At 45.8% G+C, this 72,089-nt stretch overlaps 1 protein-coding gene across 5 annotated transcripts; it reads right to left on the bottom strand.

Annotated features, from left to right (window-relative positions):
* Positions 1–17,003: 17,003 nt before the first annotated feature.
* On the bottom strand, positions 17,004–71,777 carry QPCT (glutaminyl-peptide cyclotransferase). 5 transcript variants are annotated; one of them, XM_069954940.1, is made up of 7 exons: positions 70,015–70,086; positions 59,610–59,756; positions 57,315–57,596; positions 55,676–55,855; positions 19,772–19,871; positions 19,055–19,171; positions 17,004–18,183 (listed from the first exon to the last, which is right to left on the bottom strand). In XM_069954940.1, exons 1-7 carry the CDS (start codon positions 70,021–70,023, stop codon positions 18,038–18,040), a joined length of 981 nt encoding a protein of 326 aa, XP_069811041.1. In that variant the 5' UTR covers positions 70,024–70,086; the 3' UTR covers positions 17,004–18,037. The 5 variants fall into 5 exon arrangements, with proteins under 5 accessions (XP_069811041.1, XP_069811042.1, XP_069811043.1 ...); XM_069954941.1 differs by lacking the exon at positions 70,015–70,086 and adding an exon at positions 71,672–71,777 and having other exon boundaries at positions 17,006–18,183; XM_069954942.1 differs by lacking the exon at positions 70,015–70,086 and adding an exon at positions 69,733–69,824 and having other exon boundaries at positions 17,006–18,183.
* Positions 71,778–72,089: the final 312 nt, after the last annotated feature.

The following is a 72,089-nucleotide window of genomic DNA, read 5'->3' as shown; positions in this document are numbered from 1 at the left end:
TTTTTCAGAATTTGATGTGACCAACAATGCGCAATTTTGCACTTTGGGATTTTTTTGCGCTGATGCTGTTTACCGTGCGAGATCAGGAATTTGATTACTTAATAGTTCGGCAATTACGCACGCGGCGATAGCAAACATGTTTGTTTATTTATTTATTTACTTTTATTTAAAACCTGGGATTCAAACTTTTATTAGGGTAGGGGGCTTTTTACTAATAACAATCCTTTTTTTTTTTTACACATATACTAGAAGCCCCCCTGGGGGACTTCTAGTATATAAACTTTGATCTCTCATTGTGATCTTTGCTGTATAGTTATACAGCAAAGATCAAAGAGATCGGCACTCGTTTGCTTTCGGCTGCTGCAGCCGATAACAAACGAGTGACGAGCCGGGGACGGCGCCATCTTGGAGCAGTACCCGGCCGGCAGTAGTAACGGAGATCGCTCCTCCGGGACAACGTCCCGAGGGAGCGATCTCCTCCACTAGACACCAGGGAAGTGCTGCATCTGGTAATCGGATGCAGCTGTCATGTTTGACAGCTGCATCTGAATACTGTATTAGCGGGCACAGCGATCGGACCGTGCCCGCTAATATCCGCTGTCCCGGGCTACAAGCGGCACCCGGGCTCTGAACACCTCTTATGGGCGTTGTGCGCGGTGGCGGGCTGGCATGAGGGACGGCTGAAGCGGTCCGGCCGGCCTCCGGGAGATGACTTCGTCGACCCAAGATGGCGTCTGGGGTCGACAGCAATTGAGTAAGTATACTGTACCACACTTCCGGGGTGGGGGGAACTTTGTAATGTGTGTTATTTAGTGAATAAATGTTAAATGCCGCAGTACCCCTGTCCAAATAGTAAAAAAAAAAAAGTAACAGCATCCAGGTGGCATAAAGTGCAGAGCAAAATAAAGTGCTTTCTAACATCATGGCAAAAATAAAGCACTTAAAGGGAACCAATCACCTCAAAAATGCATATAAAGCTAAGTACATGTGCTGTTAGACCACACAGCACACTTCCCACACATGTTTTCATAGCCTCCTTGCCTCCCCCGTGTAAGCCACAAAGTCACTTTATAAAACTGGCGCCCTGTATGCAAATTACCTGAGGTAGTCATCGGGGCGGTGTGCGGATAGCAGGTAGTCACGGTCTGCTGGGCGTCTCCTATCGTCCTGGGCGTTCTTCCGCGTTAATCACGCCCCTATGGGCGTGATTCAAATTGCCCAGTAGCTGTGACGTCACTTGCGAGCGCACCGTGCCCGACGTCGGCGCGCCTACGTTGTGACACCGCCGTGCATGCGCAGTACAGCCGATTCCATTCCGGCGGTACTGCGCTTGTGCAGAATAGCCTCGAACTCCGGCTCACACTGAGTTCGAGGCTATTCTGCACAGGCGCAGTACCGCCGGAATGCAAGCGGCAGTACTGCGCATGCGCGGCGGCGTCACAACGTAGGCGCGCCGACGTCGGGCACGGCGCGCTCCCGAGTGACGTCACAGCTACTGGGCAATTTGAATCACGCCCATAGGGCGCCCAGGACGATAGGAGACGCCCAGCTGACCGTGACTACCTGCTATCCGCACACCACCCCGATGACTACCTCAGGTAATTTGTATACAGGGCGCCAGTTTTATAAAGTGACTTTGTGGCTTACACGGGGGAGGCAAGGAGGCTATGAAAACATGTGTGGGAAGTGTGCTGTGTGGTCTAACAGCACATGTACTTAGCTTTATATGCATTTTTGAGGTGATTGGTTCCCTTTAAAGGGGTAGTGTGGCGGTAAAGAATTATTCACAGACTAACACACATTACAAAGTTATACAACTTTGTAATGTATGTTATGTCTGTGAATGGCCCCCTTCCCCGTGTCCCACCACCCCCACCCGTGTACCCGGAAGTGTGGTGCGCTATACTCACCTGTCACGTGCCGACACCTGTCTCCGATCTTCAGCGAGTGACGTCTTTTTCGGGCGGACGACGAACAGCTCTGACTGTCCCGAATGCCGGTCGCCCTCTGCAGCGTCATCCGATGCTCAGCCACGATTGGCTGAGCATAACTGTGCTCAGCCAATCGCGGCTGAGCAGCTGATGATGCGGCTGCGTCATCCGATGCTCAGCCGCGATTGGCTGAGCATAACTGTGCTCAGCCAATCGCGGCTGAGCACAGTTGTGATGCGGCGGAGGGGGGACGGGCGACAGCGACTCGTCCGTCCGTCCGAAGATGACGTTTGCCACAAGATGGCGGACGGCCCTCGACACGGATCAGGTAATGTATAATGCACCACACTTCCGGGTACACGTGTGGGGGTGGTGGGACACGGGGAACGGGGTGATTCACAGACATAACATACATTACAAAGTTGTATAACTTTGTAATGTGTGTTATTCTGTGAATAATTTCTGAGCGCCGCACTACCCCTTTAATTTCACTTTGTACTTTATACCGCCTGGATGCTGTTAACTTTTTGTACTACTACCAGTGAGCACTGTGTCAGACTGGAAAAAATACACCCACTTCCTGCAAGACATACAACAGCTGATAAGAACTGGAAGACTGTGGATTTTTAAATAGGAGTAAATTACAAATCTGTATAACTTTCTGACACCAGTTGATTTGAAACAAAAAACTTTTCCCCCGGAGTAACCCTTTAATTTCAGGTAAATGTTAAGATAGCAGAGGCTCAAGCTCTCTGCTGGGTCTGTTGAGGTAGTGGGGTGCCAATGTTGAAATCCAAAGACCTAAAATCAGAAACCCAGGATCTCACCGTGCTGTAAGAAGGACACTTCCCCCCTAGTGTTACTGATAATAATGCTGTAGGAAGAACACTTCTCCCCTAGTGTTAAAGGTGGCAATGCTATAGGAAGGACACTTCCCCCCTAGTGTTACGGGTGACAATGCTGTAGGAAAAACACTTCTCCCTTAGTGTTACAGGTGACAATTCTGTACGAGGGCCACTTCTCCCTTAGTGATACAGGTGACAGTGCTGTAGGAAGAACATTTCTCCCCTAGTGTTAAAGGTGACAGTGCTGTAGGAAGGACACCTCTTGCCAAGTGTTACAGGTGGTGTAGGAACGACATTTCTCCCCTAGTGTTAAAGGTGACAGTGCTGTAGGAAGGACACCTCTTGCCAAGTGTTACAGGTGGTGTAGGAACGACACTTCTCCCCCAGTGTTAAAGCGAATGTACCATCAGGTACAGTTGCTTTAAGTATTGCCCATGGATAGAACGGCTCCGGCACGGTGAAGCTGGCTCAGCGGTCGTTAAAATCGTGGCCTAGTTCCCGTGTACGGCACCGTTTTATTGATGGGCATCGGGTGAGGGTGGATTTCCCTACAGGAGCCACCCCTTGGCTGGGTCCTTCCTGGAGGGATATCTGGCTAGTCCTGTGTTTTGAGACCCTTGAATGAGGCTCCACGGGCTCTTCTTTTGCATATTCATGTTTCCTAGGGAGCAATGCACCTAGGATTTTACTGCATTGAGCACTTTAATCGGCAGTCGGCAGTGTTATCATTTTGACTGGTCTCCCTGAGATCAACGATCTGTTTCTCTTATGGCTCTACTAGGCATTGCTCCCACCTAGCCAAAATCCTGCTCCACACTAATGAGAAACAGATCACTGATATCAGGGAGACCAGCCAAACGATAACACTGCTGGCTGCCGGTCAAAGTGCTCCATGCATTGAAATCCTAGGTGCATTGCTCCCTGGGAAACATGAATATGCAAAAGAAGAGCCCGTGGAGCCTCATTTAAGAGTCTCAAAAAACAGGACTAGCCAGATATCTCTCTGGGAAGGTCCCACACTGATGAGAAACAACAGCCCGAAACAGCTGACTGTGGATGGATACCTGGCCTTGGTTTTTTCCTTGTCCCTACATTGACTTAATATGGTGGTTTTGGTCGTTTCCCTACAGGAGCCACCCCTTGGCTTGGTCCATCCCGGAGGTATCTGGCTAGTCCTGTGTTTCAAGACTCTTGAATGTGCCCATGTTTTGACTCTTTTGGTCTCTGCACCACCTATTGTCCTCCAGTGTCGGGTGACCCATCCTAGAGGGTGAAGCAAGACCTTGTCACCTGGGATAAGCAGAATTTTCTGGTTACACCCTCTCTGCAAGATAGAGTAAGCAGGCTTGTGGCAACTTTGCTCTATCCGGATCAGTTCCTATTACTTTAGGATACTGTCCTGCACTTTTAGACTTGTTCTCGGTCTCGGCTTGCGTCTTTCCTCTGCAGAATCTAGAGTAAAGCTCCCTAAGGTGTGGCTACACTTCCTCTCCCCATGTGACAAATTCCTACAGCATATGTAACGTGCTGTGAGTGGGTGAGAAGAGAGTGCAAGAAAAAGAGAAGGCTGGAGATAGGTAGAAAAGAGAAAGAGCTCTCATTGGTGCACAGATCACAGAGACAATAACCTTTTTAACTGCTACAGCTGTGCAATACTTAGGCATACAATACATATACTAGCAACATCTAGCTGTAAAATATAGGTAATACTTTACTACCACTTATACTTTGCAGTACAGGCTTTTCTGAGGGGTGTAAAGACAAGGAACACCTGTGGTGGGACACCACAGTTAGAGATGATCGAACAGCTGTATCCCGGAATTCCAGGCGGTACCCGGGCTGTCTTGTCCTTCCCCACGGACCGGGAAGGCATCGGGAATCAAATGTGGAAGGTTCGACAAGGTTCGAGTTCTATAGAACCTAAGATTTTTCACTGTTCGATCATCTCTAACCACAGTAGGAAGCAGGGTTGTGGAGTCAGTAAGCCACAGCTCCAACTCCTGAATTTTATCAGGGACCGACTCCAGCTCCTTTGTAAATGACCCTTCAGACACCAGGGAAGTTATTTATTAAACTAGTGTAAAGTAGAACTGTCTCAGCCGCTTTCTTCCTAATATCCTACATTATCCTGGGGTGACTTCAGAGTGAATAAGGCAAAGATATAAAGCAGATTCTTCTGTGTGCACAGTGGATGCAGCCTGTCTCCAGCCCCCATGTCCTGAAGAACTCAAAACTAGACTAGAAGGAGCAGGTGGTCTTTTTTGTTGAAATCTTCGCTGTTTCTAACTAAATATTCACCATACACACAGAAACACTGCTAACAATTCCAGATACAAAGTGATATAGGTCAGACATAGGCCCAGATTTATCAGCCTTCTGTCAGCAGCCACACTCCTGAATCATAGGGGGCCCCATAGGAACTACCTGCTCAGCCAGTCAGTGACTGCAACTGAGTGGGGTCATGACATCACAGGATTGGGAGCATGGCGGGGGACCATGAGCCGTGACGCTGCACTTCTTTATTATATCCCCACCACCCCCTGCCCCCCCTGGATTTTTCACTGTTGCCCAGAATACCCCTTTAATTTCTGCCTCTCTCTCAAACACGATCTTATCCCAGAGAGAAAAACCACATTGAGGACTGAGTTTACTGCTAAACTATTTATGTCTTCTCCTCCTTCTTCTCTGTATTACACAGGATATATTCATATTACACTGCTGTTCATATACAATCATCCAGCATCCAGGAAGAGAACAGAACAGATCTCCCCACACACAATAGACTCTTATTTTTTTTTTTGTAAATAAGGTAGATTATTAGAACTTAACATATATATCAGGAACATTTATAAAATTATATGAGAACTCATTTATAACATTTTGAAAGATTTTTTTTAAAGCTGAAGTCAGAGTCTGTACTTTTTTTTTTAGATTCCAACCAAAAGTAGCTCTGATTCCACAGCCCTGATACGGACAATTCTTCCCTAGTGTTGGTGACAGGGCTGTAGAAAGCACACTTCCCCCATATGTATTCATAGAGTACCGTTATCCATAAAATGCTTACCTGTTTAGACTGTCCCAAAGCATATGGGTGTAGTCCTTTAATTCTACATAGCTACCCAGCTACCTGGCAGTGTGGATCGACGTAGACCTCTTAATGATTCCTCCTGTTGAGACCATTCACATTAGAACACATGCTGCATAAGTTATTGGGCGCTGACATAATCTACCTGATGAGTAGCTGCTTCTGGAAATAATGATGTTAAAGATTCAGATATGTATTCCTGGAGATGCACCGGAAGACAGCTATCCCCCCCAAAAATAGAAATTCTACCATTGCATTGAACTCTTTCCTGCATGTCACTCTTTCCTGCTGTGGATCCTTGTAGGGATCAAAAAAACAAAGTTTTAGCAAGTTAAAGTGTTTGCCTTCATCAGTATGCATTTTGTGGATAGTTCAAGACAGAGCCCATTGATGTCCCTGTGGTGTCCCACCACGGGTGTTGCTGATGTTCACATCCGTTGCAAAAGCCTGTATCGTGAAACATTTGATATTTGTACAGTTACATAACAAGATATCAAGCTTTCATAAGGTACCAAATTCATTTTTTAATCCAACTGGATAGGGGCAAAGCCAAGAACTTCTCAGCCCCCCCCCCCCCCCCCCCCCCCCCCCCCAGGAATTTTAGGTTTTCCTCATGTATAACAATTCTCAATTTGGGATTGTGGTACAAATCTGCACAAACTGAATAAAATGTGTCGAACCAACCCCAGTGGTACGCAGATTGAATTTTCAGAAAGAACTATACTTTCACAAAATTCATGTATGTTTGTGCATCTGGAGACCCTTATAATGACAACCTTTACAATACACCAACTTTTTTTTTACCAACAAAATTACACTTTTTATGCTCTAGTTTCTTTCAGGATTTTTTTTAATGATAGATCCTTGATGCTAGAAAACCTAAAAGGAGGTGAAGACGCAAACCATCTCCTCATTCTGTTACAGCTAAAGCAGACTGAATAATTAACATATACTGCCACCACATGGACAGTTATAGGAACTGCAAAGTGCTATTCCAAAAGAAGCATAATTCTTTTCATCCCTACAATCCAACTTGATTGTGCATCAAAGGGGTTGTCCAGGATAATATAATAATTGGCCATGCTGCTAACAGTGATGCATACTGTACTTACCTGTCCCGCTCCTGCTGTGTGCTGCATTCCAGCCTCCTTTCTGCTTGATGATGAAAGAACACTTTGAATTAAGATTTTACCCCAGTTTGTCCAGTCAGGCCAGGAAGGCTTTCTGCACTATGTCTGGGGAGGGGGTGAGTGAAAATCTTACCTCCCTGGCTCCCACCTGTGTGGCACCGCTCCAGTCCCTGTAGTTTGGCCGCCTTGAGCTTTGGTACCAATGTTCCCACTAAACTTCAGCAACTGCTGAGTGGAATGGCAGAAGAGCTGGGAAATGTTCAAGCAAAGTTGGGCAGACCTAATACTTAACACAGGAACATTGGTACCTAAGTCTAAGGGCTAATGTAGCATAGCAAATTAAATGTAGTGGATATAGTGATAGGTAAGTATCCCCTGTAGGTAACTACCCAACAGTAAGCCCCCCAGAATGTAGTATGAAGGTAATACCCTCTAGTAGTTAACAACACCCTCCCCAGTAAGCAACCCCTGGCAGATAGTCCTCCCAATTATGGAGTATCCCCCTACTAGGTACTTCCCCTGTTACTTATGTCTTGTTAGTTAGCATCCACCCATGTTAGGCATAAGCCCCTACCCCCAAGTGGCACAACCCGTGTGTGGGAAAAAAAACAACATACACATAGAGCCCTGTCTTGCACCTCTGTCCTCTGGTGTATTTTTTTCTCTCTCTGCTCTGCGAGTGCACAAGAAACTTGTGCATTGCTAGAGCACTGGGGGAGAGAGCAACCTATTTTTACTGGAGGCAGAATGCTGCCTGTGGCTATGAGAGAGATTGGCAGGGTGGAGAGCCAATAGCTCCTTGCTGTGTCAGTGTCAGTTGTAGCTGGCAATGGCTGAGCTGGCAGCAGTGAGTGGGGCACTTTTGGCAATGTGATGTACCAGGCCTACTCAGGCATTCAGTGGCTGTAGCACTGTCCCACCTCTGCCAGAGCAGCATAGTAAGGGCGGCGTGCGGGAGCCAGGGAGCTAAGTGAATGTTACTTTTTTCACTGGGGCTGGACAACCCCATTAACCCCTTAAGGTCAAAGCCAATTTTCATTTTTGCTTTTTCCACTTTATGTTTTAAAGGCCATAGCGCTTTCATTTTTTCATCTAGAGACCCATATGTGCTCTTATTTTTTGCAAAACCAATTTAACTTTGCAATGACAGGCATTATTTTTCCATAAAATATGCTACAAAATGGTAAAAAATCATTTGCGCTGTCAAATAAAAAAAAAAAGGAATCTGCTTTGATTTCAGGGAGTTTCATGTTTACGCTGTTTGCCCTAACTGACATGTTATCTATGTTTCTCACATCAGTACGATTACAAAAGTATGTAACTTGCCTAACTTTTATTTTATTTGATGCCTTTTAAAAAATTGAAACCTTTTAAAAAAAAAAAACAAATGTTTTTAAAATGGCTCTATTGGTCTATGGGGCTGTGTGAGGTGTCATTTTTTGCGCCATGATCTGTACTTTCTATCGGTACCTTGATTGCATATATGCGACTTTTTGATCACTTTATATTACATTTTTTCTGGATTTGATGTAACCAAAAATGCGCAAATTTGCACTTTGGAATTTTTTGCGCTTATGCCGTTTACCGTGTGAGATCAGGAATGTGATAATTTAATAGTTCGGGCGATTACGCATGCGACGATAACAAATATGTTTGTTTGTTTATTTGTTTATTTATTTATATTTATAAAATGGGAAAAGGGGGGTGATTTGGACTTTTATTAGGGGAAGGGATTTTTTTTTTATTAATAAAAACACTTTTTCACTTTTTTTTTTTACATTAACTAGAAGTCCCCCTGGGACATAGAGATCAATGCTGTGTATATACACAGCAAAGATCAGTCACATCAGTGATAGATTGCTCTGGCCTGATCGCATCGCACGGGGGAGATCCGACCCACTAGACACCAGGGAGATTATGTATAAAGCATTTCAATGCAGCTGTCATGTTTGATAATAAGCCGACACGGCAACGGGACCGGTGCCGGCTAATAGAGGCGCTCCCCGTCTACAGATAACAGCCGGGAGCGGCGCAGTTTAGAGCAGGGTCCCGGCGAGACCCCTCTCTGAACTCCCCCCGCGTCACCATGATGTACCAGATACGTCATGGGACGCTAAGGGGTTAATCAGTAATTATTTAGGATGCCTTAGAGTGCCTTTACACAGAGAGATTTATCTGACAGATCTTTGAAGCCAAAGCCTGGAACAGACTATAAACAGAGAACAGGTCATAAAGGAAAAATTTAGATTTCTCCTCTTTCCAGGGTTTGGCTTCAAAAATCTGTCAGATAAATCTCTCTGTGTAAATGAACCATCAGCAAATGTCACATGAGCATCTAATGGACTGGGAATTACCCCCTCTGTATTCCCTTAAATGAGTTGAGAATGTTTAATAAATGAGATATAGGGCGGGTTCAGACTACGGAATTCGGGGGGGGGTGGCGTTGATTGGGCATGCGTGGGGGCGGGGCGGCGATCGGGCATGCGGGGGTGCCGGGGCAGTGTTTGGGCGGTGGGGGGGTTTAAGGGGGCCGGGACTCTAAGCTGCGGGCGGCCAGCAGCGGCGCAGAGGTTAAAGGGGCCGGGTCCCATGCAGGCAGCGGATCTGCTGCGTGTATGGGACCCGTTGAGCTTCACAGTACAGGATCCACAGCTGATTTCGCTGCAAACTTGCAGCATGAAAATCCGCTGCGGATCCTGTAGGTGTGAACGCACCTGTTTCTGGCTTTGGTTTCAAATCTTTGGCAAATAATCTGTCAGATACCTTACAGGCTGTGGCAATGCAGGGAAAGGGTGTATTAAAACTGGCAGTCACCACAGGAGAGTGTAGATAACTACAAGGGCCCTCCTGCAGCCCTATGAAATCTTCCTCCATTAATTCTATATATTGCTCAGCAGATGAGTGCTGCCCCTGCTGGACCCCTAGAGGCGCTGTGGGCCCCGGAACTTGCCCTAGTATGCTGGGTGCTGACGCCGGCCCTGTGCGTGCCGAATAGAAGAGCAAAGAGCTGTGCAGGACAGGAGAGCAGGTACCTACACGGCTGGGAACAGACACAGAGGCAGGAGTAAGGCCAGAGACCGGCGGTGGGTGAGCACGGCCGATGGCAGAAGCCGCGGGCGTGACAGCTGCCTGATGTTTAGTGTTCATAAAACTTTACAGGTAGACTTTACATATAATGTTATTTATCCCGTACTGTGGACGCTGCCATAGTTACAGTGTGTGTGGGTAGGGGGGTTGTCAAGATTTTTTTCTAGCAAACGTCAAGGTACATTTGATAAGCCTTTTGGCTTGAATGGGCTGCCACCTGTTCAGTGCTTAGGTGGTAGCTGCAACGTCTTTTTAGTTTAAAAAAATATATATATATTTTTTTTTATAATGACGGCTGATAATTATCACGGCCTTATGGTGTTGTAGTGTATCTGTGAACAGGTGCATGAATCCTCCTGTTCCTCGAGTTCTACTATTAGCCTTGTATACCTTGTGCTTTCTGGGATTCTCTACTTTTTTTCCCCCTGGATTCTTGTTAAAGTCAAAGCCATAATGGAGCTGGAGAGGGTTCTAAGACTGGCAACCAGAGTTACAAATGGAAGAGGAGAAGTACAAGACCCAGAACGATGATCAACATTAGGGTTATTTAGTTTAGAAAAAGGTGTCACCTTATCCCTTATCCACTATGTAGGCACAGCTGAAAGAAGGTTTACAAAGTGGTTAAAGGAGAAGTCCGGGCAGACCTCTTTTTTTCCACAGATGCTAAGGAGGATAAAAGAAATAACATGCTATCACCTCCCCATCTCCAGCGCTGGTGGCCACATACCGCAGCACCCAGTCCCCGTAGCGGGGCCCTGCCTCAGCCGCTGACATGACATGTCAGCACCCGGGTCCCTATTCAAACCAGGAAGCCACTGGGGACTCAGGTTGTGAAGTGTCATGTCTGCTCAGCAGGACCCAGCTACAGCCACTGACTGGCTGTGCGAACCTGACATGTAACAACCTGGGTCCCCACTCAGATCAGGAAGATGCTGGGAACCCGGGACCGGAGCTGAGGTATGCCACCAGCGCTGAAGCCAGGTAGGTGAGTGCATGTTATTTCTTTTGTACCTCCACCTTCCCGTCACTTGTGAAAAAAACTGTAAACATGTCTAAAGTCATGTATTTCCCTGTGTATGCAACTGTCTGTCAAACTGAGATCCAATCCCTGCCGAGGGTACCTAACAGTATTCCCGCCTCTATTCTGGTGATCAATCACAAGCTAGATTTTATGTTTCCTGATGTGTTTCCCCCCAATTAGACAGCTCCCTGACTACTATTTATTGTTATGTAGAGCCACATTGGGGGAGTTCAATCTAGTGAGAAAAAAACTTAGAAGACAGTTGTCCCTACTGAAATACTTTCCAGGGTGTAGCCTAGAGGCCAGGACCCATCTCTGGGGCACCTCTAAGTCAGAGAGTGCATTCAGATCCTTATTCACAGCACCCTAGCCATGTTGGGCTAGTGTCTTCTGAGGTGCGGCTGCTGCAAATGGGCAAAACAAGGATTTATCCATGCTGGGGAACTTTCTTCTCCAAGCCTCCTGATAACTGAGATAGCAGTTATGTAAGAGCAGTTAAAGTTGAGAACTGCTGGGCTTCCTTAGTGGTCTACCAATGAGTAGCTTAATCTTTGAGGTGGGACTATTGTTCGTGGATCTGTCACTTTGTGCCCAGTGACAGCATTGGGCAGATCTTCACAGCTGCGGATGTGCTTCTTCTTCTAAGTCCCTACAGCGAAGAACCTATAAAGGCCCACTTAAAGGCCTCATGCCTTTAAGAAGTTTTCTACAGAAAAAGTGGAACCTGTTTAATTAACTGCTGTGGTTCCTCTGTACCACACCTGTACCTACACTGCACTATCTTCTAACGGGTGTGTGTCTGGGACCTGGGGACGGAACATACCTCAGGCCCCTGACGAGCTGAGAAGGTATGCTACTACCTGCCCTAGCCAATACCCCTTTGCTACCCTGGTTTACCACAACACCAGCACAGAAGAGGATTCTTTACTGTAAGAGCAGTGAGCCTATGTAACTCTCTGCCAGAGAAAGTAGTCATGGTAAATTCAATAAGAGCTGGACGAATTTCTGGAGACCAATAATATTACAGGTCACTAGATTCTTAAGGGCTGAGATTCTGATTGAAGTTAGAAAAATTGTCTTCTACCTCCTTTTTTTTTTTGCCTTCCTCTGGATCAACACTATAGGGCAGGGGACCTCAACTGGCGGACCGCGGTTCGAATGCGGACCGTGGAGGCCAGCTGTCCGGACCTCTGCTCGTAATGAGCACTCATAGTTACCGTACAGCAGCACTGACAGAGAGGGAGCCTTGCTGCTCGTGTTCTTTTTGTAAATCCAAATTGATAAAAAAAAAATAATAATAATAATAATAAAGAAAGCTTGGCAAACTTTAACATAATAGGATATATTGTGTGTGAACATTTATAATATTCATACATTGTGTATGAATATAAAAGGAAAAATACGCCCAATGGAGGCAGAGAAAATGAGAAAAAAAAATGACTCGCCCCACCTATTTGAACGATAATCTGTTGTTCATCACTCCGTGGAATCACTCTGAAGCGAACGATCAACAAGGTCAGGACAACTGCAAAAACGACCATTGTTTTGATGGATTGTGTGAACGATCTTAAGAAGCTAGCTATAGCGGTTGTTTGAGATTGTTTATCGTTAACGATTATCCGAACGATAATTGTCCCGTGGAATAGGGGCCCTTATAATGGAAAAGTAAGTACCTCATGGATAAAATTGTCTTTTTTGATGTTAGCGATTCTTCAGACTTTATCTTATATATATAAATCTTACTAAGTCATAGTACAATGATATTGTATCTATTATCTTACAGGCACAAAACGTACAGTACATATAATAGTGACAACAACTTAAAAAGTTTCCTGATCTCAACTGCATATACAGGAGATCTTCCAATTACAGTATAAGGCTATGTTTCCACACAATGTTTCTGCTCAGTATTATGGTCAGTATTTTGCAACCAAAACCAGGAGGGGATTGAAAACACAGAAATGCTATGTTCACACACTGTTGAAATTGAGTGGTTGACCTTTATTTAATGAAAAATAATTGCTGTTATTTTGAAACAGCCATCATTTGCCGTTAAATGGCGGCCATCCACTAAATTCAAAATACTTTTGGTTGGAAAGCACTGACCAAAAAAACTGTATGGGAACATAGCCTTAATTTGGTTCAAAAAAGGAAATGTTCCAGCACTCAAATCCCATTAAAACTGCCAATTTTATTCAAAACTCCATTGATAAAATATATAGTGGAGTTCACTCTAACAACATTTTACAACCAATATAGTCAGAGCCAAATAATAAATATGGTTATCTTTGGTCATCAATTGGGTTACTAAAGGAATCGACTTAGGTTACCAGTGAGGAAGTAAGCTGTTCCTCTACAGTGTGAACATTAGGAGTATCCCCCCTTTCTATGTTAGGACCCTATTACACGGAACGATAATCAGCCAAATCAGGCCGATTCATCAGATTAAAATCAGGCCGATTCAACAGATTATCATAATAAAGACTACGATCAGCTGAAGAAACTATCATCAGCTGATCCTTGTATTTCAACATGTTTTAAAATCATTGGCTGCCGGCCACACATCGCTACATGTAATAGTGATGCGTGACTGAGGGCTGATGCAAGGATAAAGGAAAAAAAAGATTATACTAACCTGTCCAGGTTCCCCAGGTGTCCTGCAGTTTTGTTCCTATGTTCCCCTTTACTGCAGCCACCTCTAGCACTTCCAAACCCATCTCTCAGGCCAGTGATTGGCTGAGCGGCCTGTCACTACAGAGACGCGTTCAGAAGTACCCAGGGCAGCTGCGGTAAGCAGGGAAAACAGGAACAAGGCAGCAGGACACCGGAAGAGCCTAGACAGGTAAGTATTCTATTTATTATGGAGAGAAAAAGAAAAGAGGTAGCACATCCATAAACTTATGGCTGCTTCTCAGCACTATATACTAGCTCCCCTCTTCAGCCAATCAGTGCACTGAAGAGCGGAGCGGGGGATGTCGAAGACCTGCGACGCGGAGCAGGTAATGTATGGGGGGGGTCGATCGGAGTGGTGGCGGCGGGGGGCGATCAGAGCGGCGGGGGTGGCGCAGGGGGCTGCGGTTGACTGTGGGGCCGGGCTGTGGATGAGCAGGGGGCCGGGCTGCGAGCGGGGGGGGGGCGGGCTGCAGGCGCGCGATCGTGAAACAATCGCAAAACGATTTTTCCGTACGATATATGGTACCGTCTAAACGCTGATCGTTATAAAAAAAAAATCGTTACTTCTAAATCGTTAATCGTGCGATCGGGCCAATTATCGCTCCGTTTAAACTTAGCATAAGGGTCCATTTACACAGAAAGATTATTTGACAGATTATCTGCCAAAGATTTGAAGCCAAAGCCAGAAACAGTATAAACAGAGATCAGGTCATAAGGAAAAGCCTGAGAATTCTCCGCTTTTCAAATCCATTCCTGGCTCTGGCTTTAAATCTTTGGCAGATAATCTGTCAGATGATCTTTCTGTGTAAATGGACCCTTGTTGTGTTACTAAGGTACTTGGTGTGCTCTACTTACCTTTCCAGTTCCTTGTACACATTCGTTATCATGTTATCATCTGAGCCGCTCTCTCCTGTGGCGCTGTTGTTGTGGTGGTCGCCGTGTGGGGCTGCACCATTTTTAAGTTAGGAATCCACATGGATGTGCTACCTTTTCTTTTTTTTCCGCTTCGTAGAATTAACCTCTTAAGGACATAGGACGTACCGGTACGTCCTATGTCCTCACTTGCACTTCAAAGCGGGGCCGCGCGGCGGCCCCGCTTTGAAGTGCCGCGATCCCGGGTGCCGCGTGTAGCCCGGGACCGCCGCTATTAGCGGGCACGGTCTGATCGCCGTGCCCGCTAATTAGCTAATCGGAGGCAGCTGTCAAAGTTGACAGCTGCCTCCGATTACCGGAGGCAACGTTTCCCTGGTGTCTAGTGGGGGAGATCGCTCCTCCGGGACCTTGTCCCGGAGGAGCGATCTCCGTTACTGATGCCGGCCGGGGACGCGTCCAAGATGGCGCCGTCCTCGGCTCGGCACTCGTTTACTTCCGGCTGCAGCAGCCGAAAGCAAACGAGTGCCGATCTCATGGATCTCTGCAGCATATCTATGCTGCAGAGATCTCAATGAGAGATCCAAGTGTATATACTAGAAGTCCCCTAGGGGGGCTTCTAGTATATGTGTAAAAAAAAAAAAAAAAGTGTTGTTAATAGTAAAAAGCCCCCTCCCCTAATAAAAGTCTGAATCACCCCCCTTTTCCCAGGTTTTAAATAAAAGTAAACAAATAAATAAATAAATAAACATGTTTGCTATCGCCGCGTGCGTAATCGCCCGAACTATTAATTAATCACATTCCTGATCTCGTACGGTAAACGGCGTCAGCGCAAAAAAATCCCAAAGTGCAAAATTGCGCATTTTTGGTCGCATCAAATCCAGAAAAAATGTAATAAAAAGCGATCAAAAAGACGTATATGGGCAATCAAGGTACCGATAGAAAGATCACATCATGGCGCAAAAAATGACACCTCGCACAGCCCCATAGACCAAAGGATAAAAGCGCTATAAGCCTGGGAATGGAGCGATTTTAAGGAACGTATATTGGTTAACAACGGTTTGAATTTTTTACAGGCCATCAGATACAATATAAGTTATACATGTTATATATCGTTTTAATCGTAACGACTTGAGGAACATGCATAACAAGTCCGTTTTACCCCAGGGTGAATGGCGTAAAAACACATTTCCCCCAAATAAAAGAAATGCGTTTTTTTTTTCAATTTCACCACACTTCGAATTTTTTTCTGGTTTCGCAGTGTACTTTATGCAAAAATTCAGCCTGTAATTGCAAAGTACAATTAGTGACGCAAAAAATAAGGGGTCATGTGGGTTTCTAGGTGGAAAAATGCAAGTGCTATGACCTTTTAAACACAAGGAGGAAAAACCGAAAACGTAAAAACGAAAATGGGCCATGTCCTTAAAGGGTTAAAGAGTAACTGTCATGTTTTTTTTTATTGCAGAAATAAGTAGTATAAGCGATTTTAAGAAACTCTGTAATAGGTTTCATCAGCCAAAAAAGCCTCTTTCTGTACTCAAGAAGCAATCTCCCAGCCTCCCCCCTGACTTCTTATCTGTGCATTATCAGGCAAACACGTCTTCATTACAAAGAAGCCAGTGAAGACGGGCTCTGCTCTCTCCATTGTAAGCCTATGAAGGGGGAGGGGCTGAGGGAGATGAGGGAGCAGGAAGAGGTGACATGAAGGTCAGCTGTTTGTAGACTCTCTGGGCAGATAAACCGCAGGATTCAGGTGTCAGAAAGGTCAGTGCTTATCTATGAACTGAGGGAAGATTGCAGGGTGTTGTGCTTTGCAGAAATCCTCCGTGCTCAGTCACTCCTAACAGCCCCTCCCCTCTCCATAGCCACATAATGGAGACAGAAATCCTGCTTCATTTGATGTGAGGGGGGAGGCTGGGAGATTGCTTTTTCAGTCCAGAAGGAAACTCTTTTAGTACATAAAACCTATTACAAAGTTTCTTAAAATCGCTTGAACTGTTGATATTTAAGGTTTCAGAAAAATGACCCTGAAATGACAGTTACGCTTTAAATTCTATTTATGATTTGAATAATGTGTATGGGCTTGGTAAGCGAACGCCAATCTAGAAGATCGGCGCTTGCTTACAGTGTAATTTTGGGTGTGTAATATGGCCCTTTATACCAGCTAAAACAACAACCTGAAAAGACTTCATGTACATATGAGGAGACTTAGAATTTGCACATATACCTGACACTTAGCTACTTGGTGTGCTCTACTTGTCTTTCCTGTTTCTTGTACACATTCATTATCATGTTGTAGAATAATACTTCTCAGACGGGCAAGGCCATGTAATCTTTTATTGTAATAATAAATACATTTATCTCTATATGTTCTAAAGTAAAGTTTTTTTATAGTTTATATTTCTATATATTTCTTAACATGTTTTTATATTATACTTCCTTATTTACATTATAACAAATGTATTTTTTATTTACATTGTTTATTCATGCAATGTTTCTTTTACAATTAACGTTGTAACATTTTTTGATGGTCATACTTTACAGACTATGCCCACTTTTACAACCAATTTTTCAATTGCGCCAAAACTAAGAATGAAGTAACCTTGAAATAGGGCTTATTTAACATATCAATTTTTCAGGTCTACAGCTCTATGCAGAGATATTCATCCCAATAGTAACTGGTAATAAACACATTTGTTCAGATATGATACAAACTTGTGAATTGGACAAAAACTGTCAATTTCCTGATGGGAACAAGTTAGTAAATCCGTCCCAATGTCTTAGTTTTTCAATTGAGTATCATAGTACAAAAAGCATGGGAACACGGGAAAAACACTCCTTGGAGCATTGCTAGAAATGCTCCTGCAGCTGATAATCGGCATGTGTAAAAGTGACAATGATCAGCTGAGGACGGGGAAAACGGCTGATCCTCGGTTGATGCTTTAAAATTGATACATGGATCATTCACACAGCCCGGCGGCTCGATTTCTCATGCCATGTTAAGGCACCACAAATGAATGCTGATCTTGCCGATCTGCACTTATTTGAGGCCACCAGGTGGCTGAGAAATTGTCTTATATAAAAGGACCCTCAGATGTGTCTGTGTGTGTGGGGGTTATCATACACACTACCTGTTCTTATATCTTGTGTATACAGTAACAAGGGAGATAGAACAATTGGAGCTCATCCAGGACAAGAACCAGAACCAGGTTTATTATAAACCAACACTGTGCTACTGAATGTAAGAGACAAATTTCATGTGTGAAAAATACACTTTAAACACACTTTACAACTGGCAAACAACTGGTTACACAACAGCCATTTTGTTTCTATAAAACTGAATCTTGCACAATATACATTGCAAAAGTAATATGTAATTAATTTATGGATTATCATCATATATTAAGGTATTCAAGTACAAATATGTGCAGAATTTTATTGATGTTGTCAATAGATGAAGAATCAAGATTTTCTTCATTATCTTCAAATGTGTGCCAGACATTTGGAAATGGTGAAGGAATAAGATGCAGGACTGGAACGCCTAAAATAAAACATATGGCTTTATACTTGTAGGATTATATTTACAGTCGGTGGTGCTCTAGACACAAAGAATAAGCAATGAATCCTACTGGTCTGTGCCATCTATGTCTAACATCCCTCAGGTAGAAAGGATATGTAGAGATAACTTTACTTATATTGCACTTTTGTTTCTAGTTTATCTATTTCAGCGTTACAGTGTTCAGTATTACAGTGCATAGAACTAAGTTGGCATCAATACTACCTTAATGTGAGAAGGTGCACTATAACTCTGTGTGTGTGTGTTTAGGGGGGAGTCAAGGAGGTACCACTACTGTGGGGGGCACTGGTACCACGGGGGGGGGGGGTTATTGTGCAAGGCACTATGGAGGACATTACTACATCGTGGTACACCAAGGCAGGCACCAAACACAGTAAATACCTGTTGTGGTCAAGGCTATCTAGGGAAGAGGAAGTAAACAACTCCAATGTAAGAAGGTGTCAGTTGTGAGTCACTGGATGCACTTGTACTCTAATCACTTGTATATGGTCTACAGCAGAGATAAGGAACCTATGGCCCTTCAGCTGTTGCAAAAACACAATTCCCATCATGCCAGGACAACCAGAGCTTTAGACTTCTACTTTGATTGGAGTCGTCCACTTTCTATAATATTCTGCAGTTTGCCAGTGTAGAACTGGTTTGTGACCACCAAAAGGTGATAATAGTTGAATTGATCATAATATATGATTATATATATGATATGTATGATTTTGCATGTCTAGAAAATGTAATTCTAAATAAATAAAAATACAACAACACTGAAAGCTCTAGATTGTTTGGAGAAGATGGATAAGATGCATATTTAAAAATCTCTACTACGTATATATTTTTTTACCTCTTTGTAGAAACGGTACATGGTCATCATCAACTGGTCTTGCTCGCAAACTGCTTAGGAAATATAATATTTCAGAGGGATGATTCTTCAGTAGTCCAAGATTATGAAGTCTTCTTTCTAGTTACAAAAAAAGACCCAACCCAAAAAATGTTTTTAGTTTTATTCTACTAAAGCTAAGATAAATATTTACCTCACACAAACTATGACTACCTCAGATACAGTGATCTCCTAAAGGAATACTCAGATTTTTTTTTTCTTTTAAATCAACTGTTCTCAGACAGATTTGTAATTTACTTCTGTGGTTTACTGCAGCTCAGATCCTACTCTGATGACCACTTCACAATGAACAGATCCTTCTGCTTCCAGCTCCATTTACTGTGCATATGCCGAAGCTGCAGCTTGTGCAAACATCTGATAGCTGAGTGTCACCACACCACCAATTTGATATTAATAATAGACCATCAACATGTTGTGACCACAAAATGCATTTAAAAGAATCCTATGTCACAGCCTTCATTTACACTTCAGGAGCTTTTCTGCTGTGTATGTTAAACAGAGGTCAAGAACTCACTGGTCATAAATTGATGGCATATGAGCAATGAGATGTAAAGGCAAATAGCGTTTTAACTCTCAAGTACACCCTCACACCACAATAGTTTTCAAAATCTAGTAACAACTCTTTGATAATCAAGGTTACTGCAACTGCAACAGACTTACCAATAGACTGAAGCCGGTTAAACCAACGAACCGTATTTTGGAAGTAATTTGGAAAAGTAGGGTTTGCAGTTCCAATCAAATCAAGTAAAATAAGCAAATCCTTAAGGAGAAAAAAGCCATGTTAATATAGAGAAACAATATGCTTTAATATAAGCACTGAAACTAAACTAGATGTAAAATCACAGGCAGATGTAAAAGAACAAATACTAGATATAAATATTAAATGCGGGTTAGAATTGACTTTCAGGTACACAAACATCTAAGGTAGCTTCACACGTACTGGATTCGCAGCAGATTTCACGCTGCCATTTTGCAGTGAAAACAGCTGTGAATCCTGGTAGTGTGAAGGTCAATGGAGTTACATACCTGCAGTGGAATTTTCATTCAAGTATGTAACCCCGCCCCTTTAACCCCCCACAGCATATGTTACCTGCTTGGCTCACGACGGGCTGCATGTGAGGCTCCCGGCTCCTGCTCAGCCAATCAGTGCTGCCGTGCACTCATTGGCTGATCGGGATCGACGGAAGCCGGGAGGCTCACATGTAGCTGCGGCACCAAGCGGGTAATGTATGCTGCGGGCTCCGGGCTGCAGGGGGTTAAAGGGGTCAGGTTACATACTCGCAGCCAAATGGAAATTCTGCTGCAGGTATGTAACCCCACTGAACTTCACACTACCAGGATTTGCAGCGGATTTCACAGCAAATTCGCAACGTGAAATCCGCTGAGAATCCGGTACGTGTAAAGCTACCCTAAAGGAGAAGTCCAGCAATTTTTTTTATTAAAGTATTGTATTGCCCCCCAAAAGTAATATGAATCACCAATATACCCTTATTACGGGGAAATGCTTATAAAGTGCTTTTCTCCCTGCACTTACTACTGCATCTGGTGATGTCACAACCCGACTCCCAGAGCTGTGTGGGCTGTGGCTGCTGGAGAGGGTGATGTCAGGGGGACAGAGGGACACAGGGCACTGGAGGGACACTGAGCATCCCTCTGCCATCATCCTCTCCAGCAGCCACAGCCCGCACAGCTCTGGGAGTCGGGTCGTGACATCACCATGTTATCCAGGAAGTGAAGCCTTGATGCAGTAGTAAGTGCAGGGAAAAAAGCACTTTATAAGCATTTCCCGTAATAAGTGTATATTGGTGATTTGTATAACTTTGGGGGGCAATACAATACTTTAATAAAAATTTTCGGCGGACTTCTCCTTTAAGTATTATTCGAGTTTTTTTCCCCCAGGAAATTAGCAGACACATTGATGGCATTGCGAGGGGAGGGGGATAGTAATAATTATGGCAATAACTAAAGGCAAATAAAAGCAATTATGAAAAAAACTGCAAAGACAGCAGTGCCTGAAAGTTTGTAAACCCTTAAAAATGTTCTAGATTTCTGCATAAAGTTGACCTAAAAGATTTTCACACAAGACCTAAAATAAATTAAAAGAATCAAACAAATGAGTCAAAAATGTATAACTGGTTATTTATATATTGAGGGAAATGGTGCAGTATCACATCTCTGTGAGTAGCCACTAACAGAGAAGAAGAGAACAGCTTTCACAAGGCGGTGTAGTTGCAAAAACTACTTTATTCCTTCATGGAATCCATATTAGCGAAGTACCAGAAAAGCCTGGTGGTTAAAACGTCTTTTATATGGATGCAATGATGAAATAAAGTCAATTTAGCAACTACACAGCCTTGTGGATCTTGTAGTCCAAATTGGACATTGGGCTTGGTAACTTTTGCATCCTTATTATGTTTTTACATGAGTGCAGCCTGGTTGCTCGCTTAAAGGGGTACTCCAGCGGGGGTTCACTTTTTCGCTGGGACCGGGGAGGAGGTGGCTGAGGGAAAAGACATCCACTCACCTCCCCGGTTGCAGCAGCTGGTCCCGCATCGCGGCGCTCCGGTCCCCGGCCGCTTCCTGGTGTCTGACACGGGCCCCAATCACAGGTAACTTGAGAAACGAAAGCTGAGCTATAATTGGTTACTGTCTTAGACAACAATAATATAATGGCCCATTAACCCATTAGCGACCCATGACGTACCTGGTACGTCATGGTGCCGCGGGGGGGGGGGGGGGGGGGGGGTGTTCAGAGCGGGGTCCCGCAGATTGCAGCCAGGCAGTGCCTCTATTAGCCGGCGCGGGTCCCGGCTAATTAAGCACTTCAAGCAATCTATGGTACAACAGGAATAAAGATGATGCGGCACACGTCCAATACTTGATGGTGAATATTTATTTATCACATGCTCGTGGATACAAACAAGTAATCAGGCTACGATCGCTCACGCTCTCACCACCTTTCCTCTGAGCCCATACGTCACCCATTGCACCCGCCTCCTCTATATACGTGAGTGCAATTAAAGAGACAGTATAGTTATATACAAAAGACATATACAATCTATAAAAAACAAAAAGTGAATATATAAAAACATTGATTATGCAAACATTAGGATATTATAACAGACGCAATTACACTAAATGCATTAAATGCACTAAATGCACTAAATGCATTAAATTGCAGCTGTAATAGATATAGTCCACTTATGTTATTGCCTGTAAATCTGTGCGGTCATTAAGACCCAACGGGCCCAATGCTTCTGTACGGAGGATTAATTCCATCTCTTTTTTCAACAATAAGTTGAAAAATAATAACAATAATATGTTTATCTCCACCTGTCTTGAGATTGTTTACCCGCAACAAGCCCATGAATTTCATATGTGATACATCACCCTGATGTTTTTCTCGTATATGTTGGATCAGTCTGGGACATCCTTTTCCCGTTCTGATCGAACGTAGATGTTCCGAGAAACGTTTAAATAGAGGTCTGATCGTTTGCATCTTATATAAAATCATTCCTATGTTGTCTACACTATCACCTGTAATTGTAAATTTTCCATTCCATTTTTGGTCGCATCAAATCCCCAAAAAATTTAATAAAAAGTGATCAAAAAGTTGTATATGCGCAATCAAGGTACCGATAGAACACATCATGGCGGAAAAAACGACACCTCATACACCCATAGACCAAAGGATAAAAGCGCTATAAGACTGGGAATGGAGCGATTTTAACATATATTTGTTAACAATGGTTTGAATTTTTTAAAAGCCATCAGATAATATAAAAGTTATACATGTTACATATCATTGTAATTGTAACAACTTGAGGAACATGCATAAAAAATCAGTTTTACCATAGGGCGAACGGTGTAAATGCAAAACTCCCCGAAATCAAAACAAATTCTTTTTTTTTTTTCAATTTGACAGCGCAAATGATTTTTCTCCGGTTTCGCAGCATATTTTATGGAAAAATAATGCCTGTCATTGCAAAGTACAATTGGTTTTGCAAAAAATACGCGCTCATATAAGTCTCTAGGTGAAAAAATGCAAGCGCTATGGACTTTTAAACATAAAATGGGAAAAGCAAAAGAGCAAAAACGAAAATTGGCTTTGACCTTAAGGGGTTAAACGCTAACAGCCAATCACAGCACATATGCAAATAGCTAAAATATAGCAGCCAATAGAAATTCTAAGGTCTTGTCAGTCAATGCCTTACAACAACCACACAGTCACATGTCCACTATTGGCCAATAGAAGATGGAGAAGATGGAAGGTCCTTAACAATTTTGTCTCACTGACATGAGTAAGATTGTCATGGTAAACAAGCAATGATCTTTACCATTATAAGTAGCAGAGTTCAGTCAGTAACATAGCAAAGCTGAGCCAGCCACCCACATGATACAGCACGGCTGAGTCAGTGAAGCAGTAGTGGTACCACAGGCGCTCTTAAAGGAACGGTACACAAGTCGCTCTCAAAGGGATGCTACTGAAGTCGCTCTTAAAGGGACGGTACCCAAGTCGCTCTTAAAGGGATAGTACCCAAATCGCTCTTAACCTCCTAAGGACCCATGACGTACCGGTACGTCATGGATCACTGTCACTTAAGGACCCATGACGTAACGGTACGCCGGCCCTTTAAACGGGCGCCACACAAAATCGCGCTGTGCTCCGGTAAAGATGGCTGGTGATTCTATCAGCAGCCATCTTTATGTGTCACGTAGGGGGCAGTTTCCCTGCCCCCGTTGACGACGATCGCTGTGATTGGCAGATGAAAGCACCAACCACAGCAGTGTCTGGGCATCACCTGCCCTTAGATCCGGCCCCCCGATCGTGCGTGATTGGCCGGCTGCCGCCAGCCGGCCAATCACGGGCGATCCACACTACTACCCCCATCATCACCTTCTCTGCTTGCTAAGAATGTGCAGCAGAGAAGGTGATGATGGGGGTGGTGAGTCCTGTGCCCGGCGCGGTCCTGGAGTTTGCCGGGCGCCGGGTGCCTCCTCTCCCCGTGCTGCCTCCTCCTCCGGTAACAGGGAGATGATCATCTTTCTCCCTGTTACCGGGGGAGGAGGCAGCTCGGGGGGAGGAGACACCCGTCAAACTCCAAGACCGCACCGGGTGCTTCCTCCTCCTACCCTCGTGCTGCATGCCTCCCCCAATCCCCCTCACGCCCCCCCCCCTTGGGATACCTCCTCCTCCTCCTCCAGCATCCTCCTCTGGCGTCCTGCAAGCACCCCTACCCGGCAGCTCCTCCCCTCTGTCCTGGCCGGCCCCCCCCCTGTCCTGGCAGCCCCCCCTCTGTCCTGGCGCCCCCCCCCTGTCCTGGCGCCCCCCCCCTCTGTCCTGGCAGCCCACCCCTGTCCTGGCAGCCCCCCCTGTCCTCTGTCCTGCCAGCCCCCCCTGTCCTCTGTCCTGCCAGCCCCCCCCCCCTCCGTCCTGTCAGCACCCCCCTCCGTCCTGCCACCTCCCTCCGTACTGTCAGCCCCCCCTCCGTCCTTCCAACCCCCTCCGTCCTGCCAGCCCCCCCTCCATCCTGCCAGCCCCCCCTTCGTCCTGCCAGCCCCCCCTTCGTCCTGCCAGCCCCCCCTCCGTCCTGCCAGCCTCCCCTCAGTCCTGCCAGCCCCCCTTCCGTCCTGCCCGCCCCACTGCGTCCTGCCAGCCCACCCCCCTCCGTCCTGCCACCCCCTCTCTCCTCCCACCCTCTCCTCTTACCCTCTCCCCTCCGTCCTGCCACCCTCCCCTCTTACCCTCTCTCCCCTGCCATCCTCATCTCTTACCCTCTCTCCTCTTACCCTCCGTCCTGCCGCCCCTCTCCCCTCCCCTGCCACCCTCTCCTCTTACTCTCTCCGCTGCCACCCTCCCCTCTTACCCTCTCTCCCCTGCCACCCTCTCTCCTCTCCCCTCCGTCCTGCTGCCCCTCTCCCCTCCCCTGCCACCCTCTCCTCTTATGCTCTCCGCTGCCACCCTCCCCTCTTAAAAAACACATGAATAAGGGGGGCGTGTCTAGCCATGCTGCTGTGAGGACGTGTTCTGCAGAGCTCCTCCAGGCCCATTCACCATCCAAAGGCATCCTGCACCTCAATCATGGGGAAAACCTCCAGAAAGCTCAGGGGAGGCTCCTCCACCCGTGCCTGCTCACCCCAGGGGGAAATTGGCCATTATTTCCTCCGGCCAGAGGCATCATCCTCACACCAGATGACGGAGCTGCAGGGGAAGGAAGATGGCCGCCGCCATGAGGACCCTGTGCCCGTCACCCCCTCAGTGGCCCGCTTACGGTCAGCCACCCCATCCACTGCTGCCCGCGCTCCGGAGGATCCGGCAGCCTCCTCCCGGCCACAACATTGCCACGGGGATCCGGCACAGGCCTCCCGCCCTTCCCCCTCACCATCCCCTCCAGGCTCCGGTGGCCATCTTGCCCGGACGCACGGCGCGGGAGACGCGACACAGGAGCTACCTACACCGCCATCAGCCGTGGGAGAGCTGCGCCCGGGGCCCCATCAGGTACCTCTAGACTGTGCCCACTGTCTGGCGCCCCTCTCCTCCTGCCCCTCTCCTCATAACAGCCCCCGGCAGGTTGAGGCCCAAATCCAAGATGGCGCCCCCCTCACTGTCCCAGAAGCGGCCGTCACTGCACCCCCTGCTGCAGCACTGAACCCAGTGGCGCCCGTATGGGTGCAATCTGCCCAGGACTTGGCATGGTTCTCCCCCCCCACTTCTTCCCCCCTCAGCCAGGGAGCCCCCGCACCCCCACTTGCCCTAGCTCCGGTGGGCACACAGGGTGGCCTATCCCCTGCATGGTCCTCAGGATCCTCGTGGGGGGGCTCCCCTGCACGTAATCAGGCCGCACTTGGTCACACAGTGGCCTTAATACATGCCCCTGCAGGCTCCTCTCCACCCAAGGGACTGTTGCTGGACATTCACCCCTCAATTCCTCCTTCCCTGGTTGGCACCCCACCGATATTCAGACAAGCTACACAGCACCCTCCTCTCTGTACCCAGGAGCTACCATTGCATTTGTCCTCCTCCTGCACTTCTGGCCTTGATGATAGTAGACCTGCATCTCTGGCGGATCTCAAGATCCTTACTCAATCCTTACCCACTAGGAGTGACATCTCAATTCTAGCTAAACAACTGGTGGACGAGTGCAAGCAAGAGTTTGCGCAGTTTCGTACTGAATTAACAGCGGTCTCCACCAGAGTGGATAACCTGGAGGTCGCTCAGGAGACCACATCCACCTCTCTGTCTGCCTTACAGTCCACTGTGAACTTGCATACTGACCAACTGTTTTTCCTCCAGCAACACATGGACGATATAGAAAACCGCAATCGGAGGAACAACTTGCGGATCCGGGGGCTTCCTGAGTCGATTGCTTCATCGGACCTGTTTGCTGTTCTCTCCGGTATTTTTAACGATCTCCTGGAGCAGCCGCCTAACACACACATTGAACTAGATAGGGCGCATAGGGCGCTACGCCCACCCAGTCGAGATGACCAGAACCCCAGGGATGTTATCTGTCGGGTTCATTTTTACTCCACTAAGGAAGAAATTCTCCTGAGGGCCCGCAAACGACGTGCTGTCGTGTATAGGGGGGCTCATCTCCTCATTCTGCCTGACCTTTCCCGACACGCTGGCTCAGAGAGCGGCCCTGCGCCCCCTGTTGGACATTCTCAGAGACCGCAATATACCCTTTCGCTGGGGCTATCCTTTTGCGCTGACTGTCCGCCAGAATGGCCGCACCCTCACTCTACGGGCCCCCGCTGATGTTCCGGATTTCCTCAGGGACCTTGACATCACTGGCCTCACTCTCCCGGAATGGCCTTCCCTCCTCTCTTCGACCCGGGGTGCCAAGAGACCTCTCTCACCTAGAGACCCAGCATCTATCACTCAAGGACTCCCTCCGAGATCGCCACGGGCCCCGTAGATCCTCGCCCCCTGCGCCTCGGCCCTCAGAGTCATCGCGCAAATGAGATGGAGCCATCTCAAATGGAACACCGCAGATGCTTCCCGTGGAGGGACCTTCGATGCTCTCTTTTCTAACACAGTGATTGTTGCTGTTTGACACCTTGTTCATATTGCCCCCTACATCTGTCTATATTGCATCCTTTTTCTGTTCTGCCTCCCCTGGGCAGGTTCTGTTCTATATCTGGTACAACCCTCATAGTTCTATCCATGTTTAACCGTTAGTCATAAGTTTTGCTTGTTTGCCTTAACATACTTTCCTCAAGGTCTGTGAGGAGCCCCCTGCACCGCGCATACGGTACTTGTCTGCCTCTCTCCCCCCATAGGTGGGACACCGGACCCGAGTTTTCTCTGGTTTGGTAGCCCTTCAGCTGTGCTTTTGTTGAGAATACGCTGCAGTTTTATTCCTTACTGCTTGTATATTTGAACTCGTGTTGTGTTCTCCCACCTTCCTACCCCACCCCCTGTTTGTCCTTCACTAATTGTTTTTCCTTTTTTCCAGAGTCGGTTGTCCCTGACGGCCCTTCTTTAGGGTCTCCACGGCCCTCTCCGTAACGCCCCTTGCCCGCACCCCATGGCGAACCTTTATGTTGCCTCTTTTAATGTGCAGGGACTGAACACACCCGGGAAGCGATCACAGATCCTACATCACTTCCACCGTAGAAAGGTACATGTCCTCTGTCTACAGGAAACACATTTCAAGGTCAACCACGCCCCCGCTATCCTTCATAGACATTACACTCAGTGGTTTTTCTCTAACAACCTCGAGGCTAGAACCAAGGGAGTGGCTATTGCCATACATAAGAATTTGCCCTGCCAGATCCTTCACTGCATTACAGACCCGACGGCTAGGTACCTTATCCTCTCCTTATCTGTTAATGGTCACGTTTTCACTATTATCAATGCCTATGCCCCGAATCATGACCAGGTTTCCTTTCTCACCCATCTGATTAAGCTGTCACTACCTGTGGTCAAGGGAACTGTAATCCTGTGCGGTGACCTTAACTTAACTTTGGACCCGTCTATGGATAACTCCTCGGGTCGATCGTCTATCTCCTACGCGGCCATAAAGAGGGTCAAGCGAGCCTTTCTGTCGCTGCAACTTTATGATGCCTGGAGGCTGTCGCACTCAGCTGATCGGGACTATAGTTTCTATTCCAATATGCAAAAGAACACTGCAGAGACACCATCACATGTCTCGACGTCAGTGAACTAGCCAGACCTTCCCTCCGGGAAGGAACAACCAAGCCAAAGGCGTTCTCCAGTTAAGGAGACCACCTCAGCAAGGTATCCATCCACAGACAGCTGTTTCGGGGGTTTTGCCCCTCATCAGTGTGGAGTAGGTTTCTGGCTAGTGGGAGCAATGACTAGTAGGTGCATGCAAAAGGACGCTGGTTGACCTCAGGGAGATCAACCAAAACACCGCAGAGACACCATCACGTGTCTCAACGTCAGTGTATTCTAGAACATTGCCCCCTGGGAAATCAAATATGCAAAAGAACACTGCAGAGACACCATCACATGTCTCGACGTCAGTGAACTAGCCAGACCTTCCCTCCGGGAAGGAACAACCAAGCCAAAGGCGTTCTCCAGTTAAGGAGACCACCTCAGCAAGGTATCCATCCACAGACAGCTGTTTCGGGGTTTTTGCCCCTCATCAGTGTGGAGTAGGTTTCTGGCTAGTGGGAGCAATGACTAGTAGGTGCATGCAAAAGGACGCTGGTTGACCTCAGGGAGATCAACCAAAACACCGCAGAGACACCATCACGTGTCTCAACGTCAGTGTATTCTAGAACATTGCCCCCTGGGAAATCAAATATGCAAAAGAACACTGCAGAGACACCATCACATGTCTCGACGTCAGTGAACTAGCCAGACCTTCCCTCCGGGAAGGAACAACCAAGCCAAAGGCGTTCTCCAGTTAAGGAGACCACCTCAGCAAGGTATCCATCCACAGACAGCTGTTTCGGGGTTTTTGCCCCTCATCAGTGTGGAGTAGGTTTCTGGCTAGTGGGAGAACGCCTTTGGCTTGGTTGTTCCTTCCCGGAGGGAAGGTCTGGCTAGTTCACTGACGTCGAGACATGTGATGGTGTCTCTGCAGTGTTCTTTTGCATATTTGATTTCCCAGGGGGCAATGTTCTAGAATACACTGACGTTGAGACACGTGATGGTGTCTCTGCGGTGTTTTGGTTGATCTCCCTGAGGTCAACCAGCGTCCTTTTGCATGCACCTACTAGTCATTGCTCCCACTAGCCAGAAACCTACTCCACACTGATGAGGGGCAAAAACCCCGAAACAGCTGTCTGTGGATGGATACCTTGCTGAGGTGGTCTCCTTAACTGGAGAACGCCTTTGGCTTGGTTGTTCCTTCCCGGAGGGAAGGTCTGGCTAGTTCACTGACGTCGAGACATGTGATGGTGTCTCTGCAGTGTTCTTTTGCATATTTGATTTCCCAGGGGGCAATGTTCTAGAATACACTGACGTTGAGACACGTGATGGTGTCTCTGCGGTGTTTTGGTTGATCTCCCTGAGGTCAACCAGCGTCCTTTTGCATGCACCTACTAGTCATTGCTCCCACTAGCCAGAAACCTACTCCACACTGATGAGGGGCAAAAACCCCGAAACAGCTGTCTGTGGATGGATACCTTGCTGAGGTGGTCTCCTTAACTGGAGAACGCCTTTGGCTTGGTTGTTCCTTCCCGGAGGGAAGGTCTGGCTAGTTCACTGACGTCGAGACATGTGATGGTGTCTCTGCAGTGTTCTTTTGCATATTTGATTTCCCAGGGGGCAATGTTCTAGAATACACTGACGTTGAGACACGTGATGGTGTCTCTGCGGTGTTTTGGTTGATCTCCCTGAGGTCAACCAGCGTCCTTTTGCATGCACCTACTAGTCATTGCTCCCACTAGCCAGAAACCTACTCCACACTGATGAGGGGCAAAAACCCCGAAACAGCTGTCTGTGGATGGATACCTTGCTGAGGTGGTCTCCTTAACTGGAGAACGCCTTTGGCTTGGTTGTTCCTTCCCGGAGGGAAGGTCTGGCTAGTTCACTGACGTCGAGACATGTGATGGTGTCTCTGCAGTGTTCTTTTGCATATTTGATTTCCCAGGGGGCAATGTTCTAGAATACACTGACGTTGAGACACGTGATGGTGTCTCTGCGGTGTTTTGGTTGATCTCCCTGAGGTCAACCAGCGTCCTTTTGCATGCACCTACTAGTCATTGCTCCCACTAGCCAGAAACCTACTCCACACTGATGAGGGGCAAAAACCCCGAAACAGCTGTCTGTGGATGGATACCTTGCTGAGGTGGTCTCCTTAACTGGAGAACGCCTTTGGCTTGGTTGTTCCTTCCCGGAGGGAAGGTCTGGCTAGTTCACTGACGTCGAGACGTGTGATGGTGTCTCTGCAGTGTTCTTTTGCATATTTGATTTCCCAGGGGGCAATGTTCTAGAATACACTGACGTTGAGACACGTGATGGTGTCTCTGCGGTGTTTTGGTTGATCTCCCTGAGGTCAACCAGCGTCCTTTTATAGTTTCTATTCCAACCCCCATGGGACTTATAGTCGCATTGACCACATTCTCATACAGCATAGTGCCCTGCCATGGCTCTCCTACACCTCTATTGGCAACATTTTATGGTCACACCATGCCCCTGTCTTCTGCTCCCTCACACTCCCTTTCCTGTCCAAACCTCACTGGACCTGGCGTTTGAATGAGTCTTAAACAATCGGTCACGCACTTTTGTTCCGATCATGCTGTGGATACTACTTCCCCTATTATTCAATGGGAAGCTCTCAAGTGTGTCCTCCGAGGAGTCCTCATTAAACACGGTTCCAGACTTAAGAGGGAGAAGGCGGCTTCCCTGACAAAAGCGCTTGCTAAGGTTTCCTCCCTTGAGCTCGCCCACAAACATGCTCTGTCTCTCGCGATTCTGAGGGACTTACAAGCTGCACGCTCGGAGGTTAAACGCCTCTTAGAGGCATCGTGGGGCCGTCTATTGCAGTCCTGTCGTAGTAAATTTTATGAAAATGGCAATAAGTGTGGACGCATGTTGGCGAGGGCTTTAAGGGACAAACTGGCGCAATCGCATATCCCCTGTATCCGGACCACTGCGAATGTAACTACCCATATCACCCCGGAAATAGCATCCACATTCCATTCCTACTACACTACCCTTTATAATCTTCCTAAACCCTCGGCCTCAGTGCCTGAGCCCTTCTCTCCCCCTCCTATTGCTACTCAGATCTCCAGCGATACGGCAGTAACCCTGGAGGAGCCGTTCGCGTTGCACGAACTCAATTGTGCTATTGCACAACTCCCGGGAGAGAAGAGCCCGGGCCCAGACGGCCTGACAGCCCAATTCTACAAAGTGCTTCAGGAATCCCTAGGCCCCACCATGCTCTCGGCCTTCAACTCCATATCCGACACCGTCCCCTTTCCGCAACACACTACTATGGCCCATGTCGCCCTTATTCCTAAACTGGGGAAGGACCCGCAGACCTGCGGGAGCTACAGGCCCATCTCCCTCCTCAATGTGGACCTGAAACGTTAAGCCAAACTAATTGCCAACAGGCTGAACCCACACCTGCCGGATCTCATCCATGCGGACCAAGTGGGTTTTGTACCAGGGAGGGAGGCCCGCGATAATACTCTCAAGACATTAGACATAATTCATTACGCTCAATCTAACAATGTACCCCTGATGGTTCTCTCTTTAGACGCCGAGAAGGCTTTTGATAGAGTCTCGTGGTCCTCCCTGGTACAAACCCTACAACGTGTGGGCATAGGCCCGTCCTTCCTCTCGAAAATTCTAGCCCTTTATAACACTCCCTCCGCTCAGTTGAAAATCAATGGCACGTTGTCGGCACCCTTTTCTATTTCCAATGGAACGAGACAGGGGTGCCCCCTGTCCCCCCTCCTTTATGTCCTGATCATGGAAAATCTAATGTCCACCATCCGCTCTGACCCAGACATACGGGGGATCACCATTGGATCCCACGAGTATAAATGCTCCGCTTTCGCGGACGACCTCTTGCTCTATATCACAAACCCACGCTTGTCCCTCCCTTCCCTTATGTCTCGACTAGACCGGTTTGGTGTATGGTCAAATTTTAAAATTAACCTTGCTAAATCTGAAGCCCTCAATGTCTCCTTGGACAGCGCCACGGTGCGCTCTCTTCAGGAAAATTTTCCATTTGCTTGGCCCCCCGCAGGCATATCATACCTGGGCATACGCATCCCCCCCACATTGTCCCAACTCTTTGATGCTAATTTCCTGCCTCTGTTAGGCCGTTTCCGAACGGACCTGACAGCCTGGACCAAGAAAGATTTCTCTTGGTTCGGGAGAATTAATATCCTGAAAATGACCCTTCTCCCTCGACTGCTCTATCTCTTGCAGACCATCCCAGTCCGCATCCCCGTTTCCTTTTGGAAACAAGTGCAGCATTGCTTTTCTTCCTTCGTCTGGTCCCCTGGCCGTCCCAGAATCAGACGCAAGGTTCTTTCTCGTCCTAAGGATGCGGGGGGGGGGGGGGGGGGAGTTGGTCTGCCAGATTGCCGCCTTTATTATCTATCTTGTGTCCACGTGAGGATCTTGGACATGTTTCATCATTCTACTTCCAAGCTGTGGGTACGGTTGGCACAGGCCCAGTGCCCTCGGCCTTTGTCCACGCTCCCATGGACATGGTCCCCTACCTTGGCAGACCGCACACCTCTGTCCTACACAACTCGCCATACTCTTGCATCTTTACCGGCCACCGGGTCTCCTTGTGCTCTGTTGGATAGTCGCGGTCCTATGACCCCCGTCACAGATAACCCTGACTTTCAACCAGGTATATCCCGGACCTTCTTAGGCACGCCCAGGGACACCCCTCTCCGCTTCTATCACGTGGTCAAACGGGGAGCACTGTTACCCTTATCCGACATTCTCCCCTCCGCACCCCCCTTGTCCAGACACCTGTTTGAGTATATTCAACTGCAGCATTTCTACACGACCACCTCACGTACTCACGCTCTCCATAATACGTTGTCGGACTTTGAAAAGTTGTGTGTGGCGCCTTCCTGTCCCCCACATGCCATCTCTCTCTCTTATCAACTGTTGCTCTCCTCTAGACTGGACCATCTGCCCTCCTTCTGCTCGGCATGGGAGACAGAATTGGGAAAAACTTTTACGCCTCAACAATGGTCAAAGGCTTTTTATCTATCTCACAAAGCTACTATGGCAAGACACAGGAGACCAGTTATAAGATTTTGTCCCGTTGGTACCGGGTTCCAGCTGCCCTTCATCGCTGGTACCCCTTGGTCCCTGACATTTGTTGGCGTTGTGGGGGCGTGGGAGGCACCATGACACACATTTGGTGGGGATGCCCCAAATTGCGGTTATTTTGGCCCACGGTCTTGCGCCTCATTAAGGAAATTACCGGCATCACTATCCCTAATACCCCTGAAGCGACGCTGCTTTTCATGTTCCCCACAGCCCAGTCGCGCTTCCAAAAATCTCTGGCACGCCATCTGCTCAAAGCTGCCAAGTCAGTCCTCCCTCGGAAATGGAAATCCGTCGACCCTCCGACTATTGACGAATGGTTTGCGGAAATAGCCCAGACACATCACATGGAGGACCTCATTGCTGTTACCCCGGCAGCAGTGAAGAGGTACACGGCCACTTGGGGCCAATGGCTCCTATTCCTGGATTCTGATTCTTATAGAACCGCCACGGCCTGAAACCGTCCTGTCCCTAGTTGCCCGAAGGGTGCCCCCCCCCCCCTCTTTTGCCGCCAGGGACAGCCTCTCTTTTATGATCCTCTTGTTGTCTTGTCCTCTCCTGTCCGGTGTGTTTTGTTTGTCGTCTTCTTGCTTCTGTCTCTCCTATCTCTGCAGTACAGCTTGCATATGATAGTACATTGTTTTTGTAATGACTTATGCTGAGATCAACCGGAATACTGATCCCGTTTTTTTCTAGTCATGTTACGGATGCTGACATTCCTACTGTTCTTTGTTACAGTTCACGATTACGATTGCATTCTGTGCATTTACATCATTCCTTGTATTTACCCCTACCCCCCAGAGGGACTTGCCGTCCCGAGTTCCCATTTGTATTGTCTACTTTCTTTTCTTGTCTTTGAAAATAAAAAAACTTTAAATTAAAAAAAAACAAAAAAAAAAACACATGAATAAAATGTAAAAACAGTACATAAAACACTAACACTTACACGTGTAAAAGCATAACACTTACACACCCCTCTAATGATACCTTCACACACACCGTATCCGCAGGGGATTTCACGCTGCAGATTTACAGCGAAATCCGCTGCGGATCCAGCGCCAGTGCATCACTATAAGAATACATACACGAAGCAGGAATGACATCCCGCTGCATGTATGTAAGTTAACCCCCCGATGGCCGGAGCATACATCACCTCCTCTTCGCTCTGGTTTGCTTCGGGGGTTCTCAGCAGGACATCCCGCTCAGCCAATCAGTGGCTGCGGCGGGGCAGCTCACTGATTGGCTGCGCGGGATGAGCAGACGCCGGGAGCCCCGAAGCAAGCCGGAGCGGGGAGGAGGCAAAGTATGCTCCGGCCAGCGGACGTTAACTTACATATAGGCAGAGGGATGTCAATCATAGGGATGCACTGACGCTGGATCCGCAGTGTGCGTATCCAGTGTGTGTGAAGGCATCCTAAAGAAATAATAACAAAAAAATGGCCCATAGGTTGTTCTCGGCTGAAGAGGCATTAGCCTGGATTGCCTCCGATACTGAGACAACCAGTGAGGGAGAAGAGGAAGATCCCTCGTTCCCTCTTCCTTCCTCTTCTTCCTCATCGTCATCACCATTTAGTGATGACAAGCCCCCAAGGCGCTGCCCCAGGACTAGGCCCCAGGAAGCCCCACAAGCCCCCTCAAATGACCCCACCCCATACGAACCACAGATTCCAGAGTTCGTTGGGTTCACTTGTGGGGGGTTTCCTCTGTTTTGGCAGCATGGGGGCTCTGAGAGCCCTTCGTCCTCCATTCTGGCCAAATCCAGCTTCCAAAATCCAAATCGCGCTCCTTCCCTTTGGAGGCTTTCCGTGCGGTTACTTTATACTTTGTGTCCCCATGTGGGGTACTCTTGTAATCAGGGGAAATTGCACTACGTGATTAGGCGTTTTTTTTTCTTTTAACCCCTTGTGAACATGAAAAATTCAAAGTTACACCAACGTTTTAGTGTAAAAAATTAAATTTTTCATTTTCACAGCTTATTGTTCCACATTTGTGCCTGTCACCAGTGGGGTCCATATACTCACTATACCCCTTGTTACATTCCTTGAGGGGTGTAGTTTCCATAATGGGGTCACTTGTGGGGGGGTTTACAATGTTTCGGCAGCACGGGCACTCTGCGAACCCGACATGGCCTTCGTCCTCCATTCCAGCCTCTAAATGGCGCTCTGTCCCTTTGGTGGCTTGCCCTGGCCCATATGGCACATTATATCCACATGTGGGGTATTTTCGTACTCAGGGGAAATTACCCTACACGTTTTGTGTTTATTTTCTCTTTTAACCCCTTGTGGAAATTAAAAAATCAAGGCTAGACCAACATTTAGTGTAAAAAAAATTTAAATTTTTACTCTAAATCATTGATCTAGTCTTTATTTTTTCATTTTCACAAGGGGTTAAAAGATAAAAAAAACCGAAATGTGTAGAACAATTTTCCCTGAGTACGGAAATACCCCACATGTGGACATAAAGCACCATGCGGGTGCAGGGTAAGCCTCCGAAGGGAAGGAGCGCCATTTGGCTAGAATGGATGGTGAATGCCATGTTGCATTTACAAAGGCCCTGTGTTGCCAAGACATTGAAAACCCCCCAGAAGTGACCGCATTCTGGAAACTACACCCCTCAAGGAATCTAATAAGGGGTGCAGTGAGCATATGGACCACTCAATGACTGGCACACTTGTGCTTTGAAAATGAAAAAACTAAATTTTTCACTTTCACGTCACATTGTTCCACATTTGTGCCCGTCACCAGTGGGGTCCATATGCTCACTGCACCCCTTATTAGATTCCTTGAGGGGTGTAGTTTCCAGAATGGGGTCACTTGTGGGGGTTTACCACTGTCCTGGCAGCATAGGGCCTTTGTAAATGTGACATTGCCCTTGAAATCTATTCCAGCCAAATCCAGCCTCCAAAAGCCAAATGGCGCTCCTTCCCTTTGGAGGCCCGTCTTGCGGCCGCATGGCGCTTATATTTCCGTACTCGGGACAAACTGCTCTACACGTTTTGTGTTTTTTTCCTCTTTTAAACCCTTGTGAAAATGAAAAATTCACGGCTAGGCCAATGTTTAAGTGTAAAAAATTAAATTTTTACACAACATCATTGATCTAGTTTTGACGTTTCTCATTTGCACAAGGGGTTAAAAGAGAAGAAACAAAACAAAACATGTAGAGAAATTTCCCCCGAGAATGGAAATACCCCACATGTGGACTTAAGGCGCTATGCGGCCGCAAGATGGGCCTCTGAAGGGAAGGAGCGCCATTTAGCTTTTTGGGGCTGGATTTGGGTAGAATGGATTTTGAGGGACATGTTGCATTTAAAAACTCCCTGTGCTGCCAAGGCAGCAAAAGCCCCCACAAGTGGCCTCAATTTGGAAACTACACCCCTCATGGAATGTAACAAGGGGTGTAGTGAGCATATGGACCCCACTGGTGATGGGCAAAAATGTGGAACAATGTGGCGTGAAAATGAAATATTAAATTTTTTACACTATAATGTTGGTCTAGCCTTGAATTTTTCATTTTCACAAGGGGTTAAAAGAGAAAAAAACACATAAAATGTGTAGGGCAATTTCCCCTGAGTCCGTTAGTACCCCACATGTGGACATAAAGCCCCATGTGGGCGCGGGGCAAGCCTCCGAAGGGAAGGAGCGCCATTTGGATTTTGGAGGTTGGATTTGGCCAGAATGGATGATGAACGCCATGTTGCATTTACAGAGCCCTCGTGCTGCCAAAACACTGGAAACCCCCCACAAGTGACCCTGTTCTGGAAACTACACCCCTCAAGGAATCTAACAAGGGGTGCAGTGAGGATATGGACCCCTTGATGACAGCCACATTTGTGCCTTGAAAGTGAAAAAATGAAATTTTTCACTTTCACGTCACATTGTTCCACATTTGTGCCCCTCACCAGTGGGGTCCATATGCTCACTGCACCCCTTATTAGATTCCTTGAGGAATGTAGTTTCCAGAATGGGGTCACTTGTGGGGGGTTTCCAGTGTTTTGGCAGCACGAGGGCTCTGTAAATGCGACATGGCCCTTGAAATCCATTCCAGTGAAATTCAGCTTCCAAAGGCCAATTGGCGCTCCTTCCCTTTGGAGGCTCGTCCTGTGCCCGCTTGCCACTTTATGTCCACATGTGGGGTATTTCTGTACTCGGGAGAAACTGCGCTACATGTTTTGTGCATTTTTTTTCCTTGAATCCCTTTGTGGAAATGAAAAATTGAAGGCTAGAAAAACGTTTCAGTATAAAGAAATAATTTTTATTTTTTCACGCCATATTGTTCGGAAAATTTGTGAAGCACCTGTGGGGTCCAGATGCTCACCGCACCACTTGTTACATTCCTTAAGGGGTGTAGTTTTCTAAATGGTGTCCCTTTAGGGGTGTTTTTTTAGGTTTTGGCACCCCAGAGCCTCTGCCAACCTGAAGTGGTACAGTCAAAAATGACCAAATATAACTGAGGTGTTGAAATTCACTAGGCGCTCCTTTATATCTGAGGCTTGTGGTTGCGTCAAATAGCGCATTTGGGCCACATATGGGGTATTTCTATAAACTGCAGAAACGGGGCAATCAATATTGGGGTGCATTTCTCTGGTAATAGGTTTACAATTATGAAAGATATTGGATTACAAGAAAATCTCACAGAAAATTGACATTTTCAAATTTCTTACACACTTAGCTTTTATTTCTGTGACTCCTCTAAAGGGTTAAAAAACTTTCTGGATGTGCTTTTGCAGGGTTTGGGGGGTGCTGTTTCTGAAATGGGGTGCTTTGTGGGGCTTTCTAACATACAGTCCCCATAAATACACTTTTAGGCTAGGTTCACACTATGTAACTGTGCGGCTGTATTTTTTATGCGGCTGTAAATGTGCGGATGAAACTACGGCCGTGGGAAAAAATAGACATGCGGCTCAAAACATACGGTCATTTACTTGGAAATCTGGTTCAACTAAAAATAACAAATAAAATCTTAAGAAAGTGATGCAAACACCTCTGGATGCATCTGGGAAAGCAGGGAACACAGTTTACATGAATTGCTATTACCGAGGTTTGCGATCCTCTGCAGTATGCCGATGTCTCTCATGGTTAATCTAGTAAAATAATAAAACACATTTTCGTTGTAATAAAGTCCCTTTCGTTGTTCAATAATTAAATTTAAACTAATCCATCATTTTGCAATTAAATATACTGTTAAAATAAATATATATATAAATAAATGTATATTTATATATATATATTTATTTTTTGACAGTATATTTAATTGCAAAATGATGGATTTGTTAGAATTAAATTATTGAACAACTAAACTGATTTTATTTCAACGAAAATTTGTTTTATTAATTAAATATTAATTAGTACAGGAAGCTCCATAAGCCGTTAATTCATATTGCCGGCAAAAGAGTATTCTGTACTAATCATCACTTTACTTTAATGAAAACATCAAATGTTTCTTCTAATTATGTTATCACAATAGCATTATTAGAAGAAACATTTAGAATTATATGTGCGCTCATATATATTGTCAAAAAATAAATATATATATAAATATACATTTATTTATATATATATTTATTTTAACAGTATATTTAATTGCAAAATGATGGATTCGTTAGAATTAAATTATTGAACAACGAAAGGGACTTTATTACAAAGAAAATGTGTTTTATTAATTTAATATATTAACTATTAGAGGCATCGGCATTCGGCATCATTGCCGGCTATTTTTGAAGTACTCCGTACGGACCGCCTGTCAATCCACGGCCGCGTTTCCAGCCGCAAACAATGGTCTTGTTCATTTTTTACGGGTCCGTTTACGATCGGGCCGTAGATTCATACATAGTGTGCACTGTGCAGCCGTATATCCTATACTTTCCAGCGTACGCATGAACCACCAAAAATACCGCCGCACAATTACAGCCGCATATACAGCCGCACACTTACATAGTCTGAACCCGGCCTTAACCTGAACAGGTCCCTAAAAATATCAGATTTTGAAATTTTACTGAAAATTTGGAAATTTGCTGCTTATGTTTTACGCTTTCTATTGTCTAAAAAAAATGAAATATAGTTTAATAAATGCCGGCAACATAAAGAAGACATGTTGCTAATGCTATTTAATATATAATTTATGTGGCATAACCATTTTCTGTATAAGCAGAAAAGTTTTAAAGTTGGAAAAATGCATTTTTTCACAATTTTTCACGTTATTTTGGGTTTTTTCATAAAGATTCGTTATAAGTATCTACTTTAATGTACAAGAAATGTGACGTACAATATGTCAAGAGAAAACAATCTCAGAATCAGCCGAATAGGTAAAAGCATCCCGAAGTTATTAATGAATAAAGTGACACTGGTCATATTCATAAAATTTGCTCTGGTCCTTAAGGCCATTTCAGGCCCGGTCCTTAAGGGGTTAAAAGGACGGTACCCGAGACGCTCTTAAAGGCACGGTACCCAAGTCGCTCTTAAAGGGGCATTACATAAGTCGCTCTTAAAGGGACAGTACCCAAGTCGCTCTTAAAAGCACAGTGCCCAAGTCACTCTTAAAGGGACGGTACCCAAGCCGCTCTTAAAGGGACGGTACCCAAGTCACTCTTACAGGGGCGGCACCCAAGTCGCTCTTAAAGGGATGGTACTCGAGACGCTCTTAAAGGGACGGTACCCAAGTCGCTCTGAAAGGGGCATTACATAAGCCGCTCTTAAAGGGACAGTACCCAAGTCGCTCTTAACCCCTAGATGACCTAGGGCGTACAGGTACGGGGAGTCCCCTGTCACTTTACGATCGGGACCCCCGCTCCCCATGATCGTTGAAACCAATATAACAATCGCCATCACTAACGGCGAATGGCGTAAACGAAAAGAGCGAAAAAAGTGTGCGGATTACCATTTTTTTGTTACATTATATATAAGAAAGAGTTAATAAAAAGTGATCAAAACATCTGATCTTCACAAATATGGTATTAATAAAAACTAGATAATGGCGGAAAAAATGACATCTCATACAGCCCTGTAGGTGGAAAAATAAAACCATTATAAGCGTCACAATAGGCCCATTTGATTAATAATTAATTGGGAAAAAAAAGGATTTAATTAAAAAAAACATTAGAAAATCTGTGTAAACCTGCATATGGTTGTGTTTGGGCTGACCTATAGAATATTGGTATCATGTCGCTTTTACCATATACTGCATTACGTAGACACAGGAAGCCCCCAAATGTTACCATATTGCATTCTTTTTTATGATTATTTTTATTTATAAAATGGGAAAAGGGGGGTGATTTGCACTTTTATTAGGGGAGGGGATTTTTTATTAATAAAAACACTTAATTCTTTTTTTACATACAGTAATTAGAAGCCCCCTGAGGGACTTCTATATACTCAGCACTGATCTCCCAATGAGATCAATGCTGTGTACATAACAGAGCACCGATCCATCAGAGCGGTGCTCTATTACAATGGTCTGCTGCAGACCATTTACATGGATTTCCGTGTCGGGATCAGCGTCATTCCGACGCTGAGCCCCGGCCGGCTCATTAGAACGGATCTCCCCTCTGCGATCGCATCGCGGGGGGGAAATCCCCCACTAGACACCAGGGATAGGGGGCACAGATACTAAACAAATGCAGCTGTCAGCTTTGACAGCTGCATTTGGATAGTTAATTAGCCGGCCATGGCGACAGGCCGCGGCTAATACCCGCGGTCCCTGGCTGCACATAGCAACCGGGGACCGTGGGCTGCGGAGAGGGCTCACGCCGGGAGCCCTCTCTGATCCCCCTTAACGGCCGCATGACAGGTATACCCGTCATGCGCCCTTAAGGGGTTGAAGGGGCATTACATAAGTCGCTCTTACAAGGGACGGTACCCAAGCCGCTCTTAAAGGGATGGTATCGAAGTCGCTCTCAAAGGGACGACACCAAGTCGCTCTCAAAGAGACGGTACCCAAGTCATTCTTAAAGGGACGGTACCTAAGTCGCTCTTAAAGTGTCAGTACTAGGGATGGTCCGAACCCGCCGAGGCTCAGGTTCGGCTGAACCCGAACGCTCGGCATCGGATTCCCGCTGTCTGCCCACTCCGTGCAGCGGGCGGATACAGCGGGAGGACCGCCTGGAAAACTGGGATACAGCCTATAGCTATATCCCAGTTTTCCAGGAGTCCCTCTCGCTGGATCCGCCCGCTGCACGGAGCGGGCAGACAGCGGTAATCATTGCGGAGGGTTCGGGTTCGTACGAACCCCGTTCGAACCAGGTTCGGACCATCCCTAGTCAGTACTTAAGCTGGTTTTCAAAGGATGGTACCTAAGTCTTTTTTAAAAGTACCAGAGTTGCTCTTAAAGGGACTGTACCAAAGTTGCTCTTAAAGGGACTGTACCAGAGTTGATCTTAAAGGGACTGTACCAAAGTTGCTCTTAAAGGGACTGTACCAAAGTTGCTCTTAAAGGGATTTTACCAAAGTTGCTCTTAAAGGGACTGTACCAAAGTCGCTTTTAAAGGGAGGGAATCAAGGGTTAAAGTTTTTCTTAAAGGGAAGTCACTGTTAAAAGGGTGCTCTTTTCAAGCACTATGGGGGAGATTTATCAAACTGGTGTAAAAGTAGAATTGTCTTAGTTGCCCCTAGCAACCAATCAGATTCCACATTTCATTTTCCAAAGGACCTGTGATGAATGAAAGGTGGAATCTGATTGGTTGCTAGGGGAAACTAAGACAATTCTACTTTACGCCATTTTGATAAATCTCCCTCTATGTATTTCCCTGGAAATGCAAATCTAGTTCATTTTCTTCTCCATTCAGCTAGGGCAATCATGAAGACTTTTACTGGTCATGGCTTCTCTCTGTAGAATCTGCTGGAGAAACATTTTAGACTCCTCACTTTAGCACTATCCTCACCTCTATACAACCTCTTCATCTGTATTACCCACATAGTAATAGTGTTCTCTTTGTGAACCATTGGTCAGTTATGTAGTAGTAAGCACCCCTCTGTACTCCCATATAGTAGTTAGATCACTGTATATGTACCCGCATATAGTATTATACGCAAAAAAGAGCCTGTGAATCTTCATTTAAGTGTCTCAAAAAACAGAACAAACCAGATATCCCTCTGCAAAGGGCCAAGCCAAGGGGTGGCTCTTGTAGGGAAACCACCAAAACCACCACATTAAGTGGCCCTATAAGTCAAAGTAATGACATGGGGACAAACCAAAGCCAGGTATTCATCCATAGACAACTATTTTGGGGTGTTGTCTCTCATCAGTGTGGAGCAGGATTCTGACTAGTGGGAGCAATGCCTAGTAGAGCCATACGGGAAACAGATCACTGATCCCAGGGAGACCAGCCAAAGAAAACACTGTCAGCTGCCGGTTAAAGTGCAGCCAACATAATTAGTGGCCCCATAGACTTATGGGGCAGCTTAGTATGGGGGTTTTGGTGGTTTCCCTACAGGAGCCACAGTGGTGGCTGCCCTGCAGCTGTGACCAGTCACTTGCTAGGTGCTGTAGTGTGACACCACTTCTATGGTGGATGGTTGGTGGAATATAGCTCAGCCGGTTAGGAGGTTGTTGTGACGCCAGTGCTAACTCAGCACACACCTGCTTTTTGTTTTTTGTGGCTGGCTATATTGCTCCCCAATGGTCGGTGACCTGCCGGGTTGTGATGTGTCCCTTGGGCACTTATCACAGTGGTCCAAAGTGGCGATATAACCCACCCAGACTGTTGGTACCGCCACCCACAGAAAAGGGAAATGACCCAAGGACGTTGTAGCTTATGTGTAGGTGCTGGTGCAATGACCAATGAGTCCCAGTAGAATAAACTTTTCTTTACTGGCAAGTCTTCTGTGATACAGGTAAATAATTTAATACGTGACTGATACAGACTTGCTCTCACTAGATCTGTACTGAGAGATACTGAGGTAGAAAGTGATATAGCAGTGTTAACTTGGTTGCGTGCTGAGAAGAGTAGAGAGTTCAGAGTAGTGGAGAGGAGAGGAGTTTGTCTTGAGATTCCCAATCCAATGTAGTACTGTGCTCTGCTGGAACTTTAGAAGAAGAATACTTGAAAGAAGAATACTTGCACCCGTGTTTTGTCGCTATACCACCTTTTGCCCTGTAGTGTTCAGGTACCCATCCTGCTAGGGTGACACAGCCCCAGTCCTGAGATGAGCAAAGTGTCCAAGATGAGCAAAGTGTCCAAGGGTGTCCCGGTGTCACCTGCAGTGCGAGATAGAGTACGTAGGCTCTTGGCTGCTTTGCTCTATCCAGATCCGTTCCTCTGCTTTAGGATACTGTCCTGCACTTTTAGAGATGTTCACGGCGGGGGTTGGGGTGTCCCCTGACTTATCCTCTCTGTAGTGTTTAGCACTGTATCTTAGGTAGAAGTGTTGTTCTGAGAAAGAAAGTCTCTGTGTTCTCCATAAGTATCTGTACACTACAGCTGGTCTGTCCTGGACAGGGAACCTGTGTGTCTTGCTCCACTGAGAAACAAAGAAGAACTAACTTACACTTCCTCTTCCCATGTGACTACTTCCTACAGGGTGTAAGTAACAACCTCTGTGAGTGGTGGTGAAGAGAGTGTGAGAAGAAAAGAGAATAGAGATAGATAGAAGAGTCTCTCTTATTGGTGTACAGAATTACAAGATACAATACAGTAACCCTTACATAAATACTGCTGTGCAACATATATACATAAATATACATAATACTGGCCTCTAGTGGCAAAACTTACATGACATGACTTCATCACCACTTTACTTATGAAGTACCAGGCTTTTGCGAGGGGTGTTCAAAATAGAAACATCTGTGGTGGGACACCACACCATCCCTTGGTTGGGATCTTCCCAGAGGGATATCTGGCTAGCCCTGTGTTTTGAGAGTCTTAAATGAGGCTCCATGGTTTTTTTTTTCCGTGTTTGTATTTCCCAGGCAGCAATGCACTTAGGATTTCAATGTATTAAGTGCTTTAACTGGCAGGAGACAGTGTTTGTTTTTTTTGGCTGGTCTCCCTGGGATCAGTGATCTGTTTACCGCATATAGTATTATGTCAGTCTGTGTCCTTATGTTATGCACACTTTGCACCCTCATATAGTATTAAGACTCCTCTATGCCCCCCATAGAGTAGTTAGGCCTGCTCTGTGCCTCCATAAGATATATAAAGGCCCCATCTGTGCACTCATATGGTATATATGCCTATTTGGTGCCTCCATATAACATAGTAACATAGTAAATAAGGTTGAAAGAAGACAAGAGTCCATCAGGTTCAACCTAGGGAAACCCTACTGTGTTGATCCAGGGAAGGCAAAAACCCCTATGAGGCAGACAACAATTGCCCCACCACAGGGAGAAAACTCCCCCCCCCCCCCCCCCGACTCCAATGGCAACCAGAATAATCCCTGGATCAACGTATCACCGGAAATCTAATGCCCATAACTTGTAATATTATATTGTTCAAGAAAAGCATCCAGGCCTCCCTTGAACTTATTTAATGAATCGGCCATGACAACATCATGTGGCAGAGAGTTCCACATTCTAACCGCTCGTACAGTAAAGAACCCGCGTCGATGCTGATGATAAAATCTTCTTTCCTCTAGACGTAGAGGATGCCCCCTTGTTATGGTTACAGACCTAGGAGTAAAACAAACAGGCCTCCTCTGTGCCCCCTCCAAAAAAAGAATCTGACACTGCTCCTCTATAGCTCCTCTGCCTCTCTTGGCCTGCACTCTCCTCTCTCAGTTTCCGAAGGCAGTGTGGTCACAGAAAATGCCTGTGTCGGAAGTCCTCAGCACCTCACCTTTATTATTTCCTCTGTAGGTAGCCAAATGTCACAGGTACATAGGTGCCCCTCTGTAGGACGATATGTGCCTCCAGTAGTAGTTGCTCACCTGTAGGTAGTAGTGCCCACTTGTAGGTACACAAGTGCTTCCCACAGTAGGTATTTTCCCCCTGTAGTTAGCCAGGTGCCACCCCTATAGGAAGATAGATTCCTCCCTGTAGGTAGCCAGTCCACCCCCCCCCCCAGTGGATACCCATGTTCCCTGTAGGTAGCCAGGTGCCATCCCTGTAGGTAGCTGGTGCTCCCCTACAGGTATATGCCACACACTACAGACTTATCTCCTCTCTGCTCCCTTGTCAACAAGGTCTGTTCCTCCCTTGCTATTGACAAAGAGTGAAGTCATTGTACATGCTTCTGAAGGGAAGGTGGGGCACAGAGGTCCTGCATTACTCAAGGCTTTCTGTATACCACAGGCTCAAAGGGTAAGCGATGGGCTGACGAACCAGTGTTTTTTGCCCTGCCAGCTTTCATCCGCAAGCATAATTGTAGATGAAAGCACTGATTGCTAGCATGCTAGCATCAGAAATCCAGGGAAAGGGCCTGGTCCTACTGATTGTCCGCCCACCCCCCCCCCCCCACACACACACACACAAACACATTGGCGGCAGCATTATAGGTAGGTGCCCACTCTTTGTTTCCAGTCCTGGCGTGATCTTCTTCCAAATGCAACTTGTCTCTGTAGAGTATGGCACCTTCATTAGTATATCAAACAATAATAATGTCCCCACTAAAATGCTTCAACTGTGCCCCCCACTCACTAATACTGCCCTAAATGTGTCCCTTACTCACTAATAATGCTTCAACTATGTCCCCAATAACTAAAGTCTTCTGTGTCTTCTGTGCCTTTTTCTGACTTCTGTGCGGCATACAGAATTAATGCCCCTTGTGCCCCACACAGAGAAAATGCTCCCGTGCCCACATACTAAAATAATAATGCTACACACTAAAATAATGTGATGCAATTATTAATTGGCTGAGCAGGTAATCATTGCAAGAGACCTGAGGGAAACCAGAAGAGCTTACAGTGGAATCTGTGGGGGATCCAGGTAAATGAGTATGACTTTTTCTTTTCTTTTTATATTGAGTCCAGCATCATATGAAAAAATAATGCCCCATTAAGATATATGCATTTCAATTAGCTTTTATTTTAAGATTGCTTTGTTTTGAAACATACATTTATCTGCAAACACCATGTAAACATCAATTTGTGTGCATTTATTCAAGAGTATTGTATTTTTACCTATAATTCAGTAAATATATGACACTTCCAAATGCTGCCCTAGGCTATGTTCACACAAAGTTTTTTCAGGTCCGTTTAAAATCACATCCATCATTTTGAGTTTAAAATAACGGACGACATTTAGCTGTCTGGGCTCCCCTTAGTGCAGTGACGGCTGTTGAAACGTTATTCTAGTTTGGGTTAAGCCCCTATTACATGGGGCGACAAAGAGGAGCAAACGAGCGCAATCAGCTCGCTGTTGGGACTATTACACACGGCGGCAGTGAGTGACTACGGGGGGGGGGGGCTGCCTGGGTCATTACTAGATCATCCGGGCAGCCCATAGAGGATAGCGGCGGTCTGCTGCCGCCGATCCTGTTCTGCGGGGCGACGACAGCAGATCGCTGCTTTCAAAGTCGTTTGTCTCTCAACATGTTAAAGACAAACGACAGCAGCGATCAGCCGACATCGTTAATGACGGCTGATCGCTGTCTTCTATTACATGGGGCGATTATCAGCCGAATACAGACGATAATCGTTCCGTGTAATAGGGCCTTTACTAACTGGCCTTTGAGTGTGGCTTAATTGAAATGTCCATTAAATTTAATAGTAAAAACGGAGAAAGAACGGTGAAAAAAGAAAAACTGTGTGTGAACAACTAATGAAAAATGTCCGCTGTTTGCAAAAGACATCCGAAAAGAATTGTCATGATCATTATTTTGACATCCGCGGTGATAACGTTCATTATTCAATACATTGTGTGCATTGGACGTCCATCTTTCCATTGACTGCAATGCATTGCATTGCAGTCAGTTAAATTGCGGCAAAAACGGACGTTATTTTAAATTGCAAAAGCAGCCGCCTTTTCTCTATTTTTGACGTTGTGTGAACATAACCCTATAGTGCTGAAAATCTAAAGAAAACAATTTAATTATTTTTGATCCCTTTAAATAAAAGGGAAAAAATATGATCTCAATAAAAAGACAATTATTTTCTCAGATCAAGTATTTTTTCACAAGTGGCAAGTCTATGAATTATTGTGAAGTGTAGCGTGCACTACTGCAAACCAATTATTGCTGTTGGCTTGAGGTGCCTTTATTAATCTCTATGGTAACAACAAGGTCTGAAAATGTAGGTCATGTTAAGGAATCTTAGAAATCTAAAAAAATAAGCACAATGTTCACTGATATATTTACAGCTCTTTTAACATCTACAATCAACCTTGGTTTTAACCCCTTCCCCCCTCAGATATTCTGGGCCTTAAAGGGGAGCTATCAGCAGGTTAGACTAATCTAACCTGCTAATAGTCCCCTAATGCATCTGAGACACTGTGGAGGAAGGTATGTGCCTTACCTTCCTCCTCGGCGCCGACCCTGTGCTTTTAGTTGGCGTAAACGTTGGTTGGGAACACTGTTACAAGCAGGGCTGTGGAGTCGGATTCGTGGAATCGGAACTAGTTTTGGCTGGAGTCGGAGTCAGAAAAAATGTACTCCAGCTTTAAAAAAAATCTTAGAACAATTTAAAATTAAGTTTTGATATGAATTTTATAGTTTTAAGTTTAGCTCATCAGTATATATTATGAGCAACATTCTAATAGGACACTGGCCCTATTAGATAAGGGTGGTCGAGGAAAAGTTGTGGGTCACTATTTGGCAGCTTGTTTCTGAGCTGGAAGAGTCCATTGTGTGCTGTTTTCTTCCTGGATAATTGTATATGAGCAGCAGTGTAATATAAAGATATACTGTGTAATATAGAGGAGGAGGAGAACACATAAGTAGTGTAGCAGTGTGTGTTTGGGTACTATGAAAACAAGGGGGTATGTGTGAGATCTACTGAACTATAGTCTGATGAGGCGAACCTGTAGGGCTCCTATACCCTGGGAGGTGAAGAGAAGTATGTGAAAAACAGGGGTAACAGGTCCTAAAGAAAGACTGGTATAGGGGTGGTATGTAGATATAAAAGAAAATAGTGGATAAAAGAAAATAGTAGTAAGGGTTATATGAAATGTAGGTATTTATTTGCTAGAAAAAGTGTATCGTGGTAAGCATAAAGTAATAACAGTTGTATAAATAAATTACAAATGCATAAATACGGTAGATAAATTCCTTACTTAAAAAGAATATCAAATAATAAAAATTTAAAAATGAAAATGACAATGAAAAGATAAAAACAAGATAAAAAACACAAAAGTGCATGTATAAAAATGTCTCCAATGGTGCGATTACTGGATGATAGTCTCTGAAATAGTTTTCATGATAAAGTCTCTGTACCAACAGGCACGAAGTGATCAGCCCCAGGGATGTTGGAGGAAAGTGAAAAAAATCAGGGTAAAAAGTATAAAAGGTTACTATGACCTTATGAATTAGTACAGCCGTGAGTCAGGACTTTTGCTGCAGTGCGCTAGTAAGTTTATACATAAATATATAAATATATGGATAGCCCGTTGTTTCAGTAGGACAGCAGTAGGTAAGCTGTACAGAAATGTCATAAGACAGCGTGTCTGCATTTGTATAAATAGCCCATATGTATTAGCTTGGTGGGGCTTTTGCAGATGGATAAATGCATAAATGGTGCTGGTAGCACCGCTCACCAGTCTAGTCGTATAAGATACTCCGTATGGTGTCAGGCTGTTTTGGCGGAGTCTTCTGACAGGTAATGCTGCATGGTGTCAGATGCTTGTTCCGGGCGCTCGCATTAGCGTTTGTGGATTGCTCACTTTTATGATGTGGCAGTCTTGCGCATGTGTGCAGTCCTCTGTTGCCTGCCGGACCTCGTGGGATTTTTGGCGGTAAGTATAGTTGTTTAAACGGCAAAGAAGTACTAGTATAAACAGTTCATGAAGGTTAGTTTTAGCTGGACGCGTTTCAAAGCCTCCTTGGGCTTTTTCCTCAGCAGCAGAATAAATGATAGTAGTGAACTGCAATGTCTCCAGTATTTATACAAGATCAATGTCAAGATCAAGATCAATGTCTTGTAATTAGACTCCTGATTGATAAGGCCGCCTGGTGCTATTGTATCGAAATCATAGATGAATTTTGATTCTGTTCTGGACATGGCAGAGATATAGTTCCCTCCTCGCCAACTCTTCTTAACTGTTGCTATACAAACAGTTAAGAAGAGTTGGCGAGGAGGGAACTATATCTCTGCCATGTCCAGAACAGAATTGAAATTAATCTACGATTTCGATACAATAGCACCAGGCGGCCTTAATGAAGAATTAGAAATTTTCGGCTTTCTATAAACATATTTTTTCTCTTCTGACTCTGGGAGCCTCCTCCACAGCCCGTCATCTGCCTGGCTGTACTATGAGCGCGATGACGGACTCTGACGTTGTTCCCCAGGGTCCGCTGCACCTCTTCACTTTAAGATTTAGACAGGACATCTCTGTGCCCCCCAACCCTCTTACTGCTCAACACATGAACCCCCTTCGCTTTCCTGCCATATAACATTATCTTTCACCCAAAAGCTATTATTTTATCTAGTTTCTCTATAGATTTCAATACTCTTTTGAACATATGAAAGATGAATTACATCCATTTTCTGATTACGATCTCCCTATATTTGTTTGTTTTTATCATTTATTATATATTTATTCTATCATCTTTCTACTTATTGTTGTTATTTTTTAAATATGTTTATTGTCTATTGATTGACCTATTTATTCATTTATTTATTCACTATGTATTCATTCTCTGCCAATCATTGTATTTCATACCATTCATGTTACTTCATTTACTAGCCTAAATCAATGTGTCCAAATCATCCCAGTCCATCTGTTCCAGACCATCTTTTTGCACCCACTATCAATCAGGAGTCTAATTACAAGACAACAGAGGACTGCACGCATGCGCAAGACTGCCATATCATAAAAGTTAGCCATCCACAAACGCTAACGTGAGCATGGACAAGCATCTGACACCAAGCAGCATTACCTGTCGGAAGACTCCGCCAAAACGGCCTGACACCATACGGAGTATCTTATACGACTAGACTGGTGAGCGGTGCTACCAGCACCATTTATGCATTTATCCATCTGCAAAAGCCCCACCAAGCCAATACATATGGGCTAGTTATACAAATGCAGACTCGTGTGGGTACTATGGTTGCAGCAGGCTGTGTGTGTGTGCTATGGTGTGCCCCCACACCCACAGTGACCCCTCTATATCACTATGTGTGACTTCTCTATATCTCTATGTGTGACCCCCTCTATATCACTATGGCTGACATCTATATTACAGGTATATGGCATTGTTAGCAGTGTTTCTGTGTGTATAGTGAATATTTAGTTAGAAACATAGAAGATTGTCAGCAGGAAAAGACCACCTGCTCCATCTAGTCTAGTTGTGAGTAGTTCAGGACAAGGAGCCTGGAGACTGGCTGTATCCACTGTACACACAAGAGTAGCTGCTTTATATGTTTCCTTATTCCCTCATAAGTCGCCCCAGGATCATGTAGGACATTAGGGAGAAGCTGCTGAGCCAGTGTGATAAATAACTCCCCTAATATATGACTGGCCATTTATGAAGGAGCAGGAGTCGGAGTCAGAGTCGGTCCTGATAAAATTCAGGAGTTGGAGTCGGAGTCGGAGCTGCGGCTTACTGACTCCACAGCCCTGGTTACAAGCACTGCCCCGCCCCCACAGCGTCATCCAGCCCACCCACTCCATTGATAATCTGGCATTTGAGGCAGGAGGAAGACCATGAACTAGTCATGTGAACAGTGTCTCAGCCGTGACTAGTCAAGGCTCTCTGCATGTCAGCGCGCTCTGTGGGAGTGATTGACAGGCAAAGAGGCCCATCTGCGAGGTCTGTGCAGCATCCCTGGGAACCTAGTCAGCATAAATGTGCTGATTGGTTCCCTTTAATTTTTGCAGGACAAGTTGTACTTTTTATTGTTACCATTTTAGAATACGTTATGACTTTTAAATTTTTTAAACTTTTTTTTTGTTGGGGCGGTTTAACTAAATAAATGTTCAGACCCATACCAAATGGGAGCTAAGTGCAGTCCTCTGCCGGCTCTATGTCACGTGATCAGTCAGGATTATAACGGAGCTCTGTGGAGCCCAACTGATCATGCTGACACAGAGCGGGGAAAGGTCGTGCTGCAGCGCGGCCCTCTCCCTGCTCGTTTTCCCGATCGGTACAGGTCTGACCACTGCGACCCAGACCAGTGAAAACATTTGATATGTTTCTATAATATGTCCAAAATTTTGTGAAACGACAGTAACACCTTGAATGTTTTTTGTTTTTGCCGTGTTCACTGTGCGGGATAAATGATAAAATAATGTTACTGTTTAAAGGGAACCTGTCACCCCCCGTGCCGGGGTGACAGGCTCCCGGCCCCCCGCTACAGCCCCCTATACTCACCTGATCCCGCCGAGTCCCGCTTCTGGATCCAGTCGGGTCACAGAGATATCAGCCGCTGCAGCCCGGCGCACGCTGAGAGATGAGTCCAACGCTCATAGAGAATGACGGAGAGTCCAGGGCTCCGTCATGCTCTATGAGCGTTGGACTCATCTCTCAGCACGCGCGCCGAGCTGCAGCGGCTGATATCTCTGTGACCCGACCAGATCCAGAAGCGGGACCCGGCCGGATCAGGTGAGTATAGGGGGCTGTAGCGGGGGGGTGACAGGTTCCCTTTAAGTTGTAAAGGACACAGCGATACCTAATATGTGTATTTTTATTAAAATTTTTATGTTTTATACAGAAGAAGGGAGGGGAAAAAGTACTGGTTGTTGTGTTGTTGTATTCCCTGTACAATTTTATTTTATTATATTTAACATTATGTACTTTTTTAGCTATCATTAGATCACTACTGTAATACACCGCACTAGCCACCTAGTGCAGTGTAATAAGGGCTTGATTTAAAAATATATGCTGACCGACAATGTAGACATCTGTGCTGCAGCACCGTTGGGTACACAGGCATTTTCCTCCGTTACTGATAGATACAGGGTTATCATACTGAGCTCCCGCCATCTGAGCAGTCATAAAATCATCTTTTATCTTTGCAAGTGAGGTGTAATATAGGCCACACTGAGCTACAGCAGACCCCCTTCTCTCTCCCACCCCAGTCACTGATTGGCTGAGGGGCAATCTATCAGTGGAGTCATGACGTCACTGGAGCTAGGGATCCTGACGAGGTTTCCAAAGCGGTAAGGCAGTTTGTTTATTATGTTAAGTTAAGCTTTTGTTCCTCCCTGCCCCTGTCTGCTGGAAATTTTTTTATACCCCTAACTACTCCTTGAAAGGTGCCTTTACAAGTGCAGAATATGCTGCAGATTTCACACTGCAAGCTTTGCAGCCAAATCCACTGCAATACTCGGGACCATTATAGTCTATGGCGGTGCATTCTCGCTGTGGATTTTAATTCTGCTGTGAGAATGTAGTGACAGCCTTGCTTAACTATTTAGCCGCTGTGTTGGTAAAATATTGAACAGCCTTTGCCTACCTGCCCACACTTCCTGACAGCCAGCTTAGCCAATCACTGCATGCACTTTAGTATTACTGTAGTTTTAGCAGTAAAATGGTCACTTTTATTGGTAGCTCGGTGCAGTGGGACAGATACACACTACTACTTCCCCCATCATCTGCTCATACTATGAGCAGATGATGAGGGAGTAGTACCAGGGAGATCCCCATCACCAAGACCCACCCCAGCTGACATCCCCCACTTCTTATCTGCGATTTTAAGAAACTCTATAATTGTGTCCATTATATCCTATGGAGGGGGGGAGGGCCTGAGGGAGATGAGTAAGCTGGAAGAAGAGACATGAAGGTCAGCTGTTTGTAGACTGGGCATCTAAAACGCTGAATTCAGAGGTCAGAAAGATCTAGGAACTTGTTGAGAGAAGATTGCAGGGTGTTCTGCTGTGCAGGACTGATATTTCTCTCCTATGTGCTCCCTCCCCTCTCCATAGAGCAGGGGTACTCAACAACTTTTAGTGAAGGTCCACTTACCGGGGTCTTTTGTCAGGTGAAGGTCTGAGCTGAACATCAGTAGTAAACTTGTTTTCTTATTTTTTACAAACGTTGTTAGAAAAAAATGTATAGTATGGTACCGTGTTAGCCAGAAAAATCCATATCGTGGTAAATACTTGTGATACCTTTATTGGCCAACAAAAAATTGTAAGAGCTGTGAGCTTTGGGGATTCAAAATATCCCTTCGTAAGACAAGTTTTTGAACTTGTCTGATGAAGGGATCTTTTGAATCCCAAAAGCTCACAGCTCTAACAAATTTCTGTGTGCCAATAAAGGTAACACTCTTAAAATACTTTGATCACAAGTATCTACCACAACACAAACGTTGTTGAATGCTTATTAATAGGAAAACTGGCATTTTTTCTCTCTCACCAGCCCTTTGAAATTAGGTACAAAGGGGGCCCCCAGTAGTATATAGCCCCCCTGTTGCTCCCCCAGTAGTATATAGACCTCTATGCGTTCCCAGAGTAGTATATAGCCCCTCTGTGTGCTCCACCAGTAGTATATAGCCCTCCTGTACTCTCCCCCCAGTAGTATATAGCCCCCTGTGCTCTCCCCTACTATATAGCCCCCCTGTGCTCTCCCCCAGTAGTATATAGCCCCCTGTGCTCTCCCCCAGTAGTATATAGCCCCCTTGTGCTCTCCCCCAGTAGTATATAGCTCCCCTGTGCTCACCCCCAGTAGTATATAGCCCCCCATGTGCTCTCCCCCAGTAGTATATAGCCCTCCTGTGCTCTCCCCCAGTAGTTTATAGCCCCCCTGTGCTCTCCCCCAGTAGTATATAGATTCCCTGTGCTCCCCCCGCCTATCTAGCATATAACTAGAGATGAGCGAACCGGGTTCGGGTCCGAGTCCATCTGAACCCGAACTTTCGGCATTTGATTAGCGGGGGCTGCTGAAGTTGGATAAAGCTCTAAGGTTGTCTGGAAAACATGGATACAGCCAATGACTATATTCATGTTTTCCACATAGCCTTAGGGCTTTATCCAACTTCAGCAGCCACCGCTAATCAAATGGCGAAAGTTCGGGTTCGGATGGACTTGAGCAAGCTCGAGGTTCGCCCATCTCTACATATACATAAAACATTTATACTCACCTGGGCACGGGCGTCTCCTCTTCACTTCGCTCTTGTGCCCGCACTGCAGCGGTCACAAGAGGCCGCTGTCCCCTTGGCCTGGCGCCGGCACTCGAGCGCCAGCACCAGAGGCAGAGTGCGGCCTTGTGACCGCTGTGGCCAGTGAGGGCTGACTGACAGGGCTATGGCTCCCTCTCTGTCAGTGCTGCTGTACGGTAACTATGAGCGCTTGTTACGAACGCTCATAGTTACTGTGCAGAGCGCAGCTCAGTATACAGGTATACTGAGCTGCAGCAGTTGAGGACCTCTGCCATAGAGCATAATGGACACAGAAATCCTGCTTCTTCTGAAGTAAGGGGGGAGCTAGGAAAACAAATTTTTCAGTACAGAAGGAAACTTTTTTGCTAAATAAAACCTATTACAGAGTTTCTTAATATCACCTGTACTATTGCTATTTATTGTTTTCAGAAAAATGACAGTTACGCTTTAAGTTTTTCTGATGGCGGGCCGGCCATTGCCATTCTATCCATGTGAAAGTCTTGAAGCGAATGTACCGCTGGTACATTCACTTTAACTGGGTTTTCCATGTTGCAAAGGTTTTCCCTAGTCCCCAAGATGGGTGTGGGGGGTAAGGCATGGTATAATAGCAGCACAAACTTGGCAGCCATGAAAGCTCTGGCTGAGTATGAGAATGCAGTTTGCTAGTAGCAAATTTTGCCATAACTGCAACGATATAACTTAGTGCCTCCTATTGCATGATATCCCCATCTAATACTCCTTCCATGACCAGTGGCGGCAGTGTGGGAGTAGGCATGTTTTTTGTATGTTTACCTCCATGAGCCTATAAAAAAGGTTTTCCCTGAAATACCCCATAATTTTGTCAGATAAAAAATTGTGACAAAGACATAGCCTGGTAAGTGGTTTATATCATTCCAGTACTGGATTCACATTTTAGACAGGCCACAAAAGCTTTCTAATGCCCTCCTTGCTGTTTCTGCTTCTTATGGTACTCAAGCAAGATACTGTGTGCAGTGCATTGCTGACATCATAGCTGTTATTTTTTATTCACTAGGACGAGGACAATTGAGAGACAGAGATGGGGACTGCAGAGCAGAAATAGTACCACTCCTCATGTACACATTCTGAAGAGTTACTTGAAAGTGCAGGTGACTTTACTGTATCAAGACTACTAAAATTGTACAAAAGTACAATTTAAAAGTTCAGCATTAAAAAGCACATGAAACACTATCTAATACTTACAATGCCATGAAGCTGGTTGGTATTTTCGGCATTGGGTGGGTGTGGTGTATTTTCCATCTTCTGAGCTAAATGCTGAGAGCCATAAAGAGAGTCATATGGAGTCCAATGATGAAATGCTTCTTCACCATCAAAGAAAATTATTTTAAGGGAAAGATTTGGTTTTGATTCTGAGCTTCTTTCCTAAAAATTGAAAATTAATGGTTAATGCCATGACTTTATCACACAAAGCTTTACCGAAAAGTCAAGTGGACAAGCAAATCTGTTTCTATTATCCTGCAGCAATTTGCTGCTATTTAGGTAAAAACAGTGAGGAGGATGCACCACTATACAGCCAGTCTGAGGATTGCAGGGGACCTAGAGGTTGAATATCTACTTATCATAAGTGATGACATATCCTCGAGATAGACCATTTCATTACAATATTTGAATACACCCTAAAGGGGTACTCTGCCAAACAATATTCTTTCAAATCAACTGGTGTCAGAAAGTTATACAGATTTGTATTTTACTTCTATTAAAAAAATCTCAAGTTTTCCAGTACTTGTCAGCTGCTGTATGTCCTACAGGAAGTGATGTATTTTTCCAGTGTGACACAGTGCTCTCTGCTGCCCCCTCTGTCCAGGTCAGGAACTGTCCAGACCAGGAGAGGTTTTCTATGGGGATATGCTGCTGCTCTTGACGTTTTTCATCCCAACCCCCAGCATAACGCGCCCCTCCCCCGGCCAGCACTGTCCGGCACTGAACCTTTTAAATGTAAGCATTAATGGTTCCGGGCTGGTTAACCCTCTGCCTGCCGCCGTTCAATACTCCGATCCACTCCGCTTTTGATGTTGCTGAGGAAGGGGGTGGGATCTAGTAGCATCTTCTATCTCAGTGGCACCGGCCCGGTGAGAGCACATAAAGAAACAGCAACTTCACTACCTCACTGCGCCCGCACGGAGTCAGAGGACATCGCTTGCAGTGCTCTTAGATCGCACAAGCCCTTGCAATTCATTCATTGAGGAGTGGATCGCTGGCAGGGACAGGGTTACAGCTTTGGATATTATCTCTATCTTTGCTTTATAAGACGCACTAACTTTTTCCTCCCACTTTGGGAAGAAAAAAGGTGCGTCTTAAAAAGCAAAAAAATACGGTATGTCTTTGGGGGAAAAAGGCATTGTTAAGAGAGCCAAATGATCATTTTGGCTGAGCTCCGAACCTGTAAGCAGATGGAAGAAACTTCCTGGTCAACCATTACTAGGCTTTAGGCTTAATGGCAGAGTGGCCAGAAAGAGGCCTCACCTCAGAAAAAGACATTTAAAAGCCATCCAGAGCTTACACAAGAAGAAGTGAATGACTCCGATCAGAGAAGACAGAGCCTGTGTACAACTGGAATCTACCTATATATGGTCAATGCATAGGGGGATACTGCTCTTAGTACAGTATAAGGTTTTAGCCAGTAATAGTATGGTAATAGCAGTGGTTATGGTAGCAATATTATGTGGTCCTTGTATACTGACTGGACTACACTAACTTGTCTTGTATGAATTTTGGTGCTAAAAAGTTTGGGGACCGCTGCCTGGATGACATACTGGTTCAATATTATTCGTAATTTGCTCAAATACAAGTACATTGATGTAAAACTGGTCTTATTACATACCTTTAATTGCTTTAGACGATAGTCCAGAGCTCGGGCAAGCTCCAATAGCATGGCACATGGTACAGCTGAATCTGTTGCCCCAATAAATATTTGACCATCCCACTGAGGACTGAAGTATTTTGAATCATAATGGCAGGCGAGGACCAAGTGACGCAAAGCAGATGGATTTAGAGTGGCAATAACATTTGAGAATGTCACATATCCAAAAGGAGTTTGACTTTGAAATGTATCTTCTTCTATAAGCCACCCAGCTTGGAGTCTCTGCAGTCGCTGTTTAATATGCTATCAACAAAACAGCAAAACAAAATATTAAAGAGCTGTAATCATAAAGCACTTAGATTATCAAAAAGGTATCTCTGTCCATCGGGGTTCTTTTTGTTGTACTGAGTGCACTAATATGTTGTGTACCCAACACAATCAAAAATCTAGTAGAAATATTTATTTATGCTGTGATTAGCCGTCAGCCGAGGACCACTACACATAGCGATGCACAGACGATAACTTTTAACAGCTTTAATTAAATTCTGGAAAATTTGGATAAATTCAAGCCAAGATACTGCATCTTACAGAATCATCATATTATTTAATATGGACATGATATAGAAAATGATTATTGTGCATAGTGCTGCATGATAGTCACTGTTCATAAAACTTTACAGGTACACTTTAAATACTTAAGACATTTTGAATTGTGTTTGACTGACAGCCAAGCTCCCCCGGTCAACCTGCCCCTCCACCCACTTCTGATTGGTCACCCTGTACCCTGCATAAAGTCCAGGGCCTTTGACTGCCAAGATGGATATATTATAAGTAGCCACTGAATGTGCACTATTTATTCCTTAGACAATTTTGGGCCACCTCTGTTTTCTACTTTACTTAAAGCGTAACTGTCATTTCAGGGTCATTTTTCTGAAAACATTAAATATCTATAGTAAAAGCAATTTTAAGAAACTCTGTAATAGGTTTTATGTACTAAAAGAGTTTCCTTCTGTACTGAAAAAGCAATCTCCCAGCCTCCCCCCTCACATCAAATGAAGCAGGATTCTGTCTCCATTATGTGGCTATGGAGAGGGGAGGGGCTGTTAGGAGTGACTGAGCACGGAGGATTTCTGCAAAGCACAACACCCTTCAATCTTCTCTCAGTAAGTTCATAAATAAGCACTGACCTTTCTGACACCTGAATCCGTTTTAGGTGCCCAGAGAGTCTACAAACTCTTCCTGCTCCCTCATCTCCCTCAGCCCCTCCCCCCTTCATAGGCTCACAATGGAGAGAGCAGAACCCGTCTTCACTGGCTTCTCTGTAATGAAGACGTGTTTGCCTGATAATGCACAGATAAAAAGTCAGGGGGGGGGGAGGCTGGGAGATTGCTTTTTGAGTACAGAAGGAGGCTTTTTTGGCCCCCCCCCCACACACACACACACATACTATATGCAGTTCTCGGCACCATCCACAAGCTAAGATGCTGCAGATTCAAGATATACCTGTATAAGACCTATGTCTTCTTTCTGCTCTAAAATTGATTCATTTCATTAGTGAACAGTGTCACCTAGTCAGGTAGAAGGGGCCCATCTGACGTGAAGCCCTGCCTAGGTCAAGTGATTAAAAGAAGGTATTTTAGAGCAGAAAGAAGACACATATATCGAATGTGCAGCATCTTGTGGATGCTTGTGGATGGTGCGGAGAACCGCATCTAGAGTGACAGTATCAGTTTAAGGCTATGTTCATACAACGTATATTTTGAATTAATCACAGACGTTGTTGCAAATTGCAACAGCGGCTGTGATTAATTAAAAATATACATTGCATTCATTTCAATTATATGCCTAGCGGCCGTTCGAAAAACTGACATGTCAGTTTTGTGCGCCCGCTATACATTCAATAGCGGCCACACAGAACTGACATTCACACAATGTAAAGTGCAGGTCTGGCCGCACTTTACATTGTGTGCAATGGTGAATTGGGATGCGGGCACACCCAAATGCGCCTGCATCCCAACTCAACAGAAATTAAGTTTATCCGGCCGTACTACAGTGCTGGGATAAACTTTACTGACACCGTCCGTTCTGTGACATGGCCAGGTCACAGAATGGCCGGTGTCTTACTGTGTGTGAACCCGGCCTAAGGTTCTATTTACATGACTGGTATTTATAGCATTGTAGAGTTTTTTCTAGAGTATTGGCAAGCCCTTTTCCTGCCTGTGCACATTTTTTATTTTTAAATGGCCAGAAATCTACTTCCATGGTATGGTGTGGTACAATTCCAGCAATGTTTTTTATATACAGAACATTACTCACTTGCCGCACAGCAAAACTTCCTGGTGATCCAGAAAACCTTTCAATAAGCATAGGCTTTAAATCAATTTTCCACATATGAGAAATGTCTGTTTGGGATAAAACACGTCGTACATCGGCTGTGCGCAATACAAGGGGGCGATGTGAATTCTGTAAAAAAAAAAAAAAATTATTAGAAATTGAAGGGATACTCTGAAGACTAAACATTTCTTTTTAATACATTGCTTTAATAAAGGATTATTACTTTGTAATATAACTTTTAAAAAAAAAAATGTATAGTTTTCTATTGACATATAGACTCTCTGCTGTTACCAATGTTTGTGTCAGTTACTGCAGGGCTGCCTAAGCCTCTCCACAGTGAGCAGAGCACATGGTGATGGTAATCACCATTTATCTGAAGCGGTTGCTCAACACATCGATTGTGGCAGCTCCCTGTCCCAGAGCAGGGCATCAAGAACTGCAGAGCTTAGATAGCCCTGCAGTTCCGGACACAAACATTGGTGGCAGCAGAAGGGCCATGTCAATCTTTTCTGCTGCCATTCAGCGCACGTCTATATGTAAATATAAAATATACAAAGTCATATCACTTTATTAAAGCAATTTATTAGCAAAAATACATGCCCCTACCTCTGTGTCCTCTATAGACATATACAGGCTATTGGAGGACACAGAGGAAGGGGCATGGTCGGCCATCTTAGATAGAACTATTCAGCATACAAACCAGGACAGCAAAGCCTGAAGCCTGGAGGAGTAAATGTAGTGTGTACATTTAGAGAAAATGTAAGGTTTGGTGTAGCTCACTACCTTCTAAATGCCAAGGTTAACCAGGCTGTGATCACGCTTAAACACAAAAATATGCACTGATAAAGTAGATTTATATAAATGTCTAGTCCACAAAGCTGGTATGATATGAGAGGTACATGTGTGAGTCATGGATTGTGCTTTACAGCATAAGGCCATATTCACACGCTGTGAAAACAATGGCTGTTGTTTGACAGTATTGGCCAGATGAATATCACTTTATTTTAATTGGAATGCACATTCATCTGTGCCCGCCATACTTTACACTGTGAGCACAGGCTATCTTGTACGGCCACTGTTCACTAAATAGTGGCTGCACAAAATAGACCTGTCAATTATTTTGTGCGGGCGCAAAGAACCAAGGCTGTAGTGTATACCTAGTGTAGGGCTGGGCGATATGGGCAAAAAATAAAATCTCGATTTTTTAAAAATTTTTGACGATTCTCGATTTAAATCTCGATTTTTTTCCTTTTTTGCCAAATAAACAGAACATTTTCTCCCTGCAGCATCAGATACTATTTTAATATTTTAGACAACAACTGTATTGATTTCCAGTGTAACAGAGGCCCCATATAGTATAGGAAATCATGTTTGTGCCTCCATCTACGTAGGGTGTAGTAGTGGAGGTATAGTGGATAGGGGGTGTAGGAGTGGAGGTATAGTGGATAGGGGGTGTAGGAGTGGAGGTATAGTGGATAGGGGGTGTAGGAGTGGAGGTATAGTGGATAGGGGGTGTAGTAGTACAGGTATAGATGAGGGGTGACTGGGGTAAAACTGAAGGGGACTGGGGTGACACTGGGGGACACTAAAGGGGACTGGAGGGACAATGGGGGACACTAAAGGGGACTGGAGGGACAATGGGGGACACTAAAGGGGACTGGAGGGACAATGGGGGACACTAAAGGGGACTGGAGGGACAATGGGGGACACTAAAGGGGACTGGAGGGACAATGGGGGACACTAAAGGGGACTGGAGGGACAATGGGGGACACTAAAGGGGACTGGAGGGACAATGGGGGACACTAAAGGGGACTGGAGGGACAATGGGGGACACTAAAGGGGACTGGAGGGACAATGGGGGACACTAAAGGGGACTGGAGGGACACTGGGGGACACTAAAGGGGACTGGGGTGACACTAAAGGGGACTGGGGTGACACTAAAGGGGACTGGGGTGACACTAAAGGGGACTGGGGTGACACTAAAGGGGACTGGGGTGACACTGGGGGACTGGAGGGACACTGGGGGACACTAAAGGGGACTGGGGTGACACTAAAGGGGACTGGGGTGACACTAAAGGGGACTGGGGTGACACTAAAGGGGACTGGGGTGACACTAAAGGGGACTGGAGGGACAATGGGGGACACTAAAGGGGACTGGGGGGACACTGAGGGGACTGGGGGACACTGAGGGGACTGGGGGACACTGAGGGGACTGGGGGACACTGAGGGGACTGGGGGGACACGGGGGACACTGAGGGGACTGGGGGGGACACTTAGGGAACACTGAGGGGATTGGGGGGGACACTGAGGGAACAATGAGGGGACGGGGGGACACTGAAGGACACTGGGGGGGGGACACTGAAGGACACTGGGGGGGACACTGAAGGGGACTGGGGGAGACACTGAAGTGGACTGGGGGGGACACTGAAGGGGACTGGGGGGGACACTGAGGGAACAATGAGGGGATTGGGGGGACACTGAGGGGACACTGAAGGGGACTGGGGGGGGGACACTGAAGGAACAATGAGGGGACTGGGGGGGACACTGAGGGGACTGGGGGGACACTGAAGGGGACTGGGGGGGACACTGAAGGGGACTGGGGGGGGGACACTGAGGGAACAATGAGGGGATTGGGGGGACACTGAGGGGACTGGGGGGTGACTGGTGCAGCTGGAGGTGATTGGAGCAGGAGGGCACATACATCTCCTCCTCCTCTCACCTCCACACACACGCTCCCCTCCCGGCCAGATATGGAGGTCCCGGGTCTGTGGAGGAGGCCGCAGGGACTACAGTAGGTGGTGATCGCATAGCTGCGGGTCACGGAGCTATACAGCGGGAACGGGGGTCTGCACCGAGCCCCCCGTTCCTGCTGTATAGCTCCAGGACGAGCAGCGCCGCGATCACCACCTACTGTAGTCCCTGCGGCCTCCTCCTCCACAGACCCGGGACCTCCATGTCTGGCCGGGAGGGGAGTGGGACGCTCAGTGGAAGGGGCGGGGGCAGGTCAGCGGCGGCGCTGTCAGTGGCTGGAGGCCGCCGGCACTGCACCGCCCCTCTCCAGCATCTTCTCCCCGCTCACCCACACCGCCCCTCTACGGCTCTCCCGCCGGCCTGCACCGCAACCCCCCTTCTCTCAGCTCCTCCCCGGCACCGCAGCCCGAAATGATTTTTTGTGAAAATCGAATTTACGATTTTCACAAAAAATCAAATCGATTTCAACGTTCTGGACGATTAATCGAATTAATTCGATTAATCGCCCAGCCCTAACCTAGTGTATTCCATAGACTGTTATGCAATGAAGCAGTGCTGTTAAATAAGCACTCTACAGCAACGGCCATTGTTTAACAGCCAAATACACTGTGTGAACATGGCCTAAAAATAAAAATACCTCCTCCCAAGATGTCAATGGTATATGGAGTATGAAATATAGCTACTGCACCATTATACTTAGTTCGAAAACCTCCATATAGCATTAAAAACAACATAGTGGCTTAATATCTCAACCACAATGAGTCAGTGAGTCAGTTACACTGTGTCAGAAATGAATCCAAGATATGTCCAAATCGCTCATTATGTAACAACTTGCAACCCTATGTTGCAAAGCACAGTAGCAGTAGCCCGTCAGGCTATGTGGGCTGGAGAATTGCTGAGCTACAGCGGCTCAATACACTGTATTTCTAGCCATCGATATGCCGTGTGCAGGCCAGATAACAATTTTAAAGATAGATTGTGTGCAGGGCAGATGAAAGCCTCAAGGGCACATTTTAACCAGTATGTCACTGTTCTGTGCCAACAAAATGCTAATTTTAGTCGTAGGAGATGAGGACAATACCTGGTGCAGGTGCACCGCTCACCAGTCCAGAGTCTGTTTGTATCTGGTCTTACCGGCGTCCCGGTAAGCCTGCAAAGGGTCTGCTCAAGGTGTGTAACGTCAGGAGCCTTAATTTGGGTTGATTGTTGAAGCAGGGCCCGCTTGCACTTTGCCGACCCTGGGTTACAAGAGTTGGTAAACACAATGAGCCCTATTCCACCAACAGATATCTGACAGATTATCTCATAGATTTTTGCAGCCAAAGTCAGAAATGGATTTGATAAAAGGAGTAATCCAGTCTATTCACTATGCCTTGTTGTCTGTTTATAGTCTGTTCCTGGCTTTGGCTGCAAAAATCTGTCAGATATCTGTTGGTGTAAAAGGGCCCTAAGTGTCAGTGGATAATGGATAAGGTTGGAGATAATACTGCTCAACTTGTGTCATCTTGTTGAAACGCGTTTGGCAGTTTGAATTAAAGTTGAACAGTATTATCTGCAACCTTATCCATTATCCACTGACACCTAGGGGATCATTTATTAATGAGTCTAATTTGTGGGACTATTCTAATGAGGATTGGTGTATATTTTGTTCCAATATTTTGTGACTGATTTATTAAAATGTTGTACTGCCTTGGTAAATGTGCGACTTTTCAAAAAGTCGCAAATGATAAATTGGGCGCTAATCTCTGATTATCCGAAATTTTGGGTGAATACTCAAAACAGGCAGATTAAAAAGTCACATCTAAAAAATATTTGCTTGTCGAATACTGGTTCATAAATAGAACTTGGGTAAAAATGGGTGAAAAATCCAATTATTCACCTAAAAATAGGTGCAAAGTCCTTGATAAATTTCTCCCCTAGTGTTTACCAACTATTGTATCCCATGGCCCCAGCTCCAACAATCAACCGAAATGAGGCTCCTGACGTTACACACTTTGAGCAGACTTTGCAGGCTTACTGGGACACTGGAGACCCAATACGAACAGACCCCGGACTGGTGAACGATGCATCTGCACCAACCAAGTATTGTCCACATCCCCTACTGGTGAACAATGCATCTGCACCAAGTATTGTCCTCATCCCCTACTGGTGAACAATGCATCTGCACCAAGTATTGTCCTCATCCCCTACTGGTGAATGATGCATCTGCACCAGCCAAGTATTGTCCACATCCCCTACTGGTGAACAATGCATCTGCACCAAGTATTGTCCACATCCCCTACTGGTGAACAATGCATCTGCACCAAGTATTGTCCTCATCCCCTACTGGTGAACAATGCATCTGCACCAAGTATTGTCCTCATCCCCTACTGGTGAACGATGCATCTGCACCAAGTATTGTCCACATCCCCTACTGGTGAATGATGCATCTGCACCAAGTATTGTCCTCATCCCCTACTGGTGAATGATGCATCTGCACCAGCCAAGTATTGTCCACATCCCCTACTGGTGAACAATGCATCTGCACCAAGTATTGTCCACATCCCCTACTGGTGAACAATGCATCTGCACCAAGTATTGTCCACATCCCCTACTGGTGAACAATGCATCTGCACCAAGTATTGTCCTCATCCCCTACTGGTGAACAATGCATCTGCACCAAGTATTGTCCTCATCCCCTACTGGTGAACGATGCATCTGCACCAAGTATTGTCCACATCCCCTACGACTAAAACAAGCATTTTTGTTGGCACAGAAAAGTGACACACCGGACTGTCATCTGGCCTGCGCACAATCTATCTATGAAATTATCTGGCCTACACACGGCAGATAGACGGCTGGGAATACAGTGTGTTGAGCCGCTGTAGCTCAGCAATCCTCCGGCCCACATAGACTGACGGGCTACTGCTACTGTGCTTTGCAGCATCGCGTTACAAGTTGTTACATAATGAGCGATTTGGACATATCTTGCATTCATTTCTGACACAGTGTAACTGACTCATTGTGGTTGAGATATTAAGCCACTATGTTGTTTTTATGTTTGATATATGTAGGTTTTATAACCCAGTATTAGACGTATGATTAGGACTCCCAGCATGGTTCTACGGATCTTAAGGAGGCTGAGAGTTATACTTCTATGCAAGCTCTTGAATATTTATTAGGATTTGTGATGTCTTTGCACATCTTTTATTGGGATTTACAAGTGTAATGTGACCACAAGGGCCCGGTGGCATATTTTTATGCATAGTCTATGTATGTGAATTTTTATTTAAATATTTTACATCTGCAATTTTATAAAAGATTAAAGCTTTTTATACAAACCCTATATGGATGGATTAGACCAGTATTTATACATATGTTGGGTTAGATTTTTCTAGAGGTATATATACATACATATTCACTATACAGCAGTTGCTATAATTCATGGGAGGAGGTATTTTTATGCTGTAAAACACAATCCATCACGCACAACACATGTACCGCTCATATCATATCATATCTTTGAGGACTAGGCATTTATATAAAACTTCTTGATCAGTGTGTACATTTACTAATACTATACAGTGAATAATTTTACTATAAAGTGGCTTCAGGAGTTTAGAAGTTAAACCAGCTTTATTTGATGGGTGTCAGTACAGGCCAGATCAGTCTGCTCCCATTAGTTTTACCCCCTCAGACATATCTACTGCATTAATCTCTATGAGCAATCATGATATTGCTCATAGGCGTCCCCTAGGAAGACTAGAAATTAGTATAAAGTTTTTTTACAAATAAAAAATCCCTTTCCATATTAAGGCTGGGTTTGCACTACGTATATTTCAGTCAGTATTGTGGCCCTCATATTGCAACCAAAACCAGGAGTGGATTGAAAACACAGAAAGGCTCTGTTCACACAATGTTGAAATTGAGTGGATGGCCGCCATTTAATGGCAAATATTTGCTGTTATTTTAAAACAACAGCTGTTGTATTGAAATAATGGCCGTTATTACTGTTATATGGCGGCCATCCACTCAATTTCAACATTGTGTGAACAGAGCCTTTCTGTGTTTTTAATCCACTCCTGGTTTTGGTTGCAATATGAGGACCACAATACTGACTGAAATATATGTAGTTTGAACCCAGCCTTAAAGTTTAAATCACTCCCCTTTTCCTATTTTATAAAAATAAATATATAAACATATTCGGCCGAACTATTAACGGGGTAGTGCGGCGCTAAGCAATTATTCACAAAATAACTCACATTACAAAGTTATACAACTTTGTAATGTGTTATGTATGTGAATGGCCCCCTTCCCCGTGTCCCCCCACCCACCCACGCTAAACCCAGAAGTGTGGTGCATTATACTCACCTGATTCGTGTCGACCCCCGGCCGCCATCTTGTGACAATGATGTAATCTTCGGGAGGCTGGCCGAACCGCTTCAGCCGTCCCTCATGACGGCCCCCCTCTGCCACGTCATTAGCTGCTCAGCCGCGATTGGCTGAGCATAACTAAGCTCAGCCAATCGTGGCTGAGCAGCTGATGACGCGGCAGAGGGGGCCGGCATGAGGGACGCGTCCTAAGCAGCTCAGCCGCGATTGGTTGAGCTTAGTTATGCTCAGCCAATTGCGGCTGAGCAGCTGATGACACGGCAGAGGGGGGCCGGCATGAAGGAGGGCTGGTGCAGTCCGGCCAGCCTCCCGAAGACGACGTCATTGTCCCCAAGATGCCGGCCGGGGTCGACACAAATCAGGCATGTATAGTGCACTACACTTCCGGGGGTGGGGGGGGGGACACAAGGAAGGGGGCCATTCACTAACATAATATACATTACAAAGTTGTATAACTTTGTAATGTGTGTTATTTAGTGAATAATTTCCTAATGTCGCACTACTCCTTTAAATGATCACATTCCTGATCTAGCACAGTAAACAGCATAAGTGCAAAATCCTGCCAAAATGCAAAATTGCAGATTTTAAGTCACATCACATCCAGAAAAATGTAATTAAAAAGTGATCAAAAAGGCAAGCAAGATATTGATAGAAAGTAGAGATCATGGCGCAAAAATGACGCCTCAAATAGTCCCATAGACCAAAAAATAATAGCATTATAGGGGTTAGAATAGACCAATTTTAAATACTTTTTTTAAGTTAAATTTTTTTAAAAAACAGTAAAAGAGAATTTAAGTTATACAAGTTGCATTTCATTGTAATCCTACTGACTTGAGGAACATAGTTAACATGTCAGTTTTAACCCAGGGTGAAAGGGATAAAATCAAAATAAGAAAAAAAAATATTGTTTTTTTTCAATTTCACCACAAATATTTAAAAATAAAGTGTGTCATTGCAAAGGGTGTCACAAAAAAATAAGGGCTCATGCTCTGTGGGTGAAAAAATGCAAATGCTATGGTCTTTAAAACACAAGGAGGAAAAACTGCAAAAAGTGCAAAACCCTAATGTGACTGTACCACCAGGCCCAGGCTGAAGCACTGGAGGCGGGTCGACCCACCCTTAGTGGGAGGGAACCCTAGCCCCTCTATGATAGTGTTCCATTGGAGTCACGTCATGGAGGGGCTGGAGTTTCTTCCCACTAAGGGTGGGTCAGCCCGCCTCCAGTGCTTCAGCCTGGGCCTGGTGGTACAGTCACTTTAAGTTGGTGCAGTCCTTAGCCCCTTCCCATCCATATATATATATACATTCCTCACTGTGAAAGGCTTTTAATGTGTGTGAAGCCGCTTCAGTGTAATCAGCCCTGCATGTGTAATGGTCCCTTTACACGGAGAGATTTATCTGACAGATTTTTGAAGCCAAAGCCAGGAACAGACTATAATCAGGGAACTTGTCATACAGGACTGGATTTCTCCTCTTTACAAATTCATTCCTGGCTTTGGCTTCAATAAATCTGTCAGATAAATCTCTCTGTGTAAAGGCACCCTTAAGGCCCTATTACCTTAAACGATTATCGACCATATTTGTCTGGTGTAATAGAAGGCTACGATCAGTCGACATGAATGATGTCGGCTGATCGTTGCTGTTGTTTGTCTTTTAACATGTTGAAAGACAAATGACCAGGATAGCAATGATTTGCTGCCGTCGCTCCGTTGAATGGGAGCAGCGGCAGCAGACCGCTGCTATCTTCTATAAGCTGCCCGGAAGATCTAGCGATCACCCGGGGCACCCCCTGACTCTCACCCGTTCGCTTTCCACGTGTGTAATAGCGCCGACATCGAGCGGGGAACGAGGAGCAAACGAGCGCTGACAGCAACATCGCCCCGTGTAATAGGGGCTTTAGTGTCCCAGGAGCCGGGGATAATGACAGGCAGCCGTGATCATGCAGCTGCCTGTCATTAACCACTTAAATGCCTATAAACACAACCCGGCTGATGGATTTCCCACTCAGCCAATCAGCAACTGCAGTAGTGTCCCGTCACAGTCACTAATTGACTGAGTGGACAATCAGCCAAGTCGCAGAAGGTTCTGGAGCCAGGCGGGAGTCTCAAAGATTTAAGGCAGCACTGCGGAGGCACAGGGAGAGGTAAGTAGGGCTTGTTGATTATGTCCCTCCCTGCCCCTGCCTGCTGGAAAATTATTAATTTGTCCGGACTGTTTACTCCTTTTATCTCCTGTCTTAGCAAGTGATAGGTTTATTCCCTGTGCCAATGGAGACATCAGGAAAAGCTAAGTAGCACAACCTGGGGATGTCAGTACAGATTTGTTTTTTTTTCTCTTATTCACCAGACCATGGGCATAATTACACAACAGACCTTAGAATCAAATATTTTACAAATTATCTTTTATTCTGTGATTAGTTTCTTCATAGTCAAACTCTACTTTTATCAGTGCTGAACAGTGTCATGGAGGCAAGGTATATCGCCCCTTGTGTCCCCCATCCTGTCTTGGCACATTGCTGGAGATTTCTCCAGCAATGTGCCGAGACATGATGGGGGACACATGATACTGAGCTTGGTGACATCACCTGCAGGTGCTGTGGTCTCCTCCAAGACCTGTGATAATGAAGGACAGCAGTGGAGAGGTGGTGACATCAAGAGTGGAGGATGAGAATAGAGGGAAGTTTCTTACCTTGATCCTTAGCACCATTTCTGTGAAGTTTGTAGTTTAATCCCAAGGCTAGTAAGTCAGTGCGTTGATTCGGCCGGCCCGCTGATATTTAGTAGAAAGGACGGGCTGGATGGGGGTTGATAAGTTCAGTAGGAGTGGTAGTCTCGCCCCCAGTGCACCAAACCGTCTTACTAGCCTAGGGATGAAACCACAACTGCACTGAAATGGTGCAGAGGATGAGGGTGGGAGGCTTCTCTTCATCCTCAGCACCCCACGTGTGCAGTAGGCACATATCAGTAGGTTACATTTGTCTAACCTGCTCATAGTTTCCCTTTTGATGCCTCACCGTCCACAGAGACCAGGGCGCAACCCAGGATTTCCTTCAACCTTCCGCACTGGTAAAAGTTTTTGACTAAATGAAGAGACAGATTACAGAATTTAAGTTTTCTTTTTTGCAAACAATTGTATTGGGCTGGGGTGACAGTGCCCTGATGGTATAAGAGGAGCTATAGGGCTGATCATTGTGGAACATGAATGCACATTAGGGCTGGAGCACCCTGAAGCATACAGTAGTATACATATTATATACATGTCTGACATATGACATATCGCCAGTGCAGTGGTTGTAGCACAGGATACTGCCTCCATTATCTAACCGCAAAGCAGGATGTGTTGCCATGTGAACCACTGCTGGAGGGCACAGGCACCAGTACTCTGCACGGGAGACCAGACACAGTACATACAACCCTATGGAAAATCCGTCCGCCGGCGCCGCCGCTCATCATCTCCCAGCTCAGCCCCAGGCATCTCCCCGTTCATCCCCCCGGGATCTCCCCGCTCAGCCCCCGGCATCTCCCCATTCACCCCCGGCACCTCCCCATTCACCCCAGGCATCTCCCCGTTCATCCCCCCGGGATCTCCCCGCTCAGCCCCCGGCATCTCCCCATTCACCCCCGGCATCTCCCCGTTCACCTCCCCACCTCCGGCATCTCTCAGCTCCTCCCCGGCATCTCCCCGCTGTCACCTATACACCCCGACCATACCCCCCGCTATATTCCTGACCACACACTGAAGGGGCACCTACTTTCTCTGCGGTCCATTGAGCATTCTGGCCGCCGACCGGAGCCCACAGGTAGACGGTACCGAGAAGGAGGAGTGACACGGCTCCGCTCGTTCTCCGGCTCTCCATATCACCGGGTCAGTCTCCTCGCTGGCTGCAATGTCCCGAACAGCAGGAGGGAAGAAGTCACGTCTGGGCGGGGACCTGAGAGTCTCCGGCAGATGTGGGACGTGTGTGGTAAATAACATGAGGGGATGTGGAGGGCGTCATCCTGAGGTAAAGCGTGAGGGGAAGAGGAAGAAGCCTGGAGGTCCGGAGACGGCACCATGGATGGAGGGAGCTGACCCTACCACTATTTATATCCCATCGCCATCTCTACTATTATCTATATCCTATCACATCACCATCTCTACCACTATCTATATCAATCACCATATTTATCACTATCTATGTCTATCACTATTTACAGGGGTGTAGCGAGGATTCATGGGACCCCATAGCAAAAATCTGTATGGGGCCCCCTGAATCCTGTACATCCCCACCCCCCTTAGATAGCCAACTCTCAAACACACACAATGACGCACATATATACACACACAGAGGCACCCTTTACATATATACAAATACACAGCTGACATATACACATTAAGGCTATGTTCACACTACGTAAATCTACGGCGGTAGTTCTCGCCGCAGAACTACAGCTGTAGATTTGCGGGGTGGAACATAGCATTATTTGCTATGGGATCCCAGCCGGAGCGTACACACATCGTGTGCGCTCCAGCCGGTTCCCATACGGCGCCGCAAACAACTGACACGTCCATTATTTGCGGACGGAATTCAATGAATTCCGCCCGCAGAAGAACCTGTCAGTTCACACAGTGCTTCACTCTGTGCTATGGGAAGCTTTGATGCATCAGAGCTCCATGGAGGAAAGATCATCCACCACTTAAGTACCGACCGTGATGATCCGGGCTGAGACCGGCCGTTCCGTGACCCGGCCGGAGTCACGGAACGGCCATCCAAATACGTAGTGTGAACATAGCCTTACTCTGGAATGTGATGACATATACACCATGAATAGACCCAGTGGCAGATTAAATGTACCCTGGGCCCCGGGCTGTCCATCCAACCTGGACCCCCCCCCTTCCCCCATCACGAATAATACCTGTGTATAGGAAAAAAATATTATCACCTCACGTGACCACCACCATTACCACCACATAGTGCCTAAGGGGTCATTCACATGTCTGTAGAGTTTCATCCATACACGGACGGTTTTCTGTGGACCGGACCAGGGAGCTCCCAGCATCAGGATCAATTATGATGTTGGCATCTTCTAGGCAGTTTAACAGTTCCCGCTAGTGTACTGCCAACTGCAAGGCTGTGTCAGTACACTAGCACAAACCATACACTGTACCATTTAGACCCCATCGGTACAAAGGCTCTGCACACTATCGAAGTTATTACAGTGCAGTTACTAATGACTTACAGGTGATGTCTTCTCTGATTGCAGTAGCTCACTTTTCGCTTTCTTCTTAATTTGGCACGGCCACCATGAAGATTTCTCTGACCACAACTTGTCTGCAGGGGGGCAGCTGGGAGTGACTGGG

This window comes from Dendropsophus ebraccatus, chromosome 15 (genome assembly GCF_027789765.1).
Source record: "Dendropsophus ebraccatus isolate aDenEbr1 chromosome 15, aDenEbr1.pat, whole genome shotgun sequence".
NCBI lineage: Eukaryota > Metazoa > Chordata > Amphibia > Anura > Hylidae > Dendropsophus > Dendropsophus ebraccatus.
Note: the sequence above shows the minus strand (reverse complement) of the source record. Positions and strands in the feature narration are given on the sequence as shown.

Bases quoted from the DNA above. Each gene is read 5' to 3' on its own strand.
- QPCT (XM_069954939.1), bottom strand. From the start codon at position 70,605: ATGGAGAGCCGGAGAACGAGCGGAGCCGTGTCACTCCTCCTTCTCGGT. The intron at 55,856-57,314 runs GTATGTAATAAG...TTCAATTTTTAG, and splicing joins ATCGTCTAAAGCAATTAAAG to GAAAGAAGCTCAGAATCAAA. The intron at 19,872-55,675 runs GTAAGTATTAGA...TTTCTCCTTAAG, and splicing joins CCAACCAGCTTCATGGCATT to GATTTGCTTATTTTACTTGA.